The sequence below is a fragment of the Phalacrocorax carbo genome, chromosome 2, assembly GCF_963921805.1.
Source record: "Phalacrocorax carbo chromosome 2, bPhaCar2.1, whole genome shotgun sequence".
Classification (NCBI taxonomy): Eukaryota; Metazoa; Chordata; class Aves; order Suliformes; family Phalacrocoracidae; genus Phalacrocorax; species Phalacrocorax carbo.
Window position 1 is genome coordinate 33,877,992 of NC_087514.1, and position 72,089 is coordinate 33,950,080.

At 38.2% G+C, this 72,089-nt stretch overlaps 1 protein-coding gene across 2 annotated transcripts; it reads left to right on the plus strand.

Moving 5' to 3' along the window:
* Nucleotides 1-26,251: 26,251 nt before the first annotated feature.
* Nucleotides 26,252-50,301, plus strand: PEX2 (peroxisomal biogenesis factor 2). Of its 2 annotated transcripts, none has more exons than XM_064442512.1 (2): nucleotides 26,252-26,387; nucleotides 45,458-50,301. In XM_064442512.1, the coding sequence occupies exon 2, from the start codon at nucleotides 45,477-45,479 to the stop codon at nucleotides 46,389-46,391; it is 915 nt and encodes a 304-aa protein (XP_064298582.1). In that variant the 5' UTR covers nucleotides 26,252-26,387; nucleotides 45,458-45,476; the 3' UTR covers nucleotides 46,392-50,301. The 2 variants fall into 2 exon arrangements, with proteins under 2 accessions (XP_064298582.1, XP_064298581.1); XM_064442511.1 differs by lacking the exon at nucleotides 26,252-26,387 and adding an exon at nucleotides 26,590-26,716.
* Nucleotides 50,302-72,089: the final 21,788 nt, after the last annotated feature.

Here is a 72,089-nt window from a genome sequence, read left to right on the forward strand (position 1 = left end):
ACATCCTACCTTCCCCCAGATTTGAGTCCCACTGCCTGCATTTCTACACAAATATGCACACAGCAGTCAATCTGCAAACGCACAATAAATTCACTGAGTCCTGACAACATTTGATTTATAAAGTTCAACTGTACTGTGTGTGCACAGTAATCCCTTCCCATAACTGAGGAGTAAACAACAAAGAAACATGTAAGAGCAGTCTGCCTTCCTCAAAGTAATTCATTCAGCCCACAGCTAGTTTTTGGCTGACATCTTTCTTGACAACATATCAAACTTCAGCAACTGATGCAAGGTAGATGAATAACACTGGTGGCACCAGCTAACCCTTTCCATCACTCCTCCAAGTAGCCATTCCCATTGTGCTTCACAGAAGATAATAACCAACAGCAAACTACAGAGTAATCTGACTGTGTGGGCAGGTTGGATGCAAATGCATTCTGCAGGGGAACCGCCATGGTACAGGTGGAGCATTTGCCTTTCTCTGTTCTCGACCTGTTTGAGCACTTCTGACCAAGAATTGTATTCTGGGTTTATATTTATGTGAATTATTTTATATTAACCCACACCAATAATTTATTGTTTGTTACTGAAGAGATCTTCCTTGCTGCTTATCTGGGGAGGAGAGGAATTACTTCAGTACTACTGAAGAGATAAGCTCATTAGCACTATCGTTTCTCAGTCCTATGCTATGTAATGCTTCCTGTCACTATAATCAAGCTCTCTTGGAAGTATATCATCTTTCCCAGATGGTAGGGAAGTGCTGGTGCACTTTAATCTGGATCCATTTATATTGGAAACCCCTACAAACAACGTGGAAGTATTTTAACTAAGAAAGAACAATTACAGTTCACCATAGGTCAAAAGTCCACATATTATAGGTGTTCAATATTACTATTCACTTAATCCTTTTCAAATCCAGTAAACATCATTGAAGAAAATTATAAATATTTATGTTTTCAACAGTGAAAGGTCAAATTATTTTTTCTGCTTTTCATCTCTCAATATTAATGCATACTCAAAAGGAATATGTTTTATAACAAAAACCCCAACCCCAGCAGAAATTGAAACTTGCAGAGAAATTACTCTACATTCCTTCACCAAACCATATTAAAATATCTATTTGAACCTTTACAGCAACCACCAGCCATCAACAACTTCAGTAACAGTAAGAAAACTCTGTCAAAACATTGTATATTAATCACTTTCTAAGCCACACATGCTTATATATCCTAACTCATCATTACTGAAAATCCTAGCAGTCTCTGTAAACACATGAAATTCTAGTTTCATTTTCATGTTCAACCATTGAAAATTAGACCTAGCAAATTCCATCTTTGGAAAAAGATACCAAGATTTACAAAAACCAGCGATGAATTATGTGCACAGCATAGTTATAAAAAACATGTGTTGGGAAAAGTCTCTCAGGTGAAAAAAGAATTTGACAAAGTTAGATGCAAAAGATGATCATCCAAAGGGAATATATAAGAAATCTCTCTTTTTAGCCCATTTTCTGTTCTTAATAACAGAAATACTTAACACCAGATCAAGACATAAATTATGTAAATGATACTACCACATACCTGAGAATTTTGCCAGGTGCAAGTTATGAGGATGGAGCAGAGGGACCAGGCTCAAGTACACTTCAGCCTCCAGGGTGGGGACTGCAAGGTGCAACCAAATGATTGTGGATGCCAGGCTATTTCACATGCATTCACGTGGAACTTTAGCACTTTCACATTAAACTGAAAAGGTAAAAAAAAGAAAAAAAAAAAAAAGTATAGGCATATACTTTAGGGATTTTCTCTCTCTAGGGCCCATGATTCAGAAAAGGTATAATATCCAAATACATCCAAATGGTACCCAGAGGGTGCTGGATTTATTGGTCAAAGGTGGGGAGGAAGGGTACAAGTACGTGGTATTTTGGTATGAGTAACAATGAGTAGGTCTTCCACCTACAGATTTTAAGCACCAGATATCAAGACTGGAGATGGTGTTTTTCATAGAAAAGGGTTGTTTGATCCTGTCAAGTGCAGGAATCCCTCTAAGACCCCCAACAACCACAGCATCTGAAAGCATTGTATTTGCTGATGTGCATAGTCAGGGACATTAACTCCACTGCTCCAAGACTTCAGATGATATTATGGAAAGCAAATGCATACACGTTTCTCAAATCTCAATATACTTGACAGGCAGTGGAAATACACACAATAATCTGTTTTATTTGCCATGCATTTACACGTAAGTTATAATCAGCACTTTCGTCCCATGTCTAAGACAGGGCACAGAGGAGTTGCAAGGACATAGCTGAACGTAACCTACAACAAAATATTTAGCTAAGTGAATAATAACATGAATCCAGAGGCATCTATTGCAAAGTAGTAGCTAGTTGGGTATTTTTCTCAAAATCAGAAAGGATAAACTCTATAGGAGGCACACTGAGAATATACACAGTAGATTAAACTGATCAAAGATGTGCTGCCTTAAAATAAATGCAATCCTCATGTTCCAGGAGGAAAGTCCTTGTGCTGCAGCAGCCAGCATGTGCCCACATAAAGAATACTGATTCTCATTTTCCTGGACTTTTAGTCAGATAAGCAAGCTTCTCTGTGTTACTCTGTAGACGGGAAAGACAGAGAGCAAGCAATGCTTTAAGCTAAATATGAAATTACACCCTTAAATTGTTTTCCTTATTTTTACAGAAAATGGTCCTGCTGTTTACAGCAGGCCAGTTTCCTGCAGATGAAGAAAAGGAGACCACACACGTGACCAAACATTTTGCACTGGACATCAGTATCCTATACTTATATAACCTTGTTAAATCAGAAAGGGATGCAGCTAGCTCAGTCCTTAAATAAAGTGCAAGACCATCATGAAGAACTGTAGTTCATGCAGGTCCACTGTGACCTGAAACTTCAATACAGAATTGCACCTGAGCATAATTAAGGATTGTAAGTATAACTAAGGTTTATAGTTGTGCCCCATTAAACAAGAACTGACAGACAGACAGGCTTTGCAGTAAGAAAACTGCCTAGCATTTGAAACTGGCAGTTTGCAGCTCCCTTAGAAGAGTGGATGTGAGAAGTCTACAAGTCAGAACAGGAGAAGGTAAAATTGCAAAGAAAAACTGCAACGGTTCAAAGCAGGATTGACGGCCATGGCTCTTGCAGCTTAGAAGTCTTTTTTTAAAGCTTGTAGTATAAGAAAGTTCACGGAAACTGTTGCTAGCAAGTTGATTCACTGTTTCTTGGTACACCTCTGCAGTTTCCACTTTCAAATTTTAAGGGTGGCTGTTTGTTTGGGATTTTTTTTAATCTTTCAAACAAGACTCACATGACATGGACTTTTCATTTCTTGCTCCATATTCAGATGTACATTTCTGGCACATACGACGGATCAGGAAGTGGGTCTGCCTCATATAACCTATTACTCTATGACTTCAGCTTGTGGGTGGATTTGAGATCAGATAGCTGGGTAAAATCAAGTCAGTCATGGCTGCACCAGAAATCTAAACGAACAACATGAAGACCTGGTTCAGAACTGATTATATATTTAGGAATAACTGGATATACTTACAGGAGGTCATGTGTTCAACAAGACAAACCAGAACCATGATTTTTCAGAGACAAAGTAGATAAGAAAGCATCACTGAAGTAGCTGCAGTTTGCATTCAAATGTGCATGGCACATGCACACATTTGTGATAGAAGAATAATGGCAATTACTACCAACTGCCACTTAATTAAAAATTGCAGGGTAATGGGAGGATGACATGGACATACAAAATTTTTTGCTGGGTCACTGCACCATTTTCGGTGTCAGGATGCAAGGGTAATTCCAATTACAGTCAGATGTATCCAGGGTACTGAACTGCAGCATGTATTTGGAAGAGAAATTACATACTTTATATTGACAAAATCACCGAACATTAGGATATGATCAATACTCAATTTAATAATCTTGCTGTCAACATCAAACAGAAAACTAAGTCCTTTAAACTTAGTGAGGACCTTCAAACTTGCTTTCTGCACTATAATATCCCTTTCTCAAGTAACATAGGTGTTATAATGGCATTATGGCCTGAAAGATGCAAGATAACATCCAAGCAAATGTCTACTTGGTTTAGGGAAGGGGTAGGAAAGACCCTTTTTCCAGGAAGTTGCAGCCAACCCGCTCTCATTTCCCCAACTTCAGGGATTAACAAGAAATGGAACACACACATATGCAATCTGTTGCAAAGATGCCATAGAGGTCCTGAAAAGGTAACAGAAGTATGATAACAGCTACCATTTTCAAGGATATATTTGGCCACGTAGTAGGAATATTCCAGGACATTCACAGTTTAAGAGAGGTCTTACTTGCTTTTACAGTGTTGTTATGTTGTTGTGCTAATGAGCTGGTGGCCTTATCTTCATCAGAGATGCTAAACAAAACCACCGTGATAGCAAATGCATGAGCTATCCTGGAAAGAGTGGAAACCTTCCTGAAGCAGCCCATAATAACCAAAAGAAAAGTTTTTTCAGTTGGTTGATGGAGCAGATAGAAAGTGCTGCCTACTGTCTGCATTTTGGAGCTCTGCTAGGCATCTCACATTTGCACATATGAACAAACCTCTTCAAACTTTTTTTTTCAGTTTCCAGCAGAGAAAAAAGACCCATGTTGTGCTAGTTGGAATTCCAGTGATTTTTGTCTTACTTTTCGGCTGGGACAAGCTTCTTCAGGGCATGAATGGAGCACAGTCTGGCGCAAGTAACTATGAAATGGAGGCCTAACTGCTATTGCAATCAACATTTGCCTCATAACGGTTAAATCCTCTTCTTTTTCTGCATAAACACAGATGAATTTATTTTGTATTTTACAGGAAGGAGTCAGCAGTAAATACTGTTTTCTCAAGTCAGTGGCTACAAGGAGAGTTGAGAAGGCTAAGCAGGCTGCATGTAAGAAATATACTCTCTGCTGTTAACATGTTAACATGATTGTTAGCATCTGTCATACTTATCATCTCCATCCAGGTAGCCACAGCAATACAACGTCCTGGGTCACCGCTTACATTTAAGAACTCCAGAGTATGGAACTCAAGGAACACAGATGTATTCTTGGTTACTTTCTACATTTGTGTTTAACAAAGGTACCATCTTTTCTCTCCAGTGATGAGTTGGGCTGGGTACACTACTTGACATGAATGCTGAATTAATTCTTGGCTTTTATTTTTTTTTTAAGGAAGGTTGCATAAAAGAAGGTTGATGTAGCACCATGGTTATTGCTCATGGGATAACACAATGCAAGCTGGTAGGGCAGTTCACAAATTATGGCATTCCTTTATTGGATTTGGGGTATGATCCTTTAGCAACTTTATGGATCTAATGCCACGTAAGCCCTGAATAACATGTATTGGAAAGTGCAGCCGTGCTTCATGTTACATCCTCAGGCGTGGTCAAGTGCGTCCAGTTCTGAGTTTCAAGAAAATCTTGTTCCTTTTCAACTGCACTGAAAAGATTTCCTCTTGGCTGAAGGGAAATAGCTTGGCTGCCTATTGGCAGACTAAAGACTCCAGTGTTCCCAACTAAGATAGATTAAGCTCTGTACATACGAACTGGAGCTATACAAAATTAATGCCTGCCATTTAAACCACGTATTTCACTGTGTCATCATTTGTGCCTAAGTCAGAGAATTTAAGATAGCTAACTCACTAACACAGAATTCACAAACATCACTGACATCAGATCAGCAGCATCATATGGTTAATCCAGGCTCTCTCTTGAGATATGGATTTGGTTGGTGGAATCCTTGTAAACCAAGTTGTTGATTTCTGCATAGTATGTCCATTTTCTGCACAAAGAATATGAAAACCAGTTTAGTATTAGGTTCCTTAATCATATGAAACTCAAACCTGACTAGAGCAAAATGTAAACAACATCTCAATAAATAGAAAACACTGAGAAACTTATGCCAAGACACATCAAGAAACCAATGTACATGAGGAAATTCTCCTTTCGAAACAGACTAATGCACAGCTTGGGAAATAAATTTTGCAAGAACAGAAAGTCCAAAAACTGTTGAAGACGACAGACCCTTCATTCTTCCTGCCTTCTTGATTTTTAGAAGTTAAACGTCAGGATTTTCTAATTTTGACATATTAACAGAGTGGCAATGAAAGAAAAGACGTTCTTTATTTGACTTCTAATAAAAGGTTTAGTAAATCTCAAATTGGCCTGACCACCACCCCCTAATGACACTTCACACCAGAACATCTATAATGTCAGGTAAGGGACAGCAGTATTTCAGTAGCCACATAGCAACTGGTCAAACTGCTGATTGAGCCTAATGAATTAATCACCTGTTCAAATAATAAATGAATGTGGGAATTGGTGTCTATACTAGTTGAAAGATAAAATACAGCTACTCTCCCTTATGAGTTACTATACTTGACACCAGCATCCCCAAGAAATTGTGGGAAAAGAGCTAATTATCAGGAGGCACTCTGTCTCCCAAAGTAATGCAACAACATCAGTTTATAAGCATCTGCAACAGTGGCAACTTACATGCGTATGCTCTAGCTATAAATTTTACACCTGCAGTTGTTCAACAAAAAGTCACTTATTCATTCAGGAATTACTTCCACATTGTTTATATATTGTCACAGAGTAATACCACTAAAGTACATGCGTGAACACTCAGAATAGTTAGACTACTCCTTCTTCCTTTTGTTGCATTGTCACTATGCATCTGTGAAATAATATGGAAATCTTAATCACAGGTCCATGCCAATGCACCCAAAGTATTCCCTAACATTTCATTTGTCCACCAAGAAATGGTAAAAGGTTCACTATGAAGTGGTGTTAACATGCACTGATAAGTAAGTATAAGTATGTGTACTGAGAAGGGCAATGGAAGTGATTAAAGAGCTGGCTAATTTGACATGTAAAGAAAAATGTTTGAAAATTAAGAATACACAACTTCACTACAGAGGATTAAGAGGCAACACAGATAGCCATTGTGATACTCATAATTACACATAATATTTATGTGGCTGATTTTATTAAAGAATTACTTTTGAAAAGAAAAATAAATTACAAGCAGTAACAAAAAAAAAAAAACCCAAGTAAAATAAAAACTGCTGCTGAGTATCATGAAAAACTCCTTGGCAATGAGATCTGCAAAGAGTTACAAAAGCATCCCAAGAGGAGGAGTGGAATCTCCATCATTTGGGATATTTAAAAACAAACTGGACAAAATGTTGGAAAATGTTCTGGAGGGAATAGTCCTGAATTTGTAAGGAGACAGACTGGATGACCTAACAGGTCTTTTTCCATCTGTAACATCTATTACTCTGTAATTGTCTCATGTCCTCAGTCCACACATTAAGCAATCCTCACATATCTATAGTGCCAAATGGTTTTGTTCCAAAGCTCCCACTCTTTCTTTACTCATCATTTAAGACTAGCAGAGCAAATCCTACTTAGGAATGAAAATGTTCATAGCAAGATCAACAAGGAAAAGAAATAATTCTGAGGCCCAACCACGTAATTTCTCTCACACCAGCAGTTTTCAAGGTCTGCGAGCGTGTACCATTCATAAAAAGGTACCATTAGGAGAATACAAACAGCTTCAAAGAGGTATGTAGCTCACCTCAATGCTTCTGCTTTTTAGTATGACTAGTTTTTGTGAAATCAGCATTTATCAAATCCTGTTGCAAACTACGCACATCTCAGAAACTGATGAAAAATTATTCTGTAAAATTTCAACCCAGTTTTCTCAAGCTCTACAGTGATGACTTTCTTTCAGCTACAATAATAATTTAAGCAGTACCTACCTCTGTCTTATCCTCATCGCTAAATCCAATCCTAGGCTGTTTACAAGTCTTTTTTACATACTGTAGGAAGCAGCAGGGAAGAGGGAGTGCATTCATTATTACAGACTTTTTTCCCTAAAGTTCTTTTCTATAGCTTCATAATCCATAGAATTACTTAAATTTGGCAAAATCAGAAAAAGCATTCTTTGACCATGGACAGCTATTGTGTTTTCATAATGGAGAAACAGCTTCAGGTTTCACATCTACAAATGAATGTGTTTCTGAGCATGATAAAGTTGGAGATTTTCAGACATTTCTATCCCATACACAAAGCTTCCCAGCTTTGAGAAAATGAGCAGAGTTGTCAGATCACAGTCACACCTTGCTGAGCACCTGCAAGACTCTTGGGTTTGCCCTTCAGTTTAACCGGAGGTGGTACTTTAAATGTTTGTGTGTAAGGGCCCTGTCATTCCCGTGAATGCTCTATTATATTGTTCGTCAAAATGAACATGCCGTATTAAGAACATCTAAAAATAAGAAATTTACTTGTTTTGAACTACATTTTATTTACTAACAGTTCAAATCTAAATATTTTTAATTGATTGATTTCAATTTCCTACATATAAAGGCTTTACTTTGAAAAGGTTTCAGAATATTGAGTTAAGTACTTTAAAATCAAGTCATGATTTTATTGTCCTTTGTAGAAGAAGTAAAATTTAAAAAAAATAATTGATGCTTTTTACTTTTTGTAGTAATGGTAACATGTCTTTTACATTGCTTTCCCCTTTGCTTCCTTTAATATTCACAGAGGCAGAATTAACCTGATGGCATAGACCAACTTAGATCCTTTCCTGGCATAGTGCACAGAAGTTTACACATGGCACACATACTTCCAACTTATTTACTTTATGTAATTTACCAATGGATTTATATCCCTAAAAGTTTGTCCATGGCCATGCTTATTCCAGAATAAACATACCTGTACATAGACTCGTAAAGATACGCAATAGTTATAAATATAGGATATAATATTTCCCAGTATAGCCACACCCTTTATTGTATTTGGTCTAAATTCCACATTTTTAAAACCGGGATATTTCCATACATCTCAAGACACTTTTTTTTTCACTGCAAATTAATGTTACATACCCCTCTCAAACAGTGCAAAGCACAAAAAAAATTTTATATTTTCTAAACAATATTCCACATTACATAACTAAAATATTAAACTTAATTACATATATATATCATCTGTATCTAAGAGGAATTGATAAAAGATATTTTCTACTTCCATTTGAAAGCTTAAAAAATACTTTTAAAATGTATCAAAAAGATGAGATATGACAACTGAAAAAATCCAGAACAAAAATCTCAATATTAAAAAATTGACGTGAGGTACACAATGAGGTTATCTCTACTATCATGTTTGAAATAGAGAAAGAGAAACATTAGAGCTCCTAAAATAAAATTTGTGATTATCCTAAAGAAAAGCAATAGAGGTAGAAAAGTTTTTACTATCTGCACAAAGCCAACAACTTTACTAAACCAAGCTGCTATAAAAATACAAAATAAACTAAAACTGAGTAAAAATTAAAATCCAAAGTGAACTGTCTTAATTTATCTTTTCTATACTACCATCTGTGAAGGGTAAAAGAAAGCGAAGTAACAGAGATGTTAGATTCTTTTTTACGAGGACTTATTCCCAATTACTGCATACTGCTAATTATGTGCTCCGGGAATCATTCTGACAGAAGCACCATGTAACATGGCAATGATGGCTTACAAAAGTTGAGTAAAACAAACAAACAAATTTAACTACTCGCAACATACCGCAATATCTAACAGAAGGTCTATGGCTTTGCACGCATAAGATGAAGTACTTATTGAAAATAATGTATCTTATTTTTAGCATATTAGGAAGAACAATAAACGTTGCCATTCAAAACACAGAAATTATAATAAATACACTAGCCATATCTGGTTTTGAAACTAAAGAATAAAAATATAGTGCTGTATAGTGCCTCATTTTCCACTCTTGATTTTGCTTCATAGAAAGAAACACAGTTTCTGAAGGTATCTCATTGATATACCCTGAATTCCAGGTATAAATCACAGAAATAATGTATCCATATAAGATTAATATATCTATGTTACTTGTATATGTATAAATTAACTAGCAAATTCAAAAAGTATTCAAAGTTTAAATTAAAATTTTAACCTTGAGTATTCAAGCTATTTGTCCTTTAAATGGAGGGACCTAAAAGAAGTTTTTATTTGGGGAAATTTTGTTAATATTTTTTATATTTTATAGTTTTCCAGACTTCAGGGTTAAAACTGGAAAAATGTTTCTTTATGTGGTGCATTATCTTCCTAAATCCATCACAATCCCCCCCCTCCACCCCCAACATCACAACACATTAGTGGCAAAAAGCATGAACAGCTAATAGTTAAGTGCATCTTGTCACTGTGGGGAAACTATTAAGCAGCACCAAAGGCAAGCACTGGATATCACTAAGTAAACAGTAAATTAAGAACAAGCGAAAAATAAACACCCTTTGACATCAAAATATGAGTCATCTTACAGATCTAACGTTAAACTTACCCAGATCAACACACGCACACAAGGGCATTAGCTTTAGAAGAGTTTCAGCTGACTCCATCAGCTGGCAGAGCTATCTATCTCCTACAGCTCTAGAAAATGGTCCAAGGGTAAAAACACCAGGCATGCTGAAGAGTGATACGCTACTTGTTAGCTCAACCAGACTTTACACAACACAGAGTTACAGCTAAATAAAACTTCAACAAATGACATGGCACTTGGATAGCATACTCATCTAGTAATTCATAAGCATGATAAAATTTGTTTCAGATGAAGAACAATTTGCCCCTTCATTATATTCAGTTACTTTTTAGTTTCCTGGGTTTTTAGCTCTTAATTTTGAAAGCTTTATTTGAGGAAATCACATTACAATTAAATGTAGAGGTAAGCATTACTACTTTTTGTTTTGGGGTTTTTTGTTTTGTTTTTTTTTTTTTTTTTTTTTTGAGAAGACTGTTCTAAAACCACCTTTTATCCCATAATCACATTTTGGTTTATGCATAGGTGTACATGGTTGAGAAGCTGCAGGGCTTAGCTGACTATCAATTCTTGCTGCCTCCAAAAGGTGGAAGTGGTTGTTTGAAAAGATGCTGCTTCTTGCAGCTGACAGCTGCTTCCTCTTCAAAGGTTCGGATGGCTGTCTCTAATCTCTACTGCCACTTACTTCCATTTCAGGAGAATGAAGCACCTCCCATGGAGGACAGGAGCATTTCTCTCTTTCTCAGCATAGAAGGATGATGGAGGATGAAGACAAAGCACTGGTCAATGATGTACTTAGCAGTACTTAGCACCAACTTCTTTTCCCTTCTTTCACATCTGTTGTTGCACTGTGAACTGACACCAGGTTTCCCATCTTCCAGCAAGGTGGTTGCTTTTGTACCCCTATCCACAGGATATAACCTGTGCAATGCAAATGCCCTAATAAAAGCAGACACGCTCAGACTCTAAATGATGGATGAAACAAGTGCCTTCTTTCCAGCTGTAGCACTGGTACTCTGCTTACTTATTAGAGAAGGATATACCAAAGGTGCTGAAGAAATGCTTAGTCACCTTAGAATTCACAGTCAAACCTTTTCCCTCTAAAAAGATAAAACAGATATGGTTAACTGGTAGTCTATAAATCTACCAGCTGCACAATAGTCAAAATATGAGAAACAGAGTCATAAGAACTAATGTTAGAATCATAGAATAGTTTGGATTGGAAGGGACCTTTAGAGGTCATCTAGGCCAACTACCCCTGCAATGAGCAGGGACATCCTCAACTAGATCAGGTTGCTCAGAGCCCCATCCAACCTGAATGTGAATGTATCCAGGAGTGGGGCAGCTACCACCTCTCTGGGCAACCTGTTCCAGTGTTTCACTGCCCTCATCATAAAAAAGAAGTCTTCCTTATATCTAGTCTAAATCTACCCTCCTTTAGTTTAAAACCATTACCCCTTGTGCTGTCACAACAGGCCTTGCTAAAGAGATTGCCCCCATCCTGCCTATAGTCCCGGTTTAAGTACTGGAAGGCCACGGTAAGTTCTCCCCGCAGCCTCCTCTTTTCTAGGCTGAACCACCCCAACTCTCTCAGCCTGTCCTCATAGGAGAGGTGCTCCAGCCCTTGGATCATTTTTATGGCCTTCCTCTGGACCCACTCCAACAGTTCCATGTCTTTCCTGTGCTGAGGGCTCCAGAGCTGGGGGCAGCACTCCAGGTGGGGTCTCACCAGAGCTGAGTAGAGGGGCAGAATCACCTCCCTCAACCTGCTGGCTTTTGATGCAGCCCAGGATACAGTTGGCCTTCTGGGCTGCAAGTGCACATTGTCAGCTCCTGTCCAGCTTTTCACCCACCAGTGCCCCCAAGTCCTTCTCCGCAGGGCTGCTCTCAATCCCTTCATCCCCCAACCTGTACTGATATTGGGGATTGCCCTGACCCAGGTGCAGCACCTTGCACTTGGCCTTGTTGAACCTCATGAGGTTCACACAGGCCCATTTCTTGAGCTTGTTCAGGTCCCTCTGGACAGCATCCCGTCCCTCAGGCCTATCAACCACACCACTCAGCTTCATGTCATCTGCTTTGCTTTTAGCTGGTTACTCTCTTTTGTTGACTTGACCAGCAGTAATTAAAGTGAATTTGTCTGTCAGAGAAAACACAGACACAACGGCTACTATATGAGGTAGATGAACAAAAGCCATTAAGAAACTAATGAACTCTAGTTATAAGCAAGAATTCCCTAGCAAAATATTGATGCAGTTGCTCTAAAAGAAATCAGAATGCATTATACATTTACTTGGCATTTCTCCCTTCCACAAAAAGGAGAAATTCCTCAAAAATAAAATCCTTCCAGGAAAGCCAACTGCAACTCAAAGAGCACAGTGAGGCCATGCAATGCAGTGTTACTGTTAGAGACAACTGACCTAGCACTAAATCAGCTTGTGTATTTACACAGCATATTAAAATACTATACAGAAACACTAGCTTCAGTCTTAAAAACAGAATAACTTTATTAGCAGCATGCTGTGCATAGGCTAATTAGTTCTTCATTGCAAGATGCAGATATGCTTTTAAAATCCCCTCCCATCTCCTATTTTCAATGGGAACATCTTCCTCCCATTAGCTAATTGAGCACCATACCTATGGCACATCATTCTGAGTAGATATCTAATAAATGAATGACAGGTCTTCTATCACAGTATCATTCATGTTCAGGTCTACTGTGTTCTTCCTTCACCTTCCTTGCTAATCCAGTATTTTGCTCTTTCTCACATGGGTAAGAGCTCAAATTGTAGATTTATAGAACCTAAGGCTATGAAAAACATTATGATCATCTATGCTGACCTCCTGAATAATGCAGACAACAGAATTACATGATTCCATATTAAATCTATAAACTCCTGCTAAAGCAACAGTTTATTGTATTAAATGACCTCCAATTCCAATTTAAAAGACTTCAGGCTCTAAAGAGCCCATCATATTCCTACACCATTTGTTCCACTGGTTAAGTAACCTCACTATAAAATTAAATCTTATCTAAATCTCCCTAACTTCACCTACCATGCATTGATCTGCTTAGTCTTCTACCAGATGCATGAGCCTACTATCAGAACCCTCCTCTAGGTTTCTGTAAGTTTTAATTAACTTTTCTCCTAAACTTCTTTCATTAAATCAGCTTTCTAGTGTCTCTCAGTCATGGTGAGCTGAGAAAGATAATATTAATCTAATGTAGCAAATATTTTGGAGAATCAATAAACCCAAAGCCTATGCAGAAATATATGGGCAAAAATTGACATTGAACACAGGAGTAGAAAGAGAGAATACCAAGCGACTATAAAGCTGAAAAAAATATGCTACAAAGAAATTTATATTTATAGCAAGTCAGTAGCAATGATCTTACATTAGTTATCTAGTCTGCCTTCAAAAACATATCATCAGACTAAGCAACTTTGTCATTGGATTCAAACTATTCAGCTGTTTGAAGCATAAGTCTATTTTGATCACTTAGATAATTTATACAGAACTGAAAGTCTTATTTGCACATAAATTTAAAATAAAAGAAAAATTAAGCCCATAGCATTAAAAGGGGATCACCTCGTTCAAAATTTTGGCATTTACCACAAGTTGAAAACCTCATTTGTTCCTCACCTTTCAACATTATTTCATCACTTTTTTTTCCCCTAATTGTCATAATAAGCATGCCCATGTAAGTTAATATGTATTGAAATGAAAACAACTAAACATAATTAAAATGTTTAAAATGTAGCCCCAAGGAACTGCTGCGGAAAAGGGCAAGCTTTCTTACTTTTATTAGAAGTTTAGACTGAACTACAGGTTAAAGGTTCTGTAACATACTAACAACACAGTTTCCTTTAGGATATAGGTTTTGGAAGCTTACCAAGACAAATTTTAACTCCTTGTACAATTCTAACCCTGTTTGCTATACAAACTTTTTTGCCTCATTCAACTCCTTCCATAAACTCATGACTGCCACGAAGACTGGAAGGTGGAATTATTTTTTTTAACTCACAGTGAAAATATAATATTTATCATTTTCTACAGCTCCATCCTTTTCCCCATGTGAGCAGGATTTTGTCTCCTTTGCAGAACACAACATAGCTTAAAGTAAATGAATAATTATTATGTGAATATTTTAAAAATAAAGGTTCTATACAGCGTTGGATTTTCTAAATTTTTTACAAGTGAGCTAAAACAGTATCATGTTTGGCCAAATCAGATTTCACATGAAACTGGTAATTACACAGACTTATGCTTGAAGACTAAATCACTGAAAAATTGCTGAAACCTTATGATAAACAACAGAAAGAAATGCTTTCAACAAAGTATGGAACCAGGAAAATATTTTCCAGAACAAGAAGAAAAATGCCAGTAGGGTAAAAATATAAAAGCAAAGTGACCTAACCAATTGTAACCAATGTAAAAATGAGACACTCTGTTCAGAGACAGTGAGGACATTTTCTGAAGTGTTACATTAGTCAGAATAAAGTAGGCCATTTGAGAGAAGTCTGAATGAACACAAAGCTGGAATTTTAATAGGAAAATCCACATGTTGACCAGATCCTCATATTCATAGGGACTATGAATCAAATGTAAGTCTCAACCTTTTTTCTTTTTACCCAACGAGTAGTTAATTGCTTAATTAGGAATTATAACAGCTGTACTGTAAGAAAGAAGAACTACTAATTAAAAATACAAGACAGGACCTCAAACACAATTTCTGTGCTGGTCTTTTCTATCTAATACCACTCTAAAAGGAACATTCCTATTAGATGCCTATATAAGACTAAAATTCACTGAAAAAAATTTTGCTCCATAGTAAGCATCTCATGACAATGCCTTCTATGAAAAAAATCAGCAGAGGAAAAGTTAGTGCCCTCTTTTTTTCTCCATAGTTTTGTATGGAAGCAAGAGGTACATATTATGTCATGTCTATTAATTCACTTTATTTTACTTAACTCTAAATGAGCATATTTTATAGGCTTTAAGTAGCAGGAGCAGCAGTGGTGACCTATATGGGAGGAGGTTGTGAACTGCCATGTACCAGTCAAAACTGGCTCCAACTTGTCCCAAATCAGTTAAAAATGGTGGAAAAAACTCCAGTCTACCAGAGGAGCACACATTATCCCTGCTCAGGTACATTTAAGACAGACAGAGGCAGGCGTGAGGGGCCGGAGACATCTTTTGTGAGGATGGGGCACTCCAAGCCAAAAGGCAGCAGGGACACTCCCGAGGGACTGTGACTGTGGGCAATCCACAGCAGGGCAGGGACACCCCTAAGGGACTGTAACCACTAGCGACCCACAGCAGCACAGGGACACCCCTAAGGGACTGTGGTCTACAGGTCACCCACACAGAAACCACTGACACAGATTAGCAGACAGAAATCATCACACAGACCACCTCAACCTCCTGGCTCCCCATCACCATACCAGAGGCATTTGCATGGACTAGGTACAACTCATGGCAAAGTAAGGGCAGCTGGACTGGGGTGGGGACACACACAGATGTTTATGTGTGTCTAATTGCTTGCCATTTTCTTCTCTCAACACTCAAAACAGTGATCAGAGATTCATGTTGGTTTGCAATAAATTATCTCAAGTAAAATTCCCCAACTCCCAATTGTCTCACTGACTACACTACCTTGAATTTTAATCCAGGGACCCAGTTCTACCAAATTTGAGAGCAACTGAGTTCCCAAAGAATTACCACTGTTGTGGTACTCAGTAAATGCGGAGGGTCAGAGGATAGAAAGGTGGGAATAATCTTTATTAATTCCCTGACTGGTGGTAGAAGCGGGAGACTTTAGATGTTATTCACTTTGACAAGAGCCAGCAGGCCATTCAGCACGTGCATTCTTTGAATAAGCACAAGCTTTGTTTGGAATAAGCCAGAGCACATGACGCCTTTTGCCCAGCTAACAGGAGCGAAAGGAAGCTGAAGGTACTACAAGCATATATTTTCAAAAGGACATGAGAAAGAAATGTGAAAAACTGAAGTGGGATTCAAAGGATATCAGAGGACTGAATGTATAATGATATAACAGGTACTGCTTTAGAAAGCCTTAGGGTGATCCAGAGTTAGTACTAAAAGATGCCAAAGAAAGAGAGATAGTAAAAAGCTGGATATTACACTAGCAGGATATAGAGGACATAAAATATTCCACTCAAAAAAAAATTGAAGAAAACAGACTTTGTTACTGTTACTTCTCACTGAACAGAGTATTGCACTACTCCAACAACAGAGCATTAACATGGAAAATGAGAGATACGGGTTTTCTTCTCAATGTGAAGATGTACCCTTTAATTCCATGGTGCTCTATCCACCAAGGATGGGCAGAGAATGGGGTACCGCTCACCCTTCCTGCAGCTGCACGTTGTCAGGAATGCAAGACACCTGGGACCAAATACACCACCACAAGAAGTTTGCCTTCTCATCCTTGTTCACAAGAAAGCTTACTTTCTCTGCAAGACACACTCCCACACTCTTTCAGATTTCTCTGTAAAATGACAGGATATCTTTGATGCCAATTATGGCAGCTTCCTTCATCACTCACTCGCTAATTATATTTTTCTAACAATTTTGATACTACTTCTCATTCTGCCCTTACTATTGGCAAGATGGTCCCTATAAGACTGTGCTACATTTTTAACTTTTACTGGGGGGGGGGGGAAGTATTTTACCGATAGAATATTTTAACAAACTAATTAGTATGAACTTGAAAGCTATTAACTTACTGGAAAAGCTATTAACATATTTTCATTATGCTATCTTGCAAATTAAATATTATCTATGAGACTCTAGAATCAGGTCTTTATTCTGAGAGGAAATGTGTCTGCTAAGGAGATTAAATTTTTTTTTAATTAGAAAAATAAGGTAACTTGACAAATGTGTTCACGTTTCCCTCGCACATATTTATAATTGGTGTTCTTTGTACAGCAAATGTTTACAGAGATCAGACTTTGCCCAACTCTAAAACCCAGTATTTCAGCTCCCCAAGTGACAAACCCTTACTTTTTGGCCGGCATGTTTTTATGCTTGTCCCAGGTTGCACTTTTCATTTTTGTTAAGCCAGGGAAAGAATTACACATATGGATGTCAAGAAAAATGTTGCATCCACTTCCAAAATTAAGTACATAGAAAATGCTTTGTCTTTACTAAAAGTGAGAAAATGTTTTGCTTAAAAGAGTAAACCTTATCACAATTTAACAAAAAGGTTTGAAATAAGGCATATGGCATGAACTATCTCAGTACTGTTCTTTCACGAACCCTGCAGAAATTCTCCCACCTTTGGCCAAGCTGTGAATCTCTGCAAATTATAATCTGCATATGCTCAGCAGAAAGTTCATTCCACAAGTGAAAGTCCCTTAAAAAAAACCAATATCCCTACTGAGTATTCTCCAAGCTGGAGAAGAAGGAGCTAATCCAGCCCTTTGTAGTTGCCTCTGTTCCAGGCTGTTACAATGCCAAAGACAAGAACAGACAGCAAGGGAACATTTCCTTCTGTGCCTTTTGTTCCTTCACTAATTGAGCACTGAGAGTTCACAGATGAGAGAAGCATAAAAGAGGGAAGAAACACCAAAGACAATTAGGTAGATTAGACCTACAACTGCTACTGGAACAGTGATACAAAAGGTCAGAGGAAAGTGAAAGAAAAAACAAAACAGCAGAAGGGGGAGAAATTACGCTGAGGCAGTTTTAGACCTGTATTTGCTCATGAAGGACAACGAGCAAAGTCAGGACAGAAAGTAAGGTGAGGATACGGGTTAAGCAAGCTGAGGAAAGATGCCAGGGAAAGAAAAGCTGTGTTAAACAAGAGGGACACAGACAGAAGTGGTCAGCTGAGAGGAGGGAGTACAGTTCTCTACTTATGTAGTACATCCTGCTCAGAAACTAGCCTGAGCTTACAGTCACAACAGTTTTCAGCATGTGCTTTAACAACCTCTAGAAGCTGGCCCATATACAGATGATTATCGTTAGTACACTTTTAAATTAAGTAGCAGATGTTTGCATTATCACAATGAACTATGTGAAGAACAATGTAATTCCAGATAACGGATTTTTTTGTTGTTGTTAGTTTGCTTCACTTAAAAACTTAGCAGTTTATATTGATAAAACTACAATTTTTCTGAGTGATTGTTTTCTAACTGGATAATATTATTTCCCAAATTACTTTTATCCCTTCCTTCATGTCATAACTCACTGCTGGAGAAGCACTGGTATTATATCTAAAACTGACAAAGAGTTGAGCTGGCACCACCAGTAACAGAGTAAATATTTTTTAAAGATCTTTTTAGTGCTTCGCAGGAAATATCATCATCACTGCCCCAAGCTAATAAATAACCCTATTGCTGGATAAAACATATACTGAATTCGTCCTTCCACAGAAAAATAAAACCTACTGAATAGACCTGAGATACCAAGATCCCTCGGATCATACATAACAAGGTGAAAAAATTAATCTATGTAATTCCCTTACCAAATAAAGTAATTTAAGAAAAATATCCTTCATGGTAAGCCAATTTAAAAAAACCAACAACAACAACAAAAAACCCCAACAATATTGTAAAAATCAATCTTCGTATTTATCATGTTTACCTAGTCTAGATAATCAGAAAGATAAGAGGGAGACCCATTTTTTTATTCAATTTTTAATATCATTTTTCATTGGGAAGGTCATAGAAGAGCATGCCGTCTTCCTTAGTTGCATGTAACACTGAACTGAAGTTTACAGAGAAGTTTAGATTGTAGTGTTGATCTTTGTATCACCATCAAATATAACGTAGACACACTGTAGCGCCCCTGCTCTCATTAAAACCTATACAAAGCAGGAGACACCTGTGCTTTGAGAATCAAGTTAGTGTACACAGTGCTACAAAGATCTAAAGGGACAAAGGATGCCAAGAATTTAAAGTGTAAATCTTAAAATGAGAATGATACCACAAAAGATGATCCTCCCGAAAAGAAAACAAGGGCGAGACCCACATAGGGAAAACATACCTTCTTTACCTCTAGCTATTGTTCTGAAGAAGAATATTAGGTCTCTCATCAGAGAAACATTGACTGCAAAGCACAGAAAGCAAATTTGTTGCATTAATAGGTACCCTTTTAAACAGTTACTCTTCACATTAAAACTGCATTTTACAGTGATGCAAAGATCTGCAAAGCTGAAAAGGATTATAAAACAGAATGGATACTCTTCATTTTAAGAAATATTTCTGTTGCTCTCCAAGGAGATTTATTTCATCCACCCCATATAGTATGTGTCAAGAGTTATGCTGATCCTTCACTGGGAGCTAAGTACCCAATAGTTTTTACATTACCATGAACCACAACAGCAATCCTTGACAGTGGTTAAGTGTCAGACAGAGCCTGCATTAATTGTTATCACCTTTAAGACATAAACGAAACCCTCTCTTCTTGAATATTATTACACAAAAAGTGTACATGTTATCTATATACAGCAAGTGCAAAAATGTTTTGTACTCTAATAATAATCATTTAGAATATATGGGATAGAAAGTGTACTATTGTTAAACTGTCAGTCAAAACCCTTGTTATACAAGATAGAACATCACATCCATCTATAACAGCCTTTTCTGACAGTCAAATGTGTTGTTCTATACAAATCTAACATCAATTTGATTTTTAAATTGGCAGAGGCTGTAAAACATTATTCTGATGTGATACCAATGTGATCTAAGTTGCTGTTGATATCAGAATACAACACAGGTTTACTCTCAAATCCAGTTCTCCTGCTTTTAGGCATCTGCATTACGTAGATGATTTTGTATATACAAGTACAAGAACAGTCAAATGAATTTTTTTTCTTTCATCATGTGGCAAAGAACATGCTTGTTGATAATCTCCTCCAGTTTGAAATAAACCATAATGCGAAAAGCCTGTATCAGGGTAATGAAATCTTTATTAATATGTACTCTGCAAAATCCAACAAATACTCCTGTTTATCCATCACATACCTTCATTCAGAATCAGATTAGTTCCTTTATCCCAGCTATGGGCAACTGCAGATTATGAAAAGCTTATGCTTTAGTTTACCAACCCAGCTACCTTTTTACAGAACTGAGGTAAACAGCTGGCTACAGTAAACCTCAGTGAATTACAATTAGAACAAAGTTATGTACAGAACTACTCAACAGCAGTTTTCAAAATCAGGCTATAACTCAAAAAAATCCCAATACCTTGCTTTTGTTCTCAGCTCCAACACCTTAACTTTCTAGTAAACCACCTAATATTTTTATTACTCAGTCAAATATTCACTACTATATCTTAAAAAATCTCTTATAAGGTCTAACTAGTTCATTCATGTTAAAGCTATGAATACTTAATATAAAAACAATTTGTAAGGCAATCAAGAGTTTACACATAAAATTAAATATAGATAATTAATGCAATTATTATTTATTGCACTATTTACTTAGGTAGTATGTAAAATGAAGCTAAACCATAGGCAGCTTGAATCTTGGTACTGTGTACAGCCTTTCCATTCTGAGAAAACTGTGATTTACTCAGCACAGTGCTGAGTATATATTCAGTTGTTCAGCCTTATAACACTGCATGTGGCCAATCACATTACACTAACTGCTCCTGTTTATGTGCTCAGGATAGGGATAAAAACTACTCAATCTCAATTACCATTTTAAATATCTGAACTAGTATTTGAAAGCTGGTCTACAATGACAAAGTCTTGACAAGGTAACTACACAAATTACAGAATCACGGAATGGTTGAGGTTGGAACGGAACTCTAGAGGTTGTGTTGTCCAATCCCCCACTCAAAGCAGGTTGTTACGAAGTGTGCCCAGTTGAGTTTTAATTATCTCCAGGGATGGAGACTACACAATACACCTGGGCAACCTGCTCCAGTATTCAATCACCCTTAAAATATGGTGGATGGAATAAATCACTCCCTTTCAGTCAACCATTATATTGTCAAAATAATATAAGCATAGTTATACTGGAAAAAAAAAATTAAAAATCTTTTTGAAGAGGTTACTTATTCTGCTTGGAAAACTGGTCTATAAATAATAGCAAAAATAGATTTATTTACCACCACCACCCCCAAGAAGCTTCCTTCATGACAGGGCAGGTGCCTGACACTGTAAAAATACACAGGACACAAGCCATGTCTCTGGGAGTTTACAATATGCCGTCAAAGCAAAATTTAGGACAAAGAACCTCAAGTACATAAAACCAGACCTAAAACCTTGGAAATTAAAGGTATGCAGTTTGCCAAGGCTACAAAATAAATCTGTTACTTCTCTTTTATGGATAAGTACATAAATAAAAACTGAAATAAGCTAAATTTTTGATTAATTTTCAACTTCCTTTAACAATATTCTACATAGTCTTAATATAACACGGACAAGAATAACTATTTCTTCTTTAGAAGGGAAGAGTAATGGAGAAATAATAACCAAGTACTAAAAAAATAAGGAAATTGTTTGAAATTCACGTGAGGAAGAAAATTTTGATCAAGCTATACCATATATTTTATACATTGGAGTCAAATGTAAAGAATTGTATTTACAAAACCATTTACAAGATTTTTCCAGGTATTTTGTGTTACAGAGATAAAGACATTACCATCACAGTCCCAGTGGAAATTTGGTGCTTTCTATTGGAGACTAACAACCACATAAGGGCAAAATAAGAAAATTATTTAAAAAAATAAACCAGAAAAAAAGATGCAAGATCTTTCTGTTACTTCACAAAAAGAAAAAACGAATCACAAAATTGAGTTTATGTAATACCTTAATCTGACAAGTGACAAAAAAAGCCCCAACAACCAACCAACTTTAAAAGTGGAGGTTACCACATAAACCCTTCTTTTCCTCCAGAATGTAAATATTAAAATTCATTCTTTCCCCAGATTTATATCTTCAAAGAAGACTGCATCATGGTTGATTTTCAAATGTATGGAAATAGTCACGGAACACAGCACACAAATTTTCAGTGACAGTCAAATTCTAATCATTGTTTGGATCGATAAAATTGTCTAATGACTATACAATGTAAATTTGCTTACTGAACAAACTCTTCCACCAAAAACCATATAAAAGATTTTTCAGCACCAGTGCACTCCCTGACACATCATAAACTATGGAACAGAATCAGTTCTCTCAACAGACCTGCAATGCCACAAGGGCTTCTGCTGGCTGCATCATGTAGGTACTATGATTTTTTTCCTCCTCCTTTGCTGTCATGATTATGCCAGCAGAATACAGTTGGATGTACTAATCTTAAAATTTCAAAGCATAGTATAGATATTAATTTATGTCTACAACCCTAAGAAGCAAGCAGGTATTTTACATACCAGGAAATCAAAGAAAGGTGAAGTGCTTTGTCTAAAAGCACTTGGAAGACATGAGCAACAAAGCCATAATTAAAATTCAACATCAAGCTTCATGTTAATCCTCTAGACCTAACTGCCTCTTTCAAAGTGCATGATTTGGAACATCAAAAATAAGAATCAATTCAGTCCCTTTTCTCGGTACACACTTTAATGATAAAATAAAACACCGCATTCAGCTTCTTCCTCTGCACTGGCACCAACAATCATCTTTCTTAGAGAATCAAATTCATTAAATCATTTTGGATTAAAAAAATATATTGAAAAAGGAAGGCAAGTCACAGTTAAAATTTAAATTCCACATTTGTTTTGGCCTCTGCTTCTGTGTACTGAAGGACTCACAGGAAAACACATACGTGCCCAGTACGCTAGTATACCAACTTACACTAGACTGATTTAATTAGTTTGCTTTCAATGCAAAGGTGCAGCACCTCAGCAATTATTAGATCGTTAATACGACAGAGCATAACAGCACCTTTAGAGATCTTGTCTAACCTCTAGGCACACATATAACTCCCATTACGGCTAATGGGAGTCACATGTGTGCATCCAAGGGAGAAGAGACCCATTAAAACTGATACAACATATCCATTAATCTTCAGGTCACTCTTAAGGTCAAACATTATAAAAATGTTTATGAACAGTACTTACTAGGTATGCACAGTGGCTACTTTGGTTTTAGGACAGACCTGTGAGCAGTTAAGGCTGTGGAAAATGTCTGCTTTAAAAGCATCACCACATTTCAAGTACTGGCACGGAAATTTGAGAGTGCTTTTCTGTAGTCAGAGAGGACATTTTTCTATCATCTCCTGAAAGAATTAGAAGGATAGAAATGACAAGAAAGGTTAGACACGAATGAAAACCTTGACAAAGGTATGCTCTAGCTTTTCTTTTTTTTTTTTTTCCAACCCCCACTCCTTCATATTTCAGTCCCTTAGTTGTGGTTTTCCGCTTCAGGAAGAACATTAACTGCAGTGACTAAATTCCTAATCTGTGCAGTCTGCTACAAAGACACTACAAATAAGATTTTGATTATTGAATCACCAGCAAACCACAACAATTCAAGCGCTGCTTGCAAGGAGGAAGGGGTGTTGAAAGTTTTTCAAAAAGAAGGGTAACCTTAGTTTGTGACCCATTTCATTCTGCATATCTGAAAACTCCCTTTTCACCACTGTAGAGCAAGAATGCTCTTTTCCAGCTTAGAAAAAGCTAGGACTATCCAGTCTGTAAAACTGATCTGATCAGGAATTAATTTCCCATCTTTGTCCACACTGAGTCCTGGAGGAGAGAGAGATTTCTCAGCAGCCTGGGGGCCAGATGGTCTCCCTATGAACAGAGCAGGAGGAAATGCGAGTGTCAGATGAGTACAGAGACGAGGACAAACTTCAGATATCAACTACCCCTATTTGTTTACTGTTTCTTTCAGGAACTGGAGTGAATGAGGAAAGGTGGTTTCATCGGAAGTTACTCATGAAACATTCTGAAACTCATCTTCCAGAACTTGTGTCAAAACTCTTATTCTGCACGTGAGACTTGTTCAGCACTCCCCAATTCCACTTCCTGTTACAGGGTCTGTAAGTATTCCAAGCGCTGACAACTTAGCATTGCAAGCTTTTGATCAGAGACCTCATGTGACAGACACAGGTGGTCAGCTGCCTCTGGAGTGTCAAGTCAAAACACAAGGCAAGAGGCTGGAGAACAACCTCTCATCTAGAAAGCTTGGCTGCCTGGGACAGCCACAACAATATCAGCCCCGCCAAGAAATAGCACGCTGCTTCAGCCTTCAGTTGCAGGTCCTCTATTGCCTTTCTCTGGTACGCCCATGTCACGCAGGGTCTCACTTCACAGGATTTTTAAATGCTGATATAACTCTTCACAGTGGCCACCACAAGGAAGTGTTTTTGTTTCTAATTCGAATATGCAATGACAAATAATAAATAGAAGATTAATTCCATGAATCAATTAGATTAATTACTCCTCGCAGAAATAAATGAATGCATGGTTTTGTTTCAAAACCAAAGCAAAAATCGCCCCAAATGCTTTGGTGCATATGGTAGACTATCTAATCATTTGGGGGTGATTGTTTTTCTTTTATTAGTGGTCATAAGCTTTCCACTACAATGTCTTTCTGTGAAACATAAGAGCTGTCCTAGCTCAAATGAGCTAGTTACCTCATTTTGCTTGAAATTAAGTTTTCATATAAAACAATCTAGTCCTCATTTTGTGAAATCAGCCACAGGAATTAGCCTTACTCACTTCGGGTCTTCTAAAAGAGGAATTTCTCATTGTTAACAAAGTTGGGCATCTGTTTTGAAGATGCTTTACCATTGTGAAAAATGACATGTAGCTATTCAACGAAACTGTTCTTTCAAGACCATAATATTCATAAAGGGCTGTATCCTGTTTTGTGACACAAGTAGTCCAGAGTGTACTCGATTTCTTGGCTGCAAGTTAGAAAAAAAAAAAGTATAGAATCCATCAATACGTGCCAGTTGAATCTCCCCCCACCACCTCCTTAGCGCGGATAACCTTGGCAAGTTATCAGAAGAGCTGGGACCCTTAATGTTACCTGTGAATCCGTATTTATGAATACACCAAAGCTAAATATAGTTAGTTTGGAAATAAATAAAGCACTATTTGACTATCTTTTAAATTTTTTTTGTTTAATAAACAACGTAGATTCCTCTCAACCTGTTCATACGGTCACATTTCAGTGAGTTCCCTTTAATTTTCTTTGTAGAACCATAACAGCCAACTTTCTAATGCAGTTTTCCTCAACTAAGTGTGTAATACGCTCAAATAATACCTTCTGAGTCAACTAAAACACCTTGGGACCCGCTGAGGGAGGACTTGGCTGTCACTAACGCCAGTAACCAATTAATAAAGCACACATCGAGCCGCGCTGGTGTGAAGCTCCTGGAGAATACCTGCCTGCAGTACCGACAGGCTGCTGCCACATCTCCTCCCTACTCTGCTCAGTTTCTCCCCCCACGGCCCCACGAATCCTGTCAGTAAGCGCTACCTCAGCTCCTCGCCCCCCACGGCCCGCGGCCGCGCCCCCGGTTGCTCTCGGCTCCAAGTCGCTCGGCCTCGCCGCCCCCGCTGGCTGCCTTCCCCCCGCGCCGGGCGCCCACCCGCTCGAGCAGCGGCCACCGCTGGCGCCCGCCCAGCCGAACACGGCAAAACCGCCAACCCGCTCCGCTCCCACCGGGAGGCCGGGCCGGGCCGCTGCCCGCCGGCCCCCGCGGCCGCCCCTCCTCCTGCCTCTCTCATTGGCTTCTCGTCCTTACCCCGAGCGGCTGACTTGCTCTGTGGCCTGTCAGTCAAACCGCCCCGCGGTTCACGCCGGCACAGACACTCTCCTGGGAGCCCTTCTAGCGCATTACCTCGATCTCCCAGAGTACTTCCTGCAAAGCCGCTCTAGGCGGTTACCTGCCGTATCTATTGTCCGTGCCGCGGCCGCTCTAGGCGGCGGGCGCTGTCTCTATGACCCGGCGAGGCCTGCTGGCCGGACGGTGCCCGCGGGCCGGGGTGGCGGCGGGGAGGGCCTCCCTCCTCCTAGGCCTTCTCTAGGAAGCTCGAGGTAGAGCCCGTCGCGCCCGTACCTCCCCGCAGCGTCCCGGCGGCGGCGCAGGTCAGTGGGAGCGCGGGGCGGGAGGAGGCGGCTGGGCCTCCCCGGTGAACGGGGCGGCGGCGGGCGGCGCTGCTCACCCTGCGGGGTGCTGCCGGGTGCCGGCCCTCGGCGGAGCCCGGGACAGGCTCGGGGCGGCTGGCTGGGGCCGGCGGGGCAGCCCCCGGCTCAACCCCGGCGGCTCCTCTGGGCCCTGCTTATGAAAACTAGTGTTCCTCCTCCCGCCCCCTCCGGGCGGCTCCGCGTGGCGGGTCCCGCTGACCTGCCGTCCCCTGTAGGGTGGCTCAGTGTGCGGGGAGGCTGCGAGGTGTCCCGCTGGGCCCCAGTGTAAGGTAAGAAGGGACGGGGCCCGGTAGCGTGCTCTGCGGAGGCGAAAGGGTGTAATGTTCTGGCAGAGGGATATTTTAATCTGAATTGTTGTTCTGGTGTCAGCCGAGAGAGTGAACCATTCGTAGACCTCCAAAGGCCTCTGCTGTGACTGCTGCTGTAGGGGACAAGGCTTCCCATAGATACTGCCTGCTAAAGGTGACAGCGGCTCCTTTTCCACTTTCTCTTAATCCAGGTTTGTGCAGCCTGTAGGCGTAAGTAACAAACCACAAAATTAATGTTTGCCACAAAATTAATGTAGACTTAGTCTGAATGGCCAACGTGTTTTGGCAGAGGGATGAATTCTGCTTACGATGTAGCACATACTGAAAGCGACAGCACTGTACATGACTTCGAATCCCTAAGTATATTTCTTGTATTGTCTTTCACCTGTCAGTGGGGGGCACGTGTTTGTCAAGGTCAAAGGTGAAGTATGGCCAGTTTGTAGTAGAGTCTGATTCCAAATAATTTAGCCATTTGTTTGATTTTACTGGAAGTGGGTGAATTCTTGTCTGACTTCTTTGGAGCCATTATTAATAGGTAGTTCAGCAAGTTGCTGATAAAATTTTCACATTGTAGACTATTACTTTCTTTATTATGGTCTATTTTATCGGTGCTTTCTTCTACAGACTTTTTTCCCTCTTTATGCTTCAGTTTCTACTCATCAGCAGTTGGATTTTTACTTCCTGATGTCCATCATCACTAGTTTATATAATGAAGTGATTAGTAGGAAAACAGCTAAAATTGTGATTGCTGGGAGAGGAATCAGAGTAGCAACTAAACTATTAAGGGAAGTGACAATTCACACCTCTGAATTCTTTTGTTTAAGTTTACTCACACTGCATGAAGTCATCAATTTCTGTTACCTGATCTGGAGCTAGAGGGATGACTTCACACAAATCAGATATATAATTTAACTCTTTAAAGCATAACGCCCAGTAGGGCACATAACGTCAAGAGTATTGGAGGGACACTTAGATCTTAACTATTCTGGAAGCTGCTCTAGAAATAGATGATCATGTCTGTATTGGAATTATTACTGTGCTTGCTAGTGCTATAGCGCTAGTTGCTAGTAAGAATACTTTTTCTGGAATTAAAAAGTTATATTCTCCATGAACCCATTCTATGGAGAGAATAGCTTACCACTTGTATCAGCGGTGGTGTCTGTGGAGAAAAGACGGTGCCGTGCATGAGAGATTACACCGTGAACAAGCTAGTTCAAACTAATTTCAGTTTTCTGTAAAGAAAATCCTTCCAATATTTTGCTATCCTATACACTGCAGTAATGTTTTGAAAATAATTCGTCTTCTTTTGGGTAAATTTGATGTTACTTTTATTGCTAAAAATTGCTGAAGTTTGTGTCTGTCCATGCAAACATATTCTTCAGAAAGCAGCATTATTATTTTTATTTTAAAAAATCTTAATAGCTTATGCATTTACACTTTAATTACCGTGATGCTTATAGTGTTCTCTATACCGTTGAGTAATTCATGGCGTCAGTGAATTGCAGTGTGGAATACACTGAAAACTATTGTCTATGAAGTTTTTGCAAGGATCTTATATTTACATTCTCTTTCTTGCCTACCAGTCTGGGTTGTATTGTGGGAGGGTGAAAGAGGTGGGGTGTTTGGGTATTTTGATAAGTAACAATTTTTAGAGATATATATATTTTTAAGTGTCACGTATATATCTTCACATTTTTTAAAGTAAGAATTGCGTACACATACTGAGTATGGAGCATACTGAAATTGCATTAATCTGGGAACAAGGCAGATGAAATAACTCTTTGCTTAGAGTTTTGCCTCAATTTTTAAGTCCTTTTAACTTCTAGGCCTGCCTTGGTTCAAACTTGTGGGTTTTTTATTTTGTTGTTGAGAACATCCTTTTTACCAAATGAAGAAAATCACTTCCCATTAAAGCTTTAATGAAACTTTTCATGTTCATGTAATTGAGTAAATAATTAAAATTAGACATCTCTTTGAGTGAGTGGCAAAGTATCTTTTACTCATGCTAGAAATTTTGAAAATTGTAAAGTAATAGTGGTGAACTTACATGTGTCTGAATTAGCTCATGCTTAAGTCTCTCATGGCTACCCTTAGAGCCCTTAGCACAGCAGTACAAGCATATAAAAAAATCATCCTCTGAATTTATTTTTAAAAAGTTTAATTTCTCAGGTAATGGGCCTTCAGATGCATTAGAAATCCATCTACTGATGGCTGTCAGGTAGCTGAAATGGTATCCCCAGTTCATGTTGGTGTATTATTAAGGGTTAAGCTAGATACATGGAATATTTGTTTTGTGCAAGGAGGGTGTTTAGATTTGAGAGGGAATTTTTTTGTTTGCTTGAGAGCTTTATGTGTTTGTTTCCTATTAGATTTTTTTATTATTACCCTGCTCTGAGACTCTAGGTATTATTTCTTTTATTAGAGAAAGTAGTGACTCTCAGAAAGGTTTTGATACTTACTGTGATTCAGGGAGTGTAGGAAGCAAATGTTCTTGTGATGGACTAAATAAAACTCAATTAAAACTTGCGAACAGGTATTGATAGTATATAAAGACTTCATTAGACACTTTATAGAATAGAATGGGAAAGGTAATTTCTATACTCTGATAGTTTTTGACACTGTTACTAATCCAAGGACCTCCATTTGTGCTTTGACATCAAATGCTGTAGTGCAAGTCAAAAAAGACATTTGATCTTCTCTTGTGTTTAATCTTTTATAGTCTTTTAAAGTGACAGTTCTGAAAATTACTAAAGGCTGCTACCCAGAGAATATTTGGGAGGGAGACAAGTTTATGGCTGTATACTATTAATACAAAAAAATATATTGTAAACTGAACAACTCTTCAAGATGTAAATAATCAAGCGGTAGGGAGTAATGTCTGAATCCAGTGTTAACATATATCTGAATATAGTAATTAAGCATATGGTCTTTCAGAAAATTATGTAATTTAAAATGGGAGAGAGTGGAAATGTCTTTCCTTTTCCCGTGTTTTTTAAACCTATGAAAGTCACTTCAAAGCTATGAGGTTCAGAGAAAGTAGGGGGAAAGAAGGGACAGAGGAGACGAACAGAGGTCTGAAGGAAAACTAGTAGAAAATTAAACAGTAGACAAATCAGTCAACAATTTGAGGTTATAATGTAAGTACCTTATTACCTATGTGCTTTATTTCTATGTTGCTTATAATGGCCTACTCTTTAATAAAAAAAATCCCACAGCACTGTTGCAATGTCATTGCAACATTCATTGCAAAGCATTGCAATTTCTATGTTTATTCAGTGAGAACAGGAATCAAGATGATCTTTAAAAAAAATTGTGTCCAGCTAATGCTGATACGTTTTAGGCATAAATACAACTTCACTAAATTAGCTTGTAAGCATGGTGTGCTCTAACAATAATAAGAAAAATAAGATAATGATAAGAAGAAACAAACATGAGTAAGTTTTTGAATTGAAAGATAGTGCTGTATATAATAAGAAGCATTCTTCATATATTACCAGTAAGCTCATACTGGATTAGCGTCTGTCTAACTGAAGAATAAGATATAATATATTACATTATTTTTAGCATCTGGCTTCTAAAACTTTTTAGATATCTAATGATTTTTGGCCGGAGAGGTTTTTTGGAGACTGTCTAGATAATACTTTTTAAATAAAGAACTTCAGTATGTTTTTTCCAGTTTAGTTTGTCTCCCTTAAGCTGTATGGTCCCTCGCAGAAACTAATGTAATCTATTCAGTTGGTTACTGATACTAGCGCCTGCTTTTTCCGAGAACTTGGTTTAAATATTAGAAAGCAAGGTCATGGTCCTGGACTTCAGCAGCGCAGACTCTGACCTCTTCAGGGATCTGCTTGGAAGAGTCCCAAGGGATAAGGCCCTGGAGGGGTGCAGGAAAGCTGATTGATAATCAAGGATTACCTCCTCAGAGCTCAAGTGCAGTCCATCCCAATGAGTAAGGACTCAGGCAAAGATGCCATCAGCCCTGCATGGATGAACAAGGAGCTCATCACAAAACTCAGGCATAAAAGGGAAGTATGCAGAAGCAGGGATGGGTAACCTGGGCAGAATATAGAGGCAGTATCTGAGTGCGCAGATAGGTGATTAGGAAGGACAAAGCCTGTCTGGAGTTGAATCTGGTGAGGGATGTCAAAGGCAACAAGAAGTGCTTTTGTAAATACGTCAGTGGCAGAAGGATGACTAGGGAAAATGTGGGCTCGTTAGTGAATGGGACAGGGGCCCTAGTCACACGGGGCATGGAAAAGGCTGAGGTACTGAAGACGTTATTCACCTCCGTCTCTACTAGCAAAGACCTTCAGGAATTGTAGAACCCAGGCGAAAGTCTGGAGCAGGGAAGATGTACACTTGGTGGAAAAGGTTTAGGTCAGAGAATTCTTAAGTAAACTGGACATATATAATGCTCTGGGCACAGATGGGATGCAGCCATTGTGTGCTGAGGATGCCCACTGGTACCACTGTGAGGATGATCTCAATAATATTTGGTTGATCACAGAGACTGGGAGAAGAGCCTGAAGGCTGGAGGAAAGCCAATGTCATGCCTGTATTCAAAAGGGCAAGAATACCCAGGGAACTACAAGCTGATCAGTCTCGCCTAGATCCCTAAGAAGGATGGAAGGTGGTGGAGCAACTAATCCTGGAAACCATTTCTAGGCACATTAAGGACAAGAAAGTGATCAGAATTGGTCTGCATGGAATCACCAAGGGGATGTCATGCTTGACCAACCTGATAACTTTCTACAATGAAATGTTGGTAGACAAGGGGAGGGCAGTAGACATTGTTTCAGTAATGCTTTCAGCACTGTCTCCCGTGTCATCTTCATAGAGAAGCTGATGAAGTACAGGCAGGGTAAGCAGACAGTGAGGTCAGTGTAAAACTTGCTGAACATCTGGGCCCATGGGGCAGCGATCAATAGTGCAAAGTCTAGTTGCAGGCCAGTAACTAGTGGTGTACCCCAGGGGTCAATATCGAGTCCAATCCCATTAACATCTTCATTAATGATCTGGGTGATGGAGCAGAGTGTACCCTCAGCAAGTTTGCTGATGGCACAAAACTGGGAGGAGTGGCTGATAGGTCAGAGGGTCACACTGCCATCCAGAGGGACCTTGACAGGCTGGAGAAATGGGCTGACAGGAACCTCATGGAAGTTTGAGAAGGGAAAGTGGAAAGTTCTGCACCTGGGGAGGATCAGCCCCATATCCTGGTATCTGCTGGGTGGCAACCTGGAAAGCAGCTTTGCAGAAAAGGCTCTGGGGTTTCTGGGGGACACCAAGTTCACAGTGAGCCAGCAATGTGCCCTTGTGGCAAAGGTGGTTAATGGTATCCTGGGCTGCTTTAGGAGGAGTGTTGCCAGCAGGTCAAGGGAGATGGTCGAGGATCCTCTCCCTCTCCTCAGCAGTGGTGAGGCCACATCTGGAGTACTGTGTCCACTTCCAGGTTCCAGTATAGGGGAGGACATACTGGAAAATCCAACAAAGGGCCACAAAGATGTTTAAAGCACTGGAGTATGACTCCTGTGAGGAAAGGCTGAGAGAGCTGGGACTGGGTAAGTCCTGGATAAGTGAAGGGTTGGTGGAGATATTATTAATGTGTGTGTGTGTGTGTGTATATATATATATATATGTATGTATATAAATACCTGAAAGGAGAGTGCCAAGAGGATAGAGCAAGGCTCTTTTCAGTGCTGCCTGGTGACAGGACCAGAGGCAATGAATACGTATCTGAGCTGAACAACTCATAAGATAAAAAATATGAATTTGTACTTGTATGTAACGTATGCAGTTAGATGATGATAATATTGTTAATTAAAATCAGTCTTTCACTAGAATGCTCTAATGTAAATTCCTCCCTAGCAAGGTCTGGTTTCCAAATGTTAGCTTTCCAAGAATAACATCTGAAATCACACAGCTTTTTAGAGCATGTAGGGAGCAAATTTAAATTTCCAACCTAAATGATGGTAAGTTGTATATGACTTAAAATGGGAATAGACTCAAACTAACTATATTGCTGCTGCAGTAAATGATGACAGCCCCTACAACTTGTTACATCTCTAGGACTGCAGCAGAAGCTTACTTCAGTATGGTGTTTTTAAGCAGGCTGCTTATGCTGGGATTTTTTTTTTGCAGGGTGGGTTGGTTTGCTTTCCTTCTGAGACCTAATAGAATATAGACCAGTGAAGGGGGAAGAGAAAGGGCGTGACGCTACAACTCTAATTTTAACTAACTAGTATGCTGTCAACACCAGCTACTCCACAGCACTCCCTGTACTCTCCACGTAGTAAAGTTAAAAGCTGGTAAAAAAAAAAAAAAAAAAAGGTGTGTTCTGCTAAAAAGTAAAAAGCTGCAGGCTCATGAGTCAGATTGTGCTGTACATGGACAGAGAAGGTAGCAAGCTCTCTGTCCTGCAGCTTCTCAGATGAGCTTAATGGTTCCTGCAGCCATGCATCTGACCTACACCTGCAAGCATTGTTAGTTCAGATCTAAACTTTACAAAAATCTTCAGGAGAAGGAGAACAGAAAGGATATTATCTCTTTGTAATGTGTCTCTCTCAGATAAGGTGGTAGGTGGTTTTGTTTTGTTGTTTGGAGGTGGAATACAAAACATTTGGAAGTCTGAGATTATTTCAGACTGTTTTCAAAAGGAAAGTAAATGCAGTTTTTTTCAGAGGAAGAAAGAGTAAAAATTAAGAGAAATAGAAAACTTTGAGGTGGAGGAAAAAGAGGACAAACGCATGATATGGAAGAGAGAGGAATTACAGCAGTGGTGTAATGGTAGGTTCAAGATTGACTCTGACTGGGTCTGGACAATTTCTCCTTTCCCTGTGAGAGAGTGCCTGTGGAGGTTTTTGGCCTTTGAAGTAAGTTGAATCACTCCTAATATTCCTTGTGTCTGGGAACAACCTCCCTAAAAATGCTGTCTCTGCCACTGCCTATCTCCACTGTCTCCCTTTTTGCTAATATTGGCAGCAGGGTTGGAAAAGAAAAGAAATAATGCAAATTTAAATTCTAAGAAAACTTGAAAAATACATTCAAAATATTATTATTCAGAAATAATATTATTAATTCTATAAGCAGAGGAGCTGACAGGAGATACCACAAGAGGCGACTGGCAAGGAGAAGGGAACTTTTCCTAGAAAGGAAATTAACATAGGGCCATGACATGGTGGGCATAACTAAATCACGAAGGGGAATTCATGTTGGAACTGCAGAGGGATTGTAGAAGCTGTCACAGTGTACAGCTCAGGCTGCCTGGTAAGGAAATGATTATTCTTCTAAACTCTTCCTTGTAATATGTGTGTGCAAGCGTGCCAGTGGATTCTAAAATGCTAATGAAGTTACAGGATTGAAGAGAGCGTGGTGAAAGCATATCAGTCTTCCCTCATGTGCTTAAAGTTACCATAATTACCAAGTAATAAAACTGTCAAGATCTGGGGACAGTGAGCATGTCTAATTTTCTCAGCATCCCTATTAGTCACTGTGTATGCCAAACATTTCAAAGTACTATCATATCAGAAAGGTGAGAGTGGGAAGGAATCGCGTAGTGTTACATATTTAAACAGAGTAGCCCCTCACCTGCAAGTCTGCATGAGTCTTATAGCGGACTGGTACAAATAATTCTTCTTTTTTTCTTTTCATTTTTGAAAGACAGCAAAAAGTTTCATTATTCGTGTTTGCAGTGTTGTGGTGTTATCCCTGCACATTCAGCATGTCGGGTTTGAAGATCATAAGGACAGTTTCTCTTGTCAAAAAAAAAGGCTTGGGTTTCTATCTTACTATTGACTGGTGGTAGATGTAAGAGTATGATGCTGAGATTCAAAGGCAGCCAGTTTCATGACTACCTGTTTTTCCTGGCCCTGATGCTATTCCTACTGGTACTGCACACATCCTACCTGATGCTGTGCTGACCTGTTTGTGTACTAAATCTGTAGAAAAATTAATTTAAACAGGTTTGTTTTCTGCCAGTTTAACGTAAAAGAACAGTTCAGTAGAGGGTCAAATGAGTATTGGCATTAGTCTGTAAGAAAAGGTGGCGATACACAATTGAAGGAAGACAGGAGGGAGTAACTGTCAGAAATTACTTCAGCTTATGTTTCTGTAAAACACAAGCCTAAAAAATGAGACACATACGGTGAAGTACTGTTCCTTATCCTTCCACCAGTTGACAGTTCTTGATTGTAATTAGATGCAATTATTTGTAAGTTATGCCATATAATGCAAGGCCAAAACTTAAAATTGACAGTGAACTGGCGTGTCTTTTTGTTGATGCAGGGCATTCTTGGCTTTAACATACCATAAATATATACAGTCTGTAACAACATTGCATTTTACATACAGTCCTCCTTTTGGTACAGATGTGGACAGAGGTTAATTATGAGTTAGCTATGCATTTAGGACAGATTTTACCCTTCTCATCTAATAAGTATTTCTAATAAAAGGTTAAAGAACATTATGTCCCTGCAGTGCAGTGCTTGGATCAGCATTGTTACACTTGCGTATCACTGAATATTCATGACTGTGCAGTTGGTATGCATATGTATGTAAAAAGGAAGAAAGCTGGAATAAAATCTGGGCAATGACTGTGTTTCACAAACGGTGAGGCTAAGGTGTTTAATGCAAAATTCCAAGGTTCTGTCATCTGTGGTAAATTGTATCTGAGCGTATAGAACAGGCATTGCTTCTGAATCCCTTCTACGTATCTTATCAATCTTCATCCTGGCATCTCCATACTTATCTGGTGACCCATTCGTATGGATCAGACAGGTAGGAGCAGAACAGAAACACAGAGCTGTGAAATGGGAATTCAAGTTAGATGACTTCTCTTTTTTTTAGGTAGTTTCGAATGGAAGAAAGGTAAGGTGGGGTGTAGAAAAGATGCACAAAATTGGGATTGACACTGTGCTTGAAAATAAGGCTATGTGAGATACAGTGCCCTTACAACAGTGAAAAGCAGATATTACATGTGTCACAAGGCATAAGGCCAACATTTTAGGTAAGTAACAGTAACACGCAAATGAAGAGTTATGGCTATACCTGTCGACAGTGTGCTCACAACCATGCATTCATGTTCTGTCTTTGAACTGTTCTGAAAGTGAACTGCATACCTCTGCCACAGTGCAATGTTTCACCTGCCTAACACAAAGGATGGCACATCTGCTAAGCTTTTACATCCTTTTCACTTTTACACATGCAATGCAATACAACTTTCAGTTGTCCATCCTTATACCAGAACCTCATATCCTCATCATAACCAGAATCTCTTCAAATGCGAGAGTCTCCCTGTCATCTGCTGATGTGATCATCAACAATTGAGACCTACGTTTGTAGCACAAGGGATCTTTATCTTTCCCATGCACTTGTACCTCCTGATACTTGTTTAGTCAGAGATGCCTCCCCCCCTTACAAGGGGCTGTTCCTTCCTAGTTAACCATCACAGTCTCAACTCTGCCAAACTACTCCAATCAAACCCTCCACCATTTTGATTTAGCAACAGTAAATGTAAGGTATGTCTCCAGATAATTCCCATTACCTAGTTCCAAAGAAAGAGAGTCAAGATTGCGTATTGGGTGTATATTTTGGCTCTTCATCTTAGTGCTCAAGGGATTTTTTTGAACTGTGTTTTTTGGAAAGCCAAAAATCTAGCTTTGTTTGGTTGAGCTTTTGGGTTCTTTTATCAGTGATCCAATTAAAAGGGACAACAGCTAGATTTCATTTAGTACAGCAGAGAATGGGCATTTACAAGTGGAATCGACAGATCCCTTAGGAAGTGAGTTTGCAGTTTGACACACTAAGGAGAGGATGGCAAAACAGGGGAAATAAGATGGGAAAAGAAAAGGAATGGGATAATGAAGAATAGTGATTGAGCATATGACTTGTTACATGCTTATCTTCCTATTTATTCTAATAAATGAAAATTAGGACAATATCCAAAAAGTTGATAGGATGATTCTATCTATGGCCTTTATGCTACAGGGAATACAAATGTACTTTGAGCTTTTGTAGCCTTAAACTTAACATCACAAATTTTATGTATTAGTTATGCAGTAATTAGTCTATCAGATCTAGTTGTTCGCATCTAATAATCTGTCTTTCAAGAGTGCTGACTGATCACAAATTTTTCTGAAGTCAGTGGGAGCTCTTAGCATTCAGAGTATGTTTAACAGCGGCCAATAATAGTCTTGGTTGCTAGCATTCATTGAAAGAATGTATTACATTGACACGGGATTTTCAGTTTCCATCAAATACTGACAGAAATGACTGATGTACAGCTTCTAACAGTGCAGCACTTTCCTGCTGCTCTTCATTACTGTTGTATCAATTCTGGCTCTTCTGAGCTGGTTTTGATTTTGTAACTTGAAGCCCTAATATTTTGACTCTGGCAGGTAGTTTATGGAAGATAAATCAATGAACTATCGTTATGTTTTCTTGCTGTCTCTAGGCATTCAGCGGTGGCTAATCTCTTGTATCCCATTTTATGAAATCGAAGTTTACTGAGTCGAAGTTGGAAAAGCAACCTGTGATTTGAATGTATCTTTGTCTTGTACTTGGTTTTCTAACATTAAATGTTACTGTAGGGTTCAGGATTCTGAGATTTGTTACTAGTTGCTCCCTGAACCTCCTTAGTAAAAATCTTAATTTCACCCATGGGATTGACTTGTTACACAGTCAGCCATTCAGTTTTTTCCTTTACTTTGTCTATTTTGAAAAATAGTCCTGCCTCCCAGGAATATAAGAAGTAAATAATATTTTCTGCCATTGCATTGTATCACTGTTTCTTTCAATTAGTGTTACTAGTTATTCCAAATGGTTTAAGAATCCGTTTATGTTCTTTCCAGAATGATAGGTATTTAGCAGACGTATATAGAAATCCAGACAGTAATACAAGGTCAATCTTTGTAAGGTTATTTGAGGTAATGATATAGTGATAAGTTAATTTTACAGTGATTAAGAGACAACACAGTTGGGGCTCCCAATTAGACTTTGATCTGAGGATATTTCTCTGTACACTTGATGAGCAAGAAAGAGATGAGAATTAATGGTAAAACATGAGGTTTTGAGCAGCTGGGGTCCAGGTTCTGTATTTTATTATAAGAGTTGATGTAAAGGAAGATTTTTAGAATTAACTGGATACATATAGTCTGATTTCTCATCTTTAAATTTTATTGATTTCAAATTGACATCTAAAATGTCCTCTGCTACTGAGAGTAACTGAAAAGAACAGTTAAGTGGAATACATTCTCAAAAAAACCTCACAAACACAAAGTGATAGTAGGCCAAAGGTATGGCTTGTTTTCCCTCTCACACACACCCAAAATGGCAACACTGAATGCACAATACCTAATGCATTGCAGGTCCTGAAGTAAAAAGGAACTGTGTGTCAGCGATATTTTCTCCAGAGAGAGTATGATTCCTAACATGTCCACCGCAAACGACTTCCCCCTGCCTGGGCCATAGATCTGAGTTCTGGGACTTGGCAGAATCTAGTCTGCTGAAAAGGCTAAAAAAATCTGTTCTCTTTTGTACATATCCTGTTGTTTCTTTGTGTTGAGATAGTTTATAATAATAAACTAAAATAATAATAATGAATGTTAAGGAGATGTTATGTATCAGGAATTCTTCAGTGGCCTGGAAATCAAAAGAGCTGTCCAGGCAAAAATAATGCAACATAATTAGGGATGGATGTAAAGGAATAGCATAGGAATGCAAGAATAAAATCAGTTACTCTAAAGAATAAAATAAGATTCAGTTTACAAAGCACAAGAAAAGAATCAATGAAAGGGTCCAAAAATCCACAAAGGGATAGGTCCATTACCTAGATCGGTTATGAAATAAGAAAGGAGAACAAGTAACAGATTTTCAAAGACTGATTCTTTACTTCATACTTTATAAAAGAGATATATTGTGACCTGATACTTCATAAAATTAATCTTAGCCAGGAAATAAGAATGGAACCAAAGCACAGAAAGAATAGCCTAAGGAATCTTAATATAGATGTGCTCAAGTGGCAAATCCTAATAAAATTCATCCTAGAATGACTGAGGAATTGGGCACCACTGATTTTATTTATTTATTTAATGTCCCAAAGGGAGAAAATAGCCAATGAAATGGGTTTGTGCATATGGTTTTATGTCTCTCTATTCTTTTGTTAAGAGAATTATTGAAGCTCTCAATTCAAATTTCATATAAAGATTCAGGAGTAAATAGCTTAGCAATTAAATTGAATCTAAAAATACACAGAACTGAGACTGTAAAACAGCCAGTATGGTTTGACATGACCTGTTCATAAGAAACCTCAGCCTGTTTCTCCTCTTAGAAAGAATGACAAGCTTAGTAAGTAAGAGGAAAACTTTAGGTACAATACGGCTTGATTTTAATAAAGTCTTTTTCCCTACATAAGCAAGCTAGGGAAATGTAATATCAATACTATCTCCATTAGATGCTGATATTATCAGCATCAAGTTGAAAAATTGCCTTTACGGAGTAATTATCTATAGTGCCCTGTCAAGATGAGAAGGCATTAATGAGTTGGGTGATCGAAGAGAACACACACTTATGAAAGTTACTGATGATACTAAGCTGAAGAGGGGTTGAAAGTTTTGGGTTTAGTTTTTTTTGTTGTTTTGTTTTGAACATAAGATCAGAATCCAAAATATTCTTGATGAATTTGGAGAGAATCTCTGAAATCAACAAGATGAAAAGCATAGCAGGCAAGTACAAAGCACCGCATTTAAGAGAAGAAACTCAAATACATGAATACAAAACAGGAAATAATTATTCAGACAGAAAAATGTCAGAAGAAGATCTGAGGATAGATATAGTAGACCTCAAGGTAAATACTAACTATGCTGCTAGAAAAAAGTAAAGTTGGTGTTTTTTTTCTGGAGGATGATTCCAGGCATGTTGTAGGAAAGAGGACATTGCCTAGTTTGGCAAATCTTCTATATGTATTTTGTTGGTTGTCTCACCACTTTTTCCTCTTGAGAAGATGCAGACAAACTGGAAATTCTTCTCCATTGTTTCTATTGTTTTCTCCTGTGGAATGAAAGCCATCTGACTGAATATGAGAGAAAAACACTGGAACAGACTACCTTGTGAAAGTGTGGAATCAGCTTCCTTGGTAGTTAAAACATCTGTCAAGATATTCTTGAGCCTGTGTTCATGCTGAGTTAGGGTTAGGTGGTCTCTTGTGGTCCATTCCGTCTCTGTATGAGTACAGTGCTCAGACTACATGTTTTGGCTGCACAGAAGAGATTATCTACAATAGTTAAATCGTGAACTCAGTGAAGTGAATAGAGGTACTTCTTGTATCCTAAATGCAATTTAGGATACAATCCTTAGAGCAGTAAGGAACCAAGTTCATTTTTTACTCAATAGAATATATTTTTATGTAGCTTCCCAAAAAGTGTTTTGACAGATCATTCTTAAAAATATTTTTAAGCTTCTGTATATAATATATGTCTGTCTGTCTTCTAATGATTATAATAGAAAAAGCAGGGAACGCAATTGCAGTAGCGCTGAGACAGTAGAAACCCCTTGATTACCTATCCCCGCTGGAATAGCCCTGTGGAAAAAATGACACCCTAGAGGTTACTTGGGCTTGTATATTTCTGCAGGCAAAGTTTACAGACCTGTAAATTTAAATGTAGAATTTTTGTGGGCAGAATGCATTGACAGATATGCCTGATGGTAATACATCTCATACTGATAGTCCCAGAACAGGTCAATAATAATGCTTATATTGATAGCAGCAATGCTGGAGATGTTACTTGGTATTATGGCTAAAATCCATGTTATCCCCTTAATCATAATTACATTAATATTGACAGGCTGTTGACAATAGTCACATTACTATTGATAGATTTCTGTCAATAACATGTTTCCAAATAAAATATATTCATTCATAATTTGTACAATGCTCGATAACAGCACTAACATATACCAGAAGAAATTCCTCTTTCCCTGGTGATATACAATAATTTTTGCTGTTGTTGTTGCACAGTGTACTGTACAAGTGGGATTATTCTCCTTTTTTTGGTTAAAAAAAAAAAACAAAACAGACAAACTGTAGGTTATTTGAGAAAGAAATGTTCGGGGTTTTTTTTTCTGGGAGGAACTTATTAAATTTTTTTTTCTATGCAATATCTGTGACAATGTAAAATCAAATTAGAGCCTTTCAAGTAGTAGTCTTTAGTGTTTTGTCTTAAAGTGTATTTATGTAACAAGTTAATCACACATAGAGTTTATTATGTATCTTCATCTGATTTTTGACTGTTCAATTCTGATCATATAAACTAAGCTTGATGGCATCCTTAACTGAGCATTGATATTTGCCTCTTTCATTAGTGGGTCTACACTTCTGAGTTCTTTCATTTTAAATAATTTAAAATAGAACAAATAAGAGAGTAGAAACAGTAAGGGCATGGCAAATAGAATTTAATGGAGAAACATGGAAGAAAAACAACGTTCTCTTTATAGTCTGTGTAGCTCAGCAGAATATGGAATGCAAAACTAACTTTTAAAAAGTACAACATTTAAAAAGTACAATGTCTTGACACTTACAAGCTGTGTTTATTATCTAGTTCTAAACCAGAATATTTCTCATTTATTCTCTACTCCAGGACCACTGCTTGTGAAAACATTACAAACTGAAAAATCTAACAAATTTCTGAAAGGATGTTGTGTAGAAGAAGTAATTTTAAATGGGAAAACTTTATTTATTACCATTTATTTATTGTTTAGTAGCATTTGAAAAAATGGACGCCATAGATAAAGACATGACAATTCCCTACTATAACAAAATAGGGATTAGGATTTAAGCCTCTTCTCTCAAAGAAACAATTGCTGTTACCCAGATCATTAGGACATTTGCAGATAATTTTCATAGGAAAATACAGATTTCAAACTTTCCCTTTTAATGTTTGTCTGGGAAGTAAGTATCTACCCTATAAGTACAGGAAAACTTTAAATCATTTTGGAAGTGAGCATAGTGTATAGCAGAACACTTCAGCCTGTATGTAATAGTACACACACTGAAGTGTGTTTACATGTTAAAATCAAAGCTATATGGGTATAATCTTTAAGTAACTTGCAGGGTCCAGTTAACAGCCATGCCCTATGGCAAATTTCAGTGTTCTTAGCAAAAAACAAAAAAACCAAAAAAAACCAAACAACAAACCACAAACTTCAGACCAATGCCCAGTTTTATTGCTTAAATTGAGAATGCTCTACTGAATTTTTCATCAAAAATAAACTTTTGCTTACATAGGAATATTATAAGCATAATTTAAAGTATTTTAAAGGACTACATCTTTATTAGTTCCTTATGTTTTTGTCAGATATTCTTCCTTTTCCATATAGTTTGTACAAAGGAACTTGAAAGTTGAATCAAGCTACTAGTAGGTAATTCAGGAAGAGACATTAAATAAGTCACAGTTAAACAGTATATATGGTGTTGATTCTAGTTTTTTTAAAAAGCAGACTTGTCAGATTTTGCAACATTTTGGAGGTTAACAAACAGTGGTTGGATTTGTAGGTTCAAAAGAGGTTCCCATTTTCTCTATACAAAGTTCCAACCCACACTGACAGGTTCAGTGAAGTTATTTCCTTCAAATAAAGTTCTGTAAAGGATCATGGACATGAAAAAAATATGTATTGTCACAAATGAATCAGATTCTATGATGAGGCATGCACAGATTTTTGGGAAGGTCTGGGGAAGATCTTCATGACATCTAGTCCCTCCTCCTGTGAAAATTGGGGATAAATTCAGTGCTAGAACAGGATAGCTTAGGGCTTTGTTTGGTTAAGTTTTAAGAATCTCCAGGGATGGAGATTTCACAGTCCCTGTACACAAACTGTTCCAGTTTCCATATGCCCAATTGGAATTTCTCATGTAGCAACTTACAGCCATTTGCCTCTCTTTATTTCAGTGCATCTTACAGAATGGTTTGACTTAATCTTCTCTGTAACCTTTAGGTAGTGGAAGATTACTATTCAATGACTTCTTAGCTGCCGTATCTTCCAGTTGAACAATCTGAGTTCCTTCAAGTTCTCCTTATATATAAGGTGTTGGGGTTCCCGGATTATATTAGTGGCTGGACTCTTTTATGTTTCTTGATATTTCTTTTGTACTATTGATAGCAAAGAGGCAAAACTGGACATAGTATCCCAGGTGTCAACTCACCAATGCCAGCTAGAGGGGAATAAGCACGTGCTTCAGTCTGCTAGGTGTGTGCATGCTATGCACTCCAGTAGGCATTATTGCTGCAAGGATGCACTGGTGGCTTGTGTTCAGCTTGCTGCCTACCAGAATCAGCTCCTAGCATAGAGCGATCCATAGGTTTTCTTCTGTATTTCATGATCCATCATAATCCTGTGTATTTGACACATTTTCCTTGAACTTCAGAAGGTATCTGATGACCTATTCCTCACTTGCTGAGGTTTCTTTAGATAATTTGGCTATACTGGGGGGAGGGAATCTGCACAGATTTACTCTACCTTATTTGAGTAATCTATTACAGCGGTTTCTCATAACACCTGGGATAATGGAAGATAGCTGGAAAACATGGTTGAACTGATGTTAGAAAATAGTCTTAATAGAAGGATCAAGGAAGCTGTTTGATAAGATGTCCCTTTCAAACAACTTTAGGATTTTGAAAGGGGATTTTGTGTATTGGGAATTGTACAGAGCACTAGTAGGAGGGTAACTGAGCAGGATGGAGTGAAATGTGTAGAAGGGACTGAGCTGTTCCTAGAAGTGAAGAAGACATTAGACTTTTAGAAGTTATGACCAGAATGACAGGTTCCAGAGCAGACAGTTATCAGAGGCTCTGGTTCCTAAAATGGTAGCCAGGTGAGAGGGTGAGGGGTAGGAGGGTGCATAGTCATTGGAGCTAGAGTTTTGAAGTGATACAGCAAGATCCAGTAGGGGTTGAATTGACCCTTTGATCACAAAGAGGAGGAGGTAAGTTACTGTGATGATACTGGATAATGCTTTCCAACCACACTTCCTGTGCCTTGGTACTTACTACAGAACAGACAGAAGTGCGAGTGAGATAGGCTTGGGTGTACTTGCATTTCTGTACCCTTGTATACTGGTTTGATGAGCCAGTGGGGGTTGATGCAATGAACCCCATGGCTATTTGCTTAGAGGAGGTGGCCTTCAGCCACTTCATACTGCCTTCAGCTTTTTTTGCTTGCTAATGAGGAATTTAAAGAAACTGAGTGGAGCTATTGTATGCTCTACCTACGTAGCAAGTCTTCGGTAATTGGGAACTACTGATGTACAGCATACATTAAAAACAAAATCATGTTTCCTTTTAGCTTTGCATTATGTTTTTGTACAGACATGACCAACTATAGGTATAGAAAACAGTAGGAATGCTACAAATAATGCTTTAGACTGGCTTTTAAATCTTTTGGTGTGCTCTGTTTCAGCAAATGGTTATTGGTTTGGAGGATTTCTCTTTTTTTAGTAGTATCATCAGCAACCATTCCTATATAGGATCCTATACAGCATCTTTTATTCAAAGCAGTCTTGTGTTATAGCAGGTTTTCCTCTTATTTATAAGGATTTGAAGTACCACCTTCTGTACTTTCACCAGAATGCTGTTGACCCTTGCTTGTCTGTTATGCAGAGAATCTGGCTTAGAAAGTGAAATATGTTGCATACTACCTGAAATATACCACTCCTCCTAAATTACTTCAGGTTTTTTATGTGGGCACAAGGAACCAAAAATCAGTTACCCCACAATTTTACATTACGGAGGCATTATCCATATTTTGCTCTTGCAATTTATTGCATTTATTTTCTTAGTCATGGAATTCCAGATACAATAACTTTTAAACCAAGCAATTTTAACAAATAATTCTATTTTTCTCTGTATACATTTGTTGAAGTTGCTAGTATACATTAATCATCTTGCCAGGAAATTTGTTATACGACAAGTAGCACAATCCCGCACCTGTCAAAAGACTCTAGAAAATATATGCAGGCTTCAGTGATGTACTATATGATAATTTATGTTTGAATGCTGAATATTTCTTTAATCTCATATAATGATTCTTCTCTAAACAAATCACTGCCTTTATTTAGCAAGCTTTATCATTCCCACCTTAATTTTCATCCATACATTTCTGTATGTAATCCTTAAATTTGTTAGTATTTCTAAGATTCTGCTATCAGCTGCAGCTACTGAAGTATTCATATGGCAATATTTTCTATCCACCCCACTGTTCTCTTCCAGATTTTAGTTAGTATGTACATTTTCCCTATTTCTCCTTAAAACACCAGAGAGTTTTACAGTTCTTGTTTCTGATCTTCCATTTTAAGGTCCAATTGAATGTCACAGTTATGCTCAGCGATTTTTATTTTTTTTTAATTTATACAGTGAAGTGTTAAATCTGCAGATTTCTCTAAGTACATGGAAGGTGTTAAACACTTCTCTATAACCAAATACAAATGTTACTGTTTATGAGACACAGTCCAATGTAACTTCTTTTGAGATGAAATTTTATACTGTTAATGTAAAGCTTCCTGAAAGGACTTGTAGCATATTAATAACATATTAATATATCATTCTGAAGAAGCTTTTTTGGTATTTCTTGTTTACTGCTGCTATATACTTTGTTATCGTTAATAAGAATAAAAATAGGAAATGCTCCATTATACTAAAATATTTTTGTGTTTATTCCTAGAAAGTTTTTTTGTGAAGAAATGGCCTCCAACATTGGAAATGAAAAGAGTGTGAATCCTGTGCTCAGAATAAGTCAACTTGATGCTCTTGAACTAAACAAAGCCCTGGAACAACTAGTGTGGTCCCAGTTCACCAGCTGTTTTCATGGATTTAAACCAGGGGTGTTGGCTCATTTTGAACCAGAAGTAAAAGCATTTTTATGGCTGATATTATGGAGATTCACTATCTATTCCAAGAATGCAACTGTGGGGCAGGCTATTCTGAATATTCAATACAAGAATAATTTATCTCAGACAGAGAAATACCAACCTCTGAGCAAACACCAGAAGTTATGGTATCTTATTTTCACTGTTGGTGGAAGATGGTTGGAAGAAAGATGCTACGATTTATTTAACAATCGTCAACTGCAATCTTTCTGCAAAATTAAGTGTTATATTAACTTTGCAGCTGGACTTCTTAAACTTTGTGGACTTCTAAATTTTCTGATTTTTCTTCAGAAAGGAACATTTGCAACTCTAACAGAACGCATTTTAGGAATTAGGTCAGTTTTTTGCAAGCCACAAAACGTTCGTCAGGTAGGATTTGAATACATGAACAGGGAGCTCATATGGCATGGCTTTGCTGAATTTCTGATCTATCTGCTACCACTTATTAATGTACAGAAACTAAAACTTAAAATTTCTTCTTGGTGTTTGCCTATTGCAGGTCTTTCCAATAATGAGAACACATTAGCAGCCCACTGCAAGGAATGTTCGCTATGTGGGGAATGGCCTACTATGCCTCATACCATAGGCTGTTCACATGTTTTTTGTTACTACTGTATTAAAAGTAACTATTTATTTGATATGTATTTTACATGTCCTAAATGTGGCTCAGAGGTATGCAGTCTTCAGCCACTGAAATATAAAATTGAAATGACAGAATTGCATGCCTGATATGGGGTTGATTTGTTATTATACTGTACATGAAATATTATGTTGCAGAGATTAATGGAAAAATCCAGAAATTATTGTAAACAGACAGCTTAAAGATGGTTTTGGAGACTCTGTAACTTGTTGTAACATATGTCTTTACTGGTCTTAGTTTTTTACCGAGTAGCAGTGCTGACTTGCCTCCCTGATGAAAAGAAAAGGAGTTCACCAGCTCTTCTGCTTTCTCAGAGTATTTGATCCCAGTTTGGTACCCCTATATTGTCAAGTCGTTCCTTCTTAGCTCTAGAATCTGTTGGCCTGCGGCTTCATGACTGCATGCTATACGGTTCCCTCAAAGATAGAGAAGATGCCCAGTAAACTTTTATCTGTTTTGTGTATTTTCTCAAGCTTGCCATAAAAGCTCCTGCCATTACCGACTTAACTTGTAGGTGGGTTTAGTGGGAAAGTCATCCTTATCATGCCTAAAGAATAATTTAAAGTTTTAATATTTTAAGTTTGAATCCCTAGTGTGATGTTCCACTGCTAAAATAAAAGGCGTAAGGTGAATTCTCATCTCAGGAGATTATTGATAGTTTTCATCATATTCAGCCACCATAACAGGACATACTCTTTCTCCAACTCAGAATTGCTCTCTTACCAACAGATAGAACAGTTTTAAGTGATCTGTCTGGTAGACATGTAGATACTCCATAGTTAGCATGTGCCTACAGGAGATATAACCACCTCCTGTGCAAATACAATGCACCTTCTAGACCTTGATGAGGTGACCGAACTCATTTTCTCACTCAGCTATATATTTGTGATCTTCAGTGACGTGTGTATGACCTCCCACTTCTTCCCTATAAAGCTGAGAGATGCAGTCCGTCATCCATTGCAATGTGGCAGCTGCCCAAGGTAACCCGTATTCTTCCGAGTCAGAGACACTGGAGAAAACTGTTTACTCACTGGATGCCGTCTTTGGGACTTGCCACTCTTTGTTTGGTGTGGTCAAGGGGGGCGCCAAACTTCACAAACAGCTCACTACTACACAGAAAAAAGATCAAACACAGCTGTGTGCACGTAGACATATTGGAAGAAATAAGTAACTCTTCCTGGTTTTTACTATTTGCTTTGTAATGCTTTTATTATTCCCTGTTTTAACACTTCATCCATTTGTTCTCTGACCTGGTTTTATAAGATTTATTATTTTTTTTCAAAATTGCAGTCCTTTTTATAACAGGAAGTCTTACCCAGAAGTGTCTCATTAACACAAAAATACATTGCATCCTTTTTTGGCTCTTAAATCAAATTCTCAAAAACTTACACAGTTAAAATGAGTAAATCACTTTATGACGGCTGTGTTCTTGATTGGCTATCATCAATAGTCAGTCCCAAAAATAGTGTGGTAACAACTGATCCAATATCTTTGATCTACTTTTATGAAATGGTTTATTACATTCTTCGGTGTCTGATTAAAACAACCCACCAGCTTATTTGTTTGAAGATCTTAGATTCTAGGTTTTGATCTTTAGAGTGACACACAACGCTTTCATCTGATGCAATTAAATATAGTTAGCGGGTTCGTAAGTATCTGTGGGCAGCCCAAAACTTCATTAAGTCTGCTACTGTTCTGTGAGTCAACAGAGACTTCAGAGCAACTGCTTCCAGATACTGTGCAGCAAAATATTATTTGCCATGAAATGTGTATATCAGCAGCCTGCCAAATTTCTGTTATTCACTGTTGCCATTTGAACCAGCAGGTACAAATCTGTCTTTATTAGAAGTATCAGAACTTGTAAGTCTGTTGGAGAATATCCTGGAGTTGCTTGCTGGTCCTGAAGTGATTTTGTATGAATTGTCCCTGCACATCACTTAATAGCTCTTCCCAAAGAAATGTGTCAGCAACCCTGACTTTGAGGTGAGGATCATCAGCATTCCTGCTATCTTTCTCTTTAACTATCCTTATTAATTAAGAGTTGTACACATCCAAAATTCAGTGTTTGTAGTTTATAACCATAGCAGACCTTTGTTTCCTATGGACTCTATTCCTTCTGAAGTCACAGTGCAGTATTCCATCAAAAGGGCATGGGTTTTCTATATTGGACTCTGGTAGGTGTCATGTTCTTCTTATGCAGGAGTTAACTTCTTTCCTTTTTACAAATGTATCTTTTCCCTAAATACTTAAATAATGTTATCTTCCTTGTTCATTCTGTCTCACTCTGTCCTGCTGTTTGATTTACCTAAGCTCAATGAATTTTCTGAGGTTTGTTTTTGTCTCTTGCAGATTCATGTAGGTGAAATCCTAGTAAAATATATACTCTGTTTTTCACCCCTGTTACAGTATCAGTACAAAACATGTTTCCACAGGTTTCATACCTCTGTTGCACAGCTGTTTTCTGCTGGCTGTGCTATATTGCAGTTGGCTTCCCTGGTTATTTTCTGGAGTTGAACCTTTGATACTTAACTTAGGATGGCTTGTCATACCAAAGCATTGACCTACTACTGTAGTACCTCATTATCAGCATGTTAGTTTTGTAGCCTGTAGCACTGACCAAGTTTGTAAAATCTGTGTCTTAAGGCATGAATAAACAGTTTGCATTACCCTAAGATCCTAGATCCAAAGGTGTGGCTTTAATTCTTTTATTTTTCCATGCAAGTAAGCGGGTACTATGCATCTCAGAAATAAAAAGTTTGGGAAAAGTGTGGTTCCTTTTTTGAGATACTGAATTTATTTTTTTTTTTTAATCTACCACGTGAATGAAACCTTTGCTTGGCTGTAGTCAAAACGCAGATTGACGAGACCAAGATTTCAACTTGTGTATTGAAAAATTACTTGCTACCAGGTTAGCTTTTCTAGGACTCCAAAGTCGGTACTCAGCAGCGTCCTTATGGCACTGTAAAATTAAAACCATACCTTTTTTTATGTTGTAATTCTGTTTTGTTGTTGTTTGTGTTATATAAACTGCAGAAAAGTCTGCCTTGAAGATATCACAGAGAAAAACGAGATAATTTTTAGACTAATCAAAGGATAATTAATTTTACATATTAATTGCATTGATAATTTGTCCTCATAAGCATTATGTTTTCAGGTTAAAGCTCTACTGTAGCAAAGGACTAAGATACATCTGGTGGTGCTTCCTGCAGTAGAGGGAATAAAGTTTATTTTGGAATGTTAATCTCTTCAGTCATTTTCTCTAAACAAAAGGGTTTTAGTGTTCAGCTACCGTGAGAATGTACTTCTGAGCAGTCATATGTGCAGCAGTGAAAAGGATAAATGCCTAGAATTTAAGAAAGCTAAAGGACCAGATCTCTTATTCAGTCTTGGATAGGAGTTGCAGCTCTGTATTAACGGTTTTATTGTGGTCTGTTGTGTGTCTTTGTGTGCCACATGAATGTTTTTGTTGTATCAGAAATCAAAAAATGAAGTCGTAACTGAAACAGACTAATTACAAAAAGTTTTAAAATGTTTATTAATATACCTTCATTTGAATGAGCATTACAAGTTGTCACAAGGTGTGATTTTTGGAGGCATTTAGAGGAAAGGAGTCAGAGAATGCTGATTCCTTGTTTCCACAAGCCACCACCACTCCATCTACTCTATATGCTTTAACAGAGGTCTCATTTAAGTAGTGTTATGGAAGACTCAGAGACAGAAGTTTCAGTATTCTGTAAAAAAAATGACAGGGGTAGTACCTGATTTCTGCATTATCTGGAATATTTCTTTGTTTTCCCGTAAGTGTGAGCTGTTACGCGCAAGGATGATCTGGACAAAGTGGTGAAAAAAAAATGTTCAGAAAGATGAAAGAAATACATTTCATTGGTTTGGATTGTATTTAGGAATGTCCTTATTTGAGGCTATTACTACAATTGTTATTTGGGACATATGGTTCTTAGAGAAAACCAGTTGACAAATAAAACATGCTTCTTAACAGGAGGTTCTGAAGTTTGCTGGACTTTTTTTTTTTTTTTTTTTTTTTCCCTTAATAGTTTCCACTGTTCCAGGGGAGCCCACTTCGAAGGCAGCATCTGACACAAGCCTGGCAAGGTGATCAAACAGATGGTATTCAAGCAAAAGACATTTGTGGGGGGTCCGTCTCAGCCTGGGACACTGGGGCCAGATGACTACACAAGCATGCACAGAGATACTTGCAGGGCATCTGCTGAGGCCAAGCAGTGATCTTTTCCATTCTCTGGAGCACACCTGGGGTTTTGTACCTCTGCTTAAACTGTCTGTTCACTGCACGCAGAATGCAGACCCATTTCAGACGGGGTGTGGGCAAACTTGTTGTGCAACAGCAAGTATAGGTAGTTCTAGATCTTGCAGGCAGTTTTTAGTACAAAATCCCTAGTTGCGTACTTCTCTGATTCAGAGTCTGCTTAGAGAACAGATTGGTGCAAAGTATGGTAAAGTTGGGCAGTGTGCTACCATCCACCTCAAAGGATTTGGTCTACTCTCAGGGAGTGTTTCAAGGATATTTCAGGGAACAAAAGGTTGCCAGTCAAGTAGCCGCTCTGCATTGTGCTGTGTTGGAAGAGCTGTAATAGAGAACTAATCATAGCATGTTGGAGCAGCCCAGGAGAGAGGGCGAGGCTGACTCTTTTCTGCCATTTTCAATATTCATTACAACACTTTGTCTAACTCTGACTGCAGAACTGCCAAGTTTGTTTAAACTGACCAATGTGTCCTGTCATGTCCCCTAGATTTCAGGCGCTCGGCAATAGCTAGTGTGCCATCTTGTTTAGAGATCTTGCCTAATTAGTCTTTCAGGACACAGTCTGCCACGGAGATAGCCCAACCTAGCATCTCTGAATTGTTTGCACATTTGGGAAGGATATCTCTGGTGCAATAACTGTGTAAAGGATCTTCCTCAGAGATACATTGTATTAATGGAAAGAAAAGACAGCTTATAGGTTCAGTAGAAGGCTTAGGTAAATATACCTGATTCCCTAACAAGATTGCTAGCCTGCCCTCGGTAGTTAGTTCTAATGTTGTTTGGGGCCCAAAGACAGGATGCAGAAAGGAACAGGTGTCCCTGCCAAGAGGCAGGGCAGTCACTGGGGCTGGGCAGCTGGGAGAGTGCCTGTTGCAACAGGCAAAGACAGCAAGTAGCGTTTGTGGCAGTACTGACTCTTGCATTAGAATCTGTATTAGTGCTAAAGACTTGCAAAACCAATTTGAAACTTGCTCTGCCTTAAATCAGGTCTACTGCCTGTTACATGGTTACTCTGAAAGAATCCTCTCCTATTGCACCCAGTTTTGGAAGATCTTTAGTCATGTTTGTGTATGGTGCGTTAATGTACAGCAATGGCCTTGGCATTCTAGATATTGATACCAGTTCCTCACTGGTGATCTCTATCTTACTTTAAGATGCATTAAACCACAACAGGAGCTGAACGTGTGACAGAACATACTATGTGAGACAGAATTATCTGGGTAGAGGTGCATTGCCCATGACAAGGCATAAGAAGCAGTGTTCACGATCCAGAGGCTGATTAAACTTTCCTGAAAATACTTCAGCACTGATGAAAAGAAGGTTTCAATCTGTTTGTACTTAAGTAGTTAAGTTTCTCATATGAGCAGCTACCATAGCCAGTTATAATATCCACAAAACAGTCTCTGTAATTAGCAAAAGACTGTATGATGTGAGTGCAATATTTATTGATCACTGCTAACTCCAGCCTCCTTTGATGTAGGCTTCTACCAAAGATTGTGGATCCCATGGATTGCCCCACATAATAAAGTCACATTGTTCAAAGCATGGTTCAAAGATAGATTCAGAGAGCAAATAATTGCTGTCACTTCAGGGTAGTTTTCACAACACGCTCTAACGTCTCTCTGACTGCTGCACTGTCAGTAATAACAACCCATCCCTGATTTCTTCCATATTAACCCCAAAGATCATAATAGGGCCAGACTAGAGGCAGAGAGTGGTGTTGGACACAGGAATCAGAGCTCTAGGGGACCATGGCTTCAGGGTAAGCAGCATGAGGATTCTGAACAGGGCCTTCTCCGTACAAAAGCTTTGCACTCCATATACAGTGGACAAAATGGTCCCATGTGGTGAGCAGTATGTCTTCTGCAAAAGCAATGCTTAAATGGCCAGAGCATGCTGCAAATGCAAGCATGAGATGGGCAATTACCCAAGTGGCACAGCTTCTGTTATGTGCATTATGGAAAACAGGATAGCAAGTCATGCTTGACCAGCTGTCCCCAGGATTAAGCAAACTTGGCTATTGCAGAAGGTTTAGGTGGGCCTGCAGCATGCCTTCTCAGTTCCATCCTCTTCACAATCCCGGTGACTGATAGGAGCAACAGCAGGCACCATGTAACAGTCTGAAAGGTGGTAGATGTGCGATAAGGCACAAAGGAATGCAGGTTACTCATTGCACCATTGCTTCTTCATGAAAATATACTTCTAAATTGATCCAAGAAGGACGGGTACGTTAGCAGTAATTACAGAACCCATATAGATGTCAGGACAAGGAGGTAGGAAGTATGAAGAAAATAGCACTTGAAGTTTTTCACATACACAGCAGAGCAGCTTTTGTTAAAGAAATGCATTAGTCATTAAAAAATATATATATATGTATATTTCCATTCAACTACAGGTATTCCCGGAAATATTTGGCAGGATCCAAGAAGAAATCACATTCAAGCAGTGACATCTTTTACTGAAATATCTCAAGAAACTGAATGAAATTAAAAGACTGTAGCAATCAAACTCTGCTCTTGTTCCCATGCCCCGCTGTGAGAATAAACCAATTGTTTCAGTTAAATTCTCAGAACTAGCTCCACTAATTAATTTGCAGACATACCACTGTCTTAAGACACATTTGATTGTGAAAAGTTATTTTTCACAGCCAAATGGTCAGTTCTTAGAGCCGAGCTATCAGTTTAACTCTTGCTTAAAAGAGATTGTTAGTGAAGGGGCATGCCAGGAAGAGCAGGGACTTGATTGTCTATGATTACAGGCAGACGTTTCTTGCCTTTTGAGGAATTGCTTGCTCGCGAGCATGATTTTCTTCTCTACTGTGTTTCAGATCTACTTTTTGAAGCAGAATACATGTTTTTGATAAAAGTATTCATTTTACTTTAAGATCTGTTAACAAAGCTAACAGTGTTAATATTGTCCCTGATATTTTTTTCTCTTGTAAGACCTTAGAGGATAGATGGAAAATTTAATTCTATTATAGAAGTAAGAGCCCTTTTTTGGCATTTTGTAAGCAGATGATATTCTGCTAGTGACTGTCTTTTCAGTAATGCGTTGGTCTAAATTCTGAATTCTATTATTTTACATCTACAGCAACTGAAAGTATATTTTTTATAAACAGCAAACTTCACCTCATAAAAATTCATTACATAAGGGCATAAACAAGTACTTTTCCTTCCAGTCATTGGCAGTAAGTGATTCATCAGTTTTCTGCAGAAAACCAATTTCGTTGCAGATGTTCTGTAATTTCCAGACTCCCTGAATTGTAGAATCATATCATCCAATCCCAGCACAAGGAATGTAGGATTTTTTTAAAAAAAAGGGGGGAAAAAGGCTGTGCTTAGTCTTTTTAATAGGATTGAATATCATTTGCTGTCTCATCAGTTTTGTGAAATAACCATAAAGTAATCAGCTTGCCATTCTTTCCTTTCCTGTACAGGCTATCAACTTACCCACAATGCTGATTCCATAGCAAGTGCATAAGTGAATAACTTGCAGGAGAGAAAAATCTTCCTTTGAGGTTAAACAAAATGTAACTGGTTTACATAGTTGCCTCTTTTTCTGTCCTTCATTCTTTCTTTTCTCCTTTCTTTCTTCTCTTCTTTTCTCCTTCCCTTCTTCATTCCTTCCTTCCTTCCCTTCTTTAATAATGCTTCAAAATATAGAAATTCCCCATAGTTATAAGCCACTAATTTTCATTGCCTCACAGGCTTGCCTTTTTTCATTTTCTGTTTTTCTTTTAAGTCTCAAATTAGGGTTTACTTTTACAAGAATCAGTAACTAACTATTAATTCAATTCTGTTTTATCCCAATGAGCCAGAAACAAAATATGGGCCTAAAAACTACTTTTTTTGCAAGTGTATGCAATTTTGTTTAATTCTAGTCTGTACAGCATATAGAATCTACCCTACTATATTTCCACTGCATTAAGTTACATAGATACCACATTCAATTCTGATAGCTGAAGGAGGGAAAGGAAACAAAGGAAAGAATATATTCAGGTAAAAAATGAAAAGGGACAGAGAAAGTTTGAAGCAGAGAAACTGGAACAGTAGCTGGCAAGCAGCAGGAACCAGAAAGAAGCATTATTATCTAGTAGGGAGAATAAATTTCATCAATAAATCCAAGGAGGGGTTGAATTTAGCCCTTAGAGAAGAAGCTGATGGTAGCAAAATACACAGATTGTCAGCAAGTAAATGTTGGCTTATACTGCTTTAAGTCTTGCTGTAAGTCTTGTATTTCCCATTTTTTCCTCCATTGCTACTATTCTTAACATAGCATGATGAGAGAACATTTCTCCAAACCTCTTTGAATCACTGAATTAGTAACAGAGCAAGATCTAATCTTGTATCTGTATCCACAAAAATAGTATAGAATTCGATGCTGAAAAAAAAATGGGGAAAATCCTAAAGTAGAAACCTTTGTTCAAAGACAGAAAACAGCAAAATCCAGATCCAACTGAGTTTTGTTGACCTGATCAGATTCAGGATTTCACCAGATTTAACAGCTACATTGTCTATACTAGAAAGTCAGGACCTGGGTTTTTTGTTACTATGGTCAGTCTACATGGCACAGTCCCGTCCATGTTAGTAAAGTCACTATCCATCAGAACAAGACGACTTGAATGCTTGGGCTCAGCTGAGTGTATTTATATGTATGTCTAGAGACAACCCCAGAGACTTAATTTCTTAGTAATTTCAAATATGTTTCACATGGTAAGCACTTCCCATGTATTGCAACTATGCTCACAGACTCTGCAGTGTAACTGATCTCAGTGATAAAAACAGCCAGAGGATACATGCTGTCTTCTTATACTAACCTCCACAGAAAATGGTCATCAGTAGAAGCCATAGAGCCATAAAAGCAGTGTCAGCTCCAACTTTGGCATCACTGATTCTGCAGAAGGACCTGTGAGTGCCCCCAGAGTGCTCTCTGCTTCTTCATTGCTTCTCCAGTTCACTTCTTTCCAGGGTAGAATCCCTGAGTGGATTCTGTCGTGTGACTGCTAGAATAAGCAGAAGAGCTCAAACGGCTGGTCTCCATGTTCCCAAGATAAAATCAATACGATCTGCAAAGAGCAGTGCTTCAGAAGACATCTACCCATGCCCATTCAAGTTCTTGCTGTGCAAGGACATTGGGGCAAAGCCCAGACTGGGTTTAAGCATGACTACCTCCTAAGCTCTTTCTTTCCAACCTTGTTTCTGGCTCCAAACCACACAGGACCAGGACATTGACTGTGTATCAACAAGAAAAGCTGAATATGGCATACCTCCTAGAGGACAGTGCACTCTAGCTACCTGTATTTGTCCTTTTCAGGTTATAAAAACAAAAGCTTGAGTCCATATTAAAGACCTGAGCATATCCAGTCTCTTACTCCTTCAGAGTGCCGTGGATTTTATCCCATGTGTCTGTATTTAGCTGTGTTGCAAACAATATGGATGACTAACAAATCTAAGGTCAAGAACAGGCTCAGATACCTGAACTGATAGCTTCAATATACATAGAAAGGATGAACACTGATGTTATTAGTCCTCCTTTCCTTGTGTATCCATGAAGATGGAGCCTACCAATACAAAGAGATCTGTTCAGTCCTAAATTTAAGTGTGGTGAATGTGAAGAATGAGAAATTGCACCCTAATAGTAATTAAGAATGGATTTCTTCATATATAAGTATATACAGACATAAATTTATATATATAAACATATATGGTGGTTTATTAACTATTATTTTAGGACCTACTGTTGTAGCATTATAAACATTCTCCTGAAAGCAGTACAGCTATTCTCCAGCTCGCCAGAAGTTGTAAGATCAGACACCTAAGGAGAAGAGTTTACACAGTTTTGTAAGAATGAGCTGTGACATAAAAATACGGTCCAGGAGAAAAAAGCTATAGGCATATGAACAGAAATAAAGAGGAAGTAATTTCAGAGAAAAGCTTAAGGAAGACTTGAAAAAGGAGAAGGTACTTGGCAACTGGGGACAAGAAAATTAACCTCATGCAGCCTGGTAGAGTTGAGGAGGGCGGCATGTAAAATGAAGTTGATTCTTACTGAGATATTGAAAAAATCCTATTGAATTAAAGTTTTTCCTTTAAGATGCCTTGCTGGAGCTTTCTGTCAGAAAAACAATCAGCCTGCCAACTGCAGGCTCCAAGTGAGTATGTGGGAAAAGATTTTTCTTTCTGTGATATAGGTTACACTGACATGTAGAATGGAAGCTTAATACTGTACTTTATCATTAGTCCAATGAAATTACAGATATCAACTCCTTTAATAAATTAAAGTTATACCACATGGAGAAAAGGATTAAACCACATACAGAATTAAGGCTATCTTAATTCTTTTCTGGTCTTAGACCCATTGAAATGAAAAAGGCCAGTTTGAGAAAGTTGCTAGGAGACCATAATCACAAATGTCAGAATAATACATTTTTATTTAAAATAGGAAATGTTGATTAATGAACATACTTAACAGATAATGAGTAAAGGTATTGAAAGCATCTATGTTCTATCAAATTTCAGGTGAAACATTTAATTTATATGTTGAAAAGCCAATGAGAATTGAAAGTCTTCAAGGTAAAGCCAACCAACGCATGCAGTTAGAACTGAAGGACACAACGGTTTCATAAGTACTTGATTAGAAACACCCCGGATACTCAGAAGCAAGAGAAAATGTTTCCAGCGTGCAAGTCCAATAAGACTGAAAACAAAGAACAAAAAAGAAGTGATTTAGCTATTGGAGTCTCATGTAGGCATGTTGTTGAGACTAAGGTAAGATGAGCCAATTACTTTGGAAGCAATGAACTGATTTAAAGGTGAAATACTGGGGAAGAAGCTGTGTATATAGCACATTAAAATTAGAGAAAGCTAAGCAATAAATCAAATTTATGGTAAAGAAACTTCAGCCTAACTAAAAAGTTAACTTATTAAACCCTGAACAGAAGGGTCCTAAGATTTATTAAACCAAATCCTTCAACAGGGTGTACTGCGGTAACCACGTTGATTTGTGTCATGACAATTTAAACAGGTATTACGCCCTGAAAACACTAGCATGGTATTTTGCATGCAAGATTTATGTTCCTTATGTTCAGGGAAGCAGGAGTCCAGGAATGTTATGTAGCTAGGAATCTGAAACTACAAGACATTGACTCTCCTTTCTCACATTTAGATGTAAGTGGTGATGTATAATACACAGCTCACTGTGATGACCACCTTGGCTTCATCTACATATCATGATTGTGTTATTACTGATTCATGTCAGTGTCTTAACAAGGAAACAAGTCAACAAGGTTGTCCATCCAAACCAAGTGGCCTGGTTTCAGCTGGGGTAGAGTTGATTTTCTTCCTAGCAGCTGGTACAGTGCTGTGTTTTTGATTTAGTATGAGAACAATGTTGATAACACACTGACATTTTAGTTGTTGCTAAGCAGTGTTTACACTGAATCAAGGACTTTTGAGCTTCCCATGCTCTGCCAGCGAGGAGGTGCACAAGAAGCTGGGAGCTTCCAGGACAGCTGACCCAACTGGCTAAAGGGACATTCCATACCACATGATGTCATGCTTAGTATATAAATGGGGGAGTTGGTCAGGGGGCAGCAATCACTGCTCGGAGACTGGCTGGGTACTGGTCAGTGGGTGGTGAGTGGTTACATCACTTGCTTTTCCTGAGTTTTATTTCTCTCTCTTTTTGTTATTTCCTTATCATCATCATGATCATCATCATTGTTATTACATTTCAATTAGTAAACTGTTCTTATCTCAACCCATAAGTGTTTTCACTTTTACTCTTCCAATTCTCTTCCCCATCCCATTGCAGGGGGGTGACCAAGTGTCTGTGTGGTGTTTAGTTGCTGGTTGGAGTTAAACCATGGCGTCAAGTAAAATAATTTTAATGCTATGAACAAATTGCTTCCTATATGCTAACAGACTCCTGCAGAAGACAGGAAATGAGATAGTGGTCCAGTGTCTGGCTGCTGATTACTCCTCCTACTAGTAACAACAAAAGCTTATTGTAGATACAAGTTTGCTAAGTCTTCTAGGCAAAAAACATCTGTTCTAACAGAACAGGAATCAGAAAAGGCTCTTGAAATAATGGTTGTTTGAAATAAACTGATTCCATTTTTAATGTGGAATCATCATAAAAGCATAATATATTTCTGTGGTGGTTTTACTCGATAAATAATAAATCCAGACATTTCTTTTTACCAAACCATCACTTAGCTAATTCTAATTTAAGTGTTTCTAATAAATTATTATATGCATAGGTTTTTTTCTATGTACAGCACATATTATTTCTAATAAGAAAGTGCAGTTGCATGCAATGAGAGAACAGTCATGCCTAAAGCAATCACAAATCAGGAAAAATACATTGTTGGTGATGTTAGCTGAAATGACAGCTACTTACACAGAGAAAGCATAACCTGAAGTAGTCGTCACTTAAAAGCAAAATAGATTAATGTTATTTTAATAGTTGGCTCAAATTTGAAACATCTTATAAGAAGCACAGTGTACAACTGATAGTCTTCCATTATCCAGTAAAATAATGACATTTGGAAAAAAAAGAGTTTTGGTAACTTGTCATTGAGAACAGCAAGTGTGCCTTCTGTGTAAGAAAAAGACAGAGAGCACTAATTTGGAAATGGTTTGTACTTCCAAAGTTTATAGTAACAGTTCCAACAGCCTTTTTACTTTTGATCTGAAGAAAGCTTTCCTGGCAAATTGGAAAGGATTGGCACTACAAATTCCTCTCTTGAGTGGTGCCTTTGTCGCCTACCAAAAAGAAATGTGAATAAGAAAACATTACTGTTTATTATTTCTTGACAAAAATTACAGTCTGACAAAATATATTTGTTTGAACTTTGATAGTATCTTTATTTAGTCATTTTATATGGTATGATATTATTCTGCAATTGCTTATTTCATTTATATTCTAATTTAATTTAACACCAGGGCTTGAATCCTTGTATTAGTTAATGAATCCAAACTCACCAGAAATACAACATGAGTCATCAGCCAATCATTAGCAAAATTAATTAATTTCTATTGTATGAAGAAAAAACAAGGCAATGCTCTGTATAAATTAGTGCACTTTTTTTTTCCTGCACCTTAGGTGGGTTATTTCCTGAAATATGTAGCAGAGTTTGCTCTTCTTAGGAATCTTGGGGAAGCTGTTACCAGCTGAGTTTCATACCTATTATATGGGGGGAAAAAAGCATATATGTAAAAATTAGTAGTTTCCTAGGAACATTTGAGGGAGAACTTTTTTAAACTTCGTACACACAAATATGACTAAATAGTAAATAAGATAAAGGTGATTAGTTCTTAAACAGAAACGATCAGGCTGTAAGGACATATTCAAGAATGTATTTCAGCACCTAAGTCCAAGAGAGTGATCCACTACCCCCACAAAAGATTTAGGCACCTTGCTTTCTGTCAGTAGCTTCGTTGCTACAGCAAATTTCTTAGACATATATTACTCCAGTACTATGCATGCCCCAACATACAGCTCTTTTGGGAGAGCAGATCATGCCAATGCCCACATTGTGCCTAAAACAATTTGGGATTTATAAAGCAGCTATCCTTCTACCTGTGTCTCCTGCAAGACCTGTTTCAGCAGTCATGCACCAGGATCTCCAAACGTGCCTTGACAACCGTAAGTCATACATATAACATAGAAAGAAGTAGCAAAAGGTGCATCTGCCTGTATCCATATTTTTTAATATAACAATGGGTAGAAGTGAGAGTTATGATTTTTGTGATTTCTAACTCCTGGAAGTTCAACTCATACGTGCCTGTGAGGAGCTAACACCAGCTCTAGATTAGGCTGCAGGGGAAGCAGCAGTCAAATATGTAAGCATTTATGGCATCTAGATGTGTCTTTTTAATTATCTATTTATTTTCTATGTTAGGTTCATCACTGTTCTTTCCACTGAGAGCAAGTTATCCCTCATTTTCAACTGAAAAGTTGATAAAGTACTATATTGGCAGAAATACTTTGTCAATTAATATCTCTTCTTACCTCTGTTGTTCACCAGTTCTGTCTCTCTTCTTGGAGTTCACCACTTGGGAGATACTAAAGATCAGCTTCCATAGATGTCGATGGCAACTGAGTCTTTCAACAATAAGAGCTGATGGCATTCAATGCATCACTGAATGTAACAGGTTCTGCATTTGTCTTTTTTTCTTCTTCATCTTTACTATGGACCTAAATTATGTTCACTTGCGTTGTTTCCCAATGATTGTTTTCCTGTGAGAGGTTCACCACAGACAGTAAAATTTTATTTTACTGTGTGCTAATAAAAATCAGAAATTCTTGTGTCCTTATGTTCAATTCTGAGAAGTGACAGAAGACAAAATACTTCATACTATCTTTTTTAGTAACAGCAGAAATACTTCCATTTTAACTTATAATACAACACTTTACTCACTTTCTGGGCCTGAGTCCAGAAAGCCCTTTGAGAATGTAGACCTTAATATAATGTCTAAGAAAACAGTCGTCTACTATTCTTGAAAAACAAAATCTTCTATCTTACATAATACCTGTTTTAACAACTTAAAACCATCATTTTTCTTACTTAATTGCCTCATAGATTAGAATTGCAGTACAATCACATACCAAAAATAGGTTTTACATGAAGGGTTTAGAATAGTTTTCATATTGAAGTCTTCTGTACATATGTACCGAACATACAGTATATAGACTGTTAGATGAGTTATGGCGTACACATACACACAGAGGAACTTTGGCTTTAAAGTTCAACAGCTGACGACAAAGATTTCCTGTTGTGCAGTTCCTCCTCCACATAGTGATTTTGCTTTGAGCCTTTATTTCCACTTGCATCAAAATATCCACAAATGCATTCAGATTCCATCTGAACAGCATTGAGGGTTGTATTTTCTTCATTTCAGCTGAACAGTGAGACAGTATAATCAAAGTAAATGTGGCTTTATCTCCTATTTCCCTCCCACCTTCAAAGCTGTTGACAGTGTTCAACTGTTGTCTTAAACAACAGTTCATTTCACCCTCCAAACACTACATTAATTTAATGCATAAAGCTAAGATGTATAAGCTGATGCCTGTGAGACATGGAAGGACGGGCAGAGGGAGTAGCTGCACGGGCTTACCCTGTCTGTGTACAGTGCCATCAATACAGTTTTACACAGACTGTCACAAGAAAAGTGGAGTTAACCAGTACACAGACGCATTCCAAGTCCTGTCTGGATGTTTAATTTTGGTACTGCCATTTGTAAATGTATACATATCCTTAGGTGCAGAAGAGAGAAAGAAGAGGAAGGAGTCTAACAAGGACTGCCAATTCAGACCACAATATATTCTTAGTGACAAACTTCCTTTGCAGTTTCCCTGCGATAGGACTGATTTCAGCTGGTGGGCTAGAAGTGAAAGAGCAATTTCAAAGTAGATGTAGTATCCCCTCTATTAATCAATTATGGGGTTTTTTTACAAAACTTACAAATATGCACATTTATCCACAATTTTTTCTTGTTCTTGCCATCTGTACTACCAGAACAGCAAAAACCATATTCACCCAATATCTCATCTAAATTGTTTCCAATGACAACTGCAATAATTGTACTTTTTTTTTCCCCTCTGGTGTCCCAAATCCTTTACACAGGCTGGTAATTCAACAAAGTTGAGCAGGACTGGAGAACAGAGAGACTAGCTTATTCAATCTCCATTTTTATTCAGTTGGCAATACTCTTGATAAGAAGAATTTTAAAATTCCTCTTTCAGGAGAAGTTTTGTCCATGTTGCTGTTTTCCCTGTACAAGGTTCAAATGCAGGTATTAGATAAGCTTTTAGATGTTGCACAGAAGTTCTGTAAGGATCTGCTTTTGAAGCCTTACATTCAACTATTTTTCTTGTTCTTACTATCATCAGCTACTATGTTACAAACATTTAATATGGCCAAGGTCATGTGTAACACGTATTAGGATATTTTCTATCTTCAAGACTATTTTTTACTCTTTTCTTTCATAAGGAACTGGACCAATGAAATAGTACTGAATAAAGTAGACTCCAGAATTTAAGAAAAGGGAAATAAATTTTCATTCTCTTGGGTTTTTGCTTCCTTCTACTCTAAAAATGCAATGGAGATGCATGCCCAGGATCTTTCCAACTCTTTCATTCTACAAAAGAGAAAATCGTGTATAGAGCATTTTCCAGGCTTTCCTAAAAAATTGGATCTATCATAGTAAACATGGTCTAGATGTCAAGGTAAAGTGTATTTTGAAAATTTCCCTGATACCCCCATCATCCACACCAGTGTCCTTCTTACCCTCCCACTTTGGTTTTCTTCTGTTGGAAGAGTGGTAAGATGGAGTGGAGTGCTTGGGTTATATTCCAACACCAAATTAAAGCACGGTTTGAGCTTTCAGAGGGATTTGGAAAGTACCCTTGAATCTCACAACATAGTCAGAAGCTATAGCTACAAGCCTGTCTTAGTGCCTCAGCTGTACTGAGTGGATTGTCTGATACTATCAGGTACTTTTCAGCACTAGAAGAGGAAAAATGCCTCCATTCTTCCCTCCTCTGCCTGAAACTCAGCATCTAAGCCCAAAACAACAGGATTGGCTTATTTACAAATCCCAGATAAATTCTTCAAGAATTTATAAGCGGCATTGTCTCATGTTCTACCAACGTTTAAGAAAGAAAACCGATGAAACCTTAACATTCTTTGCATTTCTAAATGCAACTGCAAAGCAGTAGAGAAGAGGGAGGAACTGTAAGGCTCAGTTTGTGTCCATCAGTATCACAAATAAATGCTTTACACTAAAAAATTACAGAAGGACTTGAGTGACCATATCCACCTTTTAAAAGAAAGTTTATATCCCATAATTTGTTATATATAACATGTCTAACCAACAAAGCAATTGCAAGAGTAGTCCTGCTTGTTCTGTTTGTGCTTTTTTCAAGCCCAGCTAAATCCTCAAAAATGTGTTATAGATTTTTAGGTTGCACAACTAAAAGAGTTTCTAAAACTGAAATATTTTAAAAAGGTGTCAAACATCAGAATTCTGAAAAGTCCTTCATAGCGGGGGATGCAAAGCAAGACACATGGATCCTATGGTCACTTTTGAAAATCTTGGCAATCTAATTTTAAAATTTTAATCTAATTTCCTGTGCTTATTTATAGAACAGTGCAAGCTAAGCCCTTTGTTGAACTGCAGCCATCCTGTGAGTTTATGTTATCAGTTATAAAAACGTATGCTGCCCCAATTTCACAAGTCCTTAATTACTCATCTCCTCCCACAGAAACCATTAGCAAGTGATACATGATATGTATTTCTTAAAATATAACATGGAATGCAAAGCAAAGTGTCAGGCTGTTCAGAAGCTATGCATATTTGGTGACTCAGAACAATGCACAGCAGTATAAGGAGATTAATAAAATTAAGAGTGCATATTCATTCGCAGTTCCAATTGGTCTTATTTAAATGCTGGGCCGTCCTAAGGTTAAAAATAAGCCCTTCTAGTTTTAAGCTTTTAAATTGTAGCTTTAATCCTTTGTCTCATTTAAATTCCATAGACTCTACTCAAAGCAGATGGGTAATAAATATTCATGACTTAGTTAGTTAGTTAGTTAGTTAGTTAGTTAAATGCTACCCATTGCAAAGCAAAGAGGTCAGCAATATGCAATTTCATAACTTTCCACTGATTATTGAAATATCTTTTCCACATGACCACAAATTGTTTTTTAATTTTTGTTTTAATATTTGAACTCAATATTACCTCACAAAAAAGTATTCTGGTAGCAAGTATTTTTAAGGAGTCCATCAGACTGTGAATCATATTGCGTTTGGTGCAGAAAAACAAACTTGTTGCATGTATTTAAGGGAGAGTGAAATGTGATCTGGATAATTACAGGCATAATAATCTTACCTCGTGAAGATTTTGGAACAAATCTGTATCAAAGTATAATTAACTACATATATCACAAGTGAAATAATATTCTAGGTATGTTCAGCAAACACAGATCATGCCAGGGTAATGCTGTACTTTTCTTGACTAAAGTAATAGGTCTTCTAGGCAAAGAAAATGTAGTAGCTAAAATGTATCTGAACATCAGATATACTACAAAGTAATTCTCAATGGAAATTATTTATTAAGTTAATGAAGATAGAATCATAGAATTGTTAAGGTTGGAGAAGACCTCTAGGATCATCAAGTCCAACCATCAACGCAACACTGCCATGACTCCTAAAAGATAGATGAGCACAAGAATTTTAATATGGATAGGAAAAGAGTGCAGGTGTTACTCTTAGGCGAAACTGTTAGTATGGAAAGTAAAACAGCTTACATCAATACTAAAATGGGATTAGCACAGAAGAGGTCCAGCCTATCAGACAGAGAAAAATGGAGAACTGAACATTGGAGTAAAAAGGATGGGATGACATACAACAGTAGGAAGTGTGAACTTTAGGACTAACAGCAAGACTTCAGTGCTTACAGAATGGAAATAATAGAAAAAGAAGGTAACGCTTGGTGCTATTAACCAGTCACATAAAATGTTTGAATCACCAATGCAAAGAGGCTACTAAAATGACAAATAGGATCTGAGGCTGTGGCAAGTAAGGTATTTGCAGTAGAGACAGGGAAGCAGTAATATTATTGTAGAAGACATTGATGAGATCTCACCTGAAGTGCTATTTAAAGTTCTGCCATCTGTTTACCAGGAAGATGTATAGAAATGAAAAGAAGCATAAAGAAGTGGAATTAAAATACCTGCCTACAGAAGGCAGAGAGTATGTTCAGCTGCACCTATTATAGGCAGAATAACTAACCTTCCTTAGCCCATGTGCTAAGCTTATAGTCGTGTAACCATGTTAGAGAAGTACTTGGTTTGAGCTGATATATTCTACCTCTGACATAAGATTGTTCTTTTAGAATACCTTACCTAAGAAAAAGAATGTCAAATATATAGGCAGAAAAAGTGGTTCTCACAAAGGTGGTCTTTAGTCTGGAAGGTTAATTTTTCTTTTCCCTGCAGTCTTGCAACAGTCTGTAAAAAAAGAAAAGTTTATCCAAGGAATGAATGAATTGGAAAACATAAAATTAAGCTACTACTCCAAATCAACTGAAGCTGATGAAGTTGATGTGTCCGTGTAGTGGTTTTTCTTTTGCAGTATTCAGCCAAATGTATGTTTAATGTAAATGACTAGGAGAGCTTAGCAGAACAGAAAATTATGGTTCTCAGTGGAAGCTTACAGTATATTTTACTGCCTACCTACCTGGGGAACGCAGGGACCAGAGACATAGACATAGCTAGATTTTTCAGAAGTGTGTCAAGCTGTTTTATCAACACACTCATTTATAGTAAACCCGTGACCTGATTCATGGATGGACTGTATGAAATGTGAGCTGTTGGAATCAGGGGAATGGAATTTCTCCCAGAAGAAGAGGGAAGATGGGCCGGTCTCCCACTATAACCTACATCAAAGTAGAAAAAGTGAATCTGCATGTAGAAGTTCAGAGCTACTCACATCAACCACGCCAACCTATATCCCTGCCTTTTCAAGAACAGAGGTGCATCTGAGTAAAGCTCAGCCAGCATTTTGAATTTGATAGTGAAAAATATAAAAGTTTATTTTTTAAAAAATGTACATAATTAGATAAAATAATGTATTAATGACTTGAAAATATATACTTCTTCATCCAAACTATCATTCTTTCTTCCATAAATATTTAGGAAGTAATTTATGTTGCAGGCTTCATCAGTGGAATTTCTGTTAAACACAGTCTACTGAGTGTTAGCAGTCCCGGCAAATATCTGAGATCACTAGCTTGAAGTATTTTATTTTAGACCATGTTTTTATCAGGATATATATCAAAACCAAATAATCCTCAGGCCGAAACTTTTTATACTCTGGAGCTTTTTCTCCCATGAATCCATGAGAGATTTGCCGTGATAGCTCCTATTAACACAAATGGGAGTTGCAAGCAAATCCCCTATGCATTATTTGAAGAACTTTTCTCAAAGCATTGCCCAAAGCAAATTTTTATGATAGCTTGGCACCCCTGGGAACAGGGATTCATAATGGCAACAACTGAAAAAGACCCTAATCTATAGTTTAGTGATGGGAATGGGAGTACTGTTATACGTTTTCTGTTATTATGCTGCTGAACTTGAACTCCAAATTGTTTCCTTCTTGAAGAAATATTTGAAGTAGTTTTATTGAAATAACTCTTATAATGCTTTAAAGTTTCTAAAGTATTTTCATATTATCTCAGATTTCAACCTTTCTTTCCATTCCTCAGTCAAATGGCACAATACATAACAACATGCATTATTAACAGAACTTATATAAAACCCTTGAAAACCATCATATAAAGCAACAAACACTCTTGTATGTATACTTTTAAAGTAATGTTTTCCTAATATCCATACATTTAATCTATTACTGGCAATTTTCACTGTGATAAAGGATCTGACTTGTTCTTTGGGTAATCATCTATGTTTTAAAAACTTCCAAAAGGAAATAAGAAACAGTAAGGACTCTTAAGCTAAATGGCATGAGTAATGCTCTGCAAATTATCTTGTCAATAATGCCACCCAACATTTAAAAAACCAAGGCTGATAAAAGCATCTAAATTAGAACTCTGTTTAAGTTTTGGATTTTTTAAAATCTTTTGACATGGTAAATGTTGCCGTTTTGTAATTTTAGAATTTTTGCTAGGTTTGAAAAAATACTAATGAAAAGTTGACTCAGAGTGGGAGGTTGATACTAGGTTTTTCATGGTTATGTTTTTGGATCTTATAGAGAGGAAAAATGTTTTCTTAAAATATATAATATTAAAGTATTTTGTTTTCCAAATGAAGTGAGAAATTTTACTTATAAAGACATGTTTTGAAGAACCTTGAGAAAATGGACAAATGTTGATGTAGTCTTTGAGCCCATGTACAGTAGTATAGTTTGTACCCTGAGAAATGCCCTTTCACTGAAGAGAATTCCTTTCACTGAGAATCACAGAAACACAGAATGCTTGAGGTTGGAAGGGACCTCTGGAGGTCATCTAACCCAACCCCACTGCTCAAGCATGGCCCCCTACAGCCAGTTGCCCAGGACCATGACCAGATGGCTTTTGAATATCTCCAAGAAAGGAGGTTCCACAACCTCCCTGGGCAACCTGTGCCAGTGCTGGGTCACTTTCACAGTGAAAAAGTGTTTCCTGATGTTCAGAGGGAACCTTCTATGTTTCAGTGGGTGCCCATTGCCTCTTGTCCTTTCACTGGACACCACTGAAAACAGCCTGGCTCTGTCCTTTTTGCACCCTCCCTTCAGATATTTAGGTATTGACAAGACCCCCCGGAGCCTTTTCTTGTCTAGGCTGAAGAGTCCCAGCTCTCTCAGTCTTTCCTCATAAGAGATACTCCAGTGCCTTAATCATCTTTGTGACCATTTGTTTGACTCTCTCCATTATGTTCATGTCTCTCCTGTACTGAGGAGCCCAGAACTGGACACAGGTACTCCAGATGTGCCTCACTAGGGCTGAGGAAAGGGGAAGGATCTGCTCCCTCAACCTGCTGACAACACTCCTAATGCAGCCCAGGATACCATTATCCTTCTTTGCCATAATGCGTGTTACTGGCTCACAGAAGACCCTCAGGTCCTTTTCTGCCAAGCTGCTTCCCAGCTGGGCAGCACCCAGCATGTACTGGTGCTTGGGGTTGTTCCTCTCCTGCTGTAGGACTTTGAGATTCCCCTTCTTGAACTTCATGAAGTTCCTGTCAGACCATTTCTCCAACCTGTTGAGGCCCCTGTGGATGGCAGCATGACCCTCTGGCACATCAGCCACCCCTCCCGGTTTTGTACCATCGCAGAGGTGCTGAGGTTGCACTCTACCCATCATCCAGATCATTAACAAAGACGTTAATGAAAATGTTCTGAGTTCCCTTCTTTCATTGTCTCCAAGCATCTTTCCCTTATTCTCTTCATCTTTTTACTAGTTCTTTTGTGCTTCCAACAACAAGAAATTATTTAGGAATGCTGGCTGGTATGAATATTCAGAAATCAAAATTAATTCTAAACTGTGTAAAGAGTAACAGAAAATCTAAATTGAGTAGGAAATGCAATCTAGATCATACTGCCATGGCAGAGAAAGATATAATAGAAAGACTAGGTTAGCAGCTAACTCATTAACTGCTGTCATCTTATATGTATTCACATAAAATACTCCAAACTGCACTATGCTTGTTGATGTCGGGGACTTAAGAACTAAAAGTTCGGGTGAGAAGAACTGTGCTTCCTTGTATTAATTAAATTCTTACACCACTGAAATGGATGCTGTTTTCCAAATGACTTCTTCTCTGAACCAATCCTAGTAGAACATAAGTTTATTATGAAAAATGATTAAATTATGTACTTTCCTCACAAAAACTTGTTGGGATGAATCCAAGACTAATCGAATCTGTTGCAATTACTGTACAGTTACAAAAATGACAAATTTCTACTCTTCATCTGGAATCGAGTTTTAACTGGGCATCGGAAAGGTAGGATCATGCAGGTATAAACTATTTTGGTCCATTATTTTGAAATGTAAATTTTACAATAATTGGATGCCTAAAAATATCTGTAATAATTAGGCTACATTAATGCATTGTTAATTAACTTCCACTGTGGGAATATTGATACAGCTGACCTGTTTTTACCTGCCAGTCGTTATTGTTCTTAAATTATTTTAACGTGGCTTACTTACCTGTGCAAGAAGGTTGTATCCGGAACAATGGTAAAAGCCAAATAATGTATTTGGTTTTGTTCCAATAAATCACCCCAACTTCTTTGTCAAGCTCTCAATATGCAAGCTCTACATCTTCTAATATATGCATAAAATGCTACATGTGTACACCCTATACATGGATACCTGTATATCTCAGTTCCCTTCCCTACTTCATGTAGTATTAACTTACAAACCTTAATCTTTCTAACAAGAAACTCACAGGTTTCAGGACTGTTTTTTAAATTATAACCATACTTTTTTTCTCTCCTTCTAACATAGTTGGCAATTAGATGAATGATCATAGAATCATAGAATGTCCTATGCTGGTAGGGACCCACAAGGATCATCAAGTCCACCTCCTGTCCCTGCACAGGACAACTCCAAACTCACACCATGTGTCTGAGGGCTTTGTCCAAGTGCTTGTTGAATATCATCAAGCCTGGTGTCATGACTACATCCCTGGGAAGCCTGTTCCAGTGCTCCACCACCCTCTGGGTGAACAACTTTCTCCTAATATCCATCCTAAACCTCCCCTGGCACATCTTCCTGCCATTCCTGTGGGTACTGTCATTGGTCACCAGAGAGAAGAGATCAGCACCTGCCCCTCCTCTTCCCCTTGTGAGGAAGCTGCAGACCATGATGAGGTCTGCCCTCAGTCTCCTCTTCTCCAGGCTGAACAAACCAAGTGACTTTAGCTGTTCCTCATATGGTTTCTCCTTTAAATCCTTCACCAACTTCGTGGCCCTCCTCTGGACACTCTCCGGTAGCTTTATATCCTTAATGTATTGTGGCACCCAAAACTACACAGCACTCGAGGTGAGGCCACACCAGCGCAGAACAGAGCGGGACAATCCCCTCCCTTGACTGGCTGCAATGCAGGGCTTGATGCACCCCAGGGCACGGTTGGCCTCTTGGCTGCCAGGGCACAGAGTTGGCTCATGTTCAACTTGCCGTTGACCAGAACCCCCAGGCCCCTCCCTGCAGAGCTGCTCTCCAGCCTCTTGTTCCCCAGCCTGTACGTACATCCAGGGTTGCCGTGCCCCACGTGTAAAATCCGGCACTTGCCCTTGCTAAACTTTATATGGTTGGTGATGGCCCAGCTCTCCAGTATGTCCAGATCTTGCTGCAGGACCTCTCTGCCCTTGAGAGTCTCAACAGCTCCTCCCAATTTTGTGTTGTCAGCAGACTTAATTAGTGTTCCTTCCAGTCCTGCAGCCAAGTCATTTACAAAGAGATTAAAGAGTACTGGCCCCAAGATGGATCCCTGTGGAACCCCGCTAGTGACTGGCCACCAGCCTGATGTAACCCTCTGAGCCCGACCCATCAGCCAGTTGCTCACCCACTGCATTACGTGTTTATCCAGCTGTACGCTGGACATTCTGTCCAGGAGGATACTGTGAGAGACAGTATCGAAAGCTTTACTGAAATCTGAAAAGATCATTTCAGCTGGCTTCCCTTGGTCAACTGGGTGGGTAACTTTGTCATAGAAGGAAATCAAATTTGTTAGGCAGGACTTTCTCCTCAGGAAACTGTGCTGGCTGGGACCAATGACTGCATTGTCTTTCAGGTGTTTTTCAATAACTCCCAGGATAACCTTTTCCATAATTTTGCCAGGCACAGACATGAGACTGACAGGCCTGTAGTTACTGGGGTCATCCCTGTTGCCCTTCTTGAAGACTGGGACAACGTTTGCCAGCTTCCAGTCAACTGGGACCTCTCCAGATTCCCAAGAGCATTGAAAAATTATTGAGAGAGGTCTCACTATGACATCAGCCAGCTCTTTAAGTACCCTTGGATAATCCCCTCAGGCCCCATTGACTTACAGGGATCTAGCTGGAGCAGCAAGTCCTGCACAAATTTAGGTTTTATTAGGAGTTTATCATTCCCACAGTCATGGTTCTCTAGCCCAGGGCTCTGGGGGTCCCTGCACCCACCATCAGTGTTGAAGACTGAGACGAAGAAAACATTAAACATCTCTGTCTTATCTATGTCCTTGCTTTTGAGGTGACCATTCTCATGAAGCAACAGGCCAATGTTATTTATGACCTGCATTTTGCCATTAATGTATTTAAAAAGGCCTTCTTATTGTCCTTCACATTACTGGCCAGCTTCAGCTCTAATTGAGCTTTGACCGCACATATTTCCTCCCTGCAGTGGCAAAAAGCGTCCCTATAGTCCTCCCATGTTGCCTGACCTTGCTTCCACTGGCCATACACTTCCTTTTTTCTTGTTATTTCTGGAATATCCCTGGTCAGCCAAGCCAGCATTATGCCTCTCCTGCTTGACTTCCTACACTTTGGGATTGCCTGCTCCTATGCTTTTAGGAGGTGGTACTTAAAAAGTGACCAGCGCTGATGGACCCCAGCACCTTCAAAAGCTTTTTCCCAAGGCACCTTACTAAGCATTTCCCTGAGCAACCTGAAGTCTGGTCTCCTCATGTCCAGAGTTGAGTCTTGCTGTCAGGTTTCCTGTCATCATAGATTTTAAACTTGACTGTTTCATGATTCAAAATGTTTTGTCTGAATGAAGATGACCAGTCTCTTTAACCACTGAAGTATCTGCACCTATACAAAATGTGCCACACGCGTCCTTTTGTGCTCTTTGAGTTATTTTATTTGCCTGAAATAGGTTGTAGCAGTTTCATTTTCCTAGGTATCTACATTGAAGAAGTATACTACATAGATAGAAAAATCCCATTGACCCTGAATATATTTGCAACACTATTTCATATTATGGACATACTCTGATTTCATTTACACTGGCCTACACCTACAGA

Bases quoted from the DNA above. Each gene is read 5' to 3' on its own strand.
- PEX2 (XM_064442512.1), top strand. From the start codon at position 45,477: ATGGCCTCCAACATTGGAAATGAAAAGAGTGTGAATCCTGTGCTCAGA.